This window comes from Triticum aestivum, chromosome 1D (assembly GCF_018294505.1).
Source record: "Triticum aestivum cultivar Chinese Spring chromosome 1D, IWGSC CS RefSeq v2.1, whole genome shotgun sequence".
NCBI classification, from domain to species: Eukaryota; Viridiplantae; Streptophyta; class Magnoliopsida; order Poales; family Poaceae; genus Triticum; species Triticum aestivum.
This window is the reverse complement of record NC_057796.1, coordinates 440,429,805-440,501,893: the sequence shown is the minus strand read 5'-3', so window position 1 is coordinate 440,501,893 and position 72,089 is coordinate 440,429,805. Positions and strand designations below refer to the sequence as shown.

Genomic DNA, 72,089 nt, shown 5'->3' with positions numbered 1-72,089 from the left:
CCCACCCACCAGCTGGTGACCCAGAGTTGGACAGGTTACTGGTTTGTCGCAAACGCCTCTCCGGACTCGTGATTTAAGAAAGACAGGCCTGCAGATTTGTTATTCCCCTCGGATTAACACACCGGCATAAAGAAGGAAATTGGATATCCGAGAGCATGTTCTTTGGATGGACCCTGTTCGATCTCGCACGCGGAGACTCGTCCATGCTCTTCGGTTCGGTCGCTGCAGCTTTGCTCCAACGTTCAGATGTGGTTGCACGATAGGTTAGTGATAGTATACTGCTAACTATACTCCATAGACTTCATCGAAGTTTAACTTTTAGATTGGACTTTACTCTGTAATAATGCAATATGTAATCCAGATTTGGAACAAAGTAAACAGGATCTAGCAGCAGACTGATTCTTGAGCCACGATTGCTGCTTTCTGGGGTTGATTCTGTAGATTTATTCCTCCCGACTGAGACCATTGGAATAAATAGGCAGAATATAGCACGACCAAGAAAGGCGGGTGATAGGTAGGATATCCAAGAGCATGTCCCCCCGTGGTTCTTGGTTCCTCAGTTTCGCAGAGACTCATCTGCGGTCTCTGTGATCTGACGGTCGTGATTTGCCCCCCGAGCACGGACCAGAGGAGATCCGCCTAATAATGCATGGCCCCATACGTCCGTCGTTGGGCCCTTCGACGCGGCTTGCGTATGTTAGGCTCATGCTACCTACTCTCCAAGATCAAGGTTTATCCTCCTCAGCTTGCGAATATATAGGCGCATGGCAGTATGGCATGCGGGGCCGTGTTCGCCGGACCGGGAGATCGAACCAGCATTATGCTCGACACAAGCTGGATAGTTGTATCTAAAGATATGTTGGTGTTTCCGGTACGTGGAAGAAAAAGAAGATCTTACCATGAAGTTTGTGCATGCTAGCTAACATCTCTCTCTTCTGTTTGAGGATTCCGCATTGCACAGCCAATTGTAGTACTCCCTATGTTCACTTTTATAAGACGCTGTAGCCATTTCAGACAACAGTCAAAACAGTTCAATGTCTGCTGCCTGAAACGTCTTATAAAAATGAACGGAGGGAGTACTATTTTGTTTTGATTCGGTGACCAGTCAACCTGGCTCGCTAGATGTTGATCCTGGGAAAAATCAATCTGCATGCATACGTGTAGGTGAACTTGTGATCGATCACTGATCTTGGATATGCTCGACGTCCACTTGCATATGCTGAAGAAAGCAGCTTAATGCTGCATGTGACCAAGACAGTGGGAATTGCTGCTGGGTGTGTTTTACTCTTGCATGATGAGAGCTTGGTACACCGTACCAACCACTGTACTTGTACTTGAAACGTAAAATCAATGTCATTTTACCCTGGAAGAATTTTGGTACAATGAGTGTAAAACCGTCATATATATCTCTATCCTCTCTTTACATATGCTAGAGATGTGAGTGCTGCCGTGATCCATGCATGTAGCTAAGCAAACAAACACGCAGACTATCTCTCTATATATTGTTATTTTTTCTCCAAGCTTCATATCTTCAGTTGAGAAAGAAAAACCTGCTCATACCACTATTTTTGCATTCCCATGACTTTGGGACGAGAGGCATTGGGAAAAGGATTTATCGCGAATACGCAGAGTGCGTATCATTTCATTAATAGATAGAAAGAAGAAGTTGAGTTATAAGGGCAACAACTACCAATGTACACTGACATGCAAAGCCAGTGTTGCATGAGTAGAAGAACTAAATGGTTGCTCAGCCCCAACTAAACACAGGTCAACAGGGTAGAAGAACAATTGAACACTTGGCTCCGGCATAGCCTCCTCCAACAGCTAGTCTCCCTCTCAATTGGCACCAATTCTCGGCTCCGGGTACCTGATCGTGGATAAGGGCTCCTAGGACTCCAAGCGGTGCATGCTCTAATCTTTATTTTGTTGTTTGCTTGTTGTTTTGGGGCTTTCTTGCCATCCTCGTCACAGTCAAATCTTGCAGTTTCCTTTGTTGTTTGTGTGGTGCACTGTCATGTGGTAAGGTTGTAATGCTTGGTTGTTGCTTTATATATAAAGTGAAGCGAAAGCCACTATCTGTCAAACTTTTTTGTAACACTTGTTATGTATGTCTTAAGACTCACAAATTTAGAGGTCTACATTTTCGTTGTATGTGTCAATCATACAACTTAGCATGGTTTGTCTCACAAAAAATCTGGGAAACATTTGCAGCTTCCACTAGCATAGAATACTGACTACATGCACACTGAGATGTTAGCTCAACAATGTGTCACTTGTCGAAGTTGCTGATATCAACCGCGACCGCACCTGCCTACAGCCGGCCTACGTACGTGTAGAGCATAGCAATTCTACAGACAAGAAGCAACACTTGAAATTGCAACTACACATATCACAACGTACTGAAAGCAAGCAACTAATAAGTGGCTATGCAAACCATACACAGTGCATGACCTTTCCATGGGGCGCAAAAGCTGCATCGCTGGGCAAGTCTCCTTTGGCAGTGGTTGGTTGTTTGACGAGGCCACTTCCAATGGGCCCATACGTTTGGCAGACTCTTCGCGCGGCTCACGGCTGCTACAAGCTCACCATTGTATGTTTGTTCGAGGTTTCTCCCCATTGATCAAGGAATTTATAAGTGTAGGGGGTGCACGGCTGTGTTTTCCGGACCAGGAGACGGAACCAGCATTATGCGGAGCACAAGGTAGCTAGATATATCCGAAAATATGCTAGCTAGTTTTTTTGGTACGTAAAAGAAAGGGAAGATCTCCTACAAAGTATATGTGCTGACCGGCTTGAACAAAACGTCTATCTCCACTGTTCGACGGCCCTGTGTGCACAGCTAATCATTAGTACACCACATGTGAATTGGGTAACCGGCTGAACGACCAGGCTCGCTAGCTGTCAATCCCGGGCTGGATGATCTGCATGCATGAGTTGTGAACTTGTGATCGATCATTGATCTTGGATATGCTATAAGCCCACTAGCATATGCTGAAGAAAGCAGATCAAAGTGATGTTGATGCATGTGACGGGCAGTCTGAATCGCCGATGGGTGTTGTGTTTTACCCTTGCGGGTATTAGCAGTATGCCAACCACTTTACTTGTGAAAGTAAAAATCAATTAATGGCTATTGTACCCCTGATAATGCAGTGAGTAAAGCCACACCTACTACTTTCCATCACATATACACGCGTGCGTGCGTGCGTGCGTGTGTGTGTGTGTGTGTGTCTTTATATATGGCTATTCTTTCCCTCTTGAGCATTCCCTCTTTACATGCTAGAGATGTGAAGGGTGACCTGATCCATCTAAACAAAAAAGCAGACTATAATTTTATCTGCAAGTCAACCTTTCATATCTTTATATGAGAAAAATCTCTGCTCCAAACACTATTTTGGCCTGACCGTGACTTAGGGATGAGCAGCATTGGGAAAAATGATTCAACTTAGTGAGATTCTTCGGCTGTAGAATTCAGTTATGTCACCTTATGTGCTTCAGTGCATGGTGCTCTCTTGTAGGAAATCACTTGCACATAGTGGAAAAGGAAGCGAAATAGTGTCGAAGTTGAAGAACGTTTCATGTTAGCTACAAATTTGAAAATCCAAAATTAAATGTGTGTCAAAGCTGTAGTTCAAGATCAGATGCGTTAGATGGCTCAGTCAAAAAAGGTGTAATTATGACTGTCTACTCCAAAATACGTAATACAAATATTGGAGAATTTCTATGGAACTATTTATTTCAACAGCAACAGATTTTATTCCATTTTCAACATTTTACAGAGAGTAGTGTGAGAGGGCTCATACTTGACACGGCCAGAACATCTGTCGCAGTACAAGGACCTCTCCCTCTCTTTATGAAAAACGAAGTAAACAACAACACTAATGAGAGGTCTGTGAAACCCACCCACCAGTTGGTGACCCAGAGCTGGACATGTTACTGGTTTGTCGCAAACGCCTCTCCGGACTCGTGATTTAAGAAAGACAGGTCCTGCAGATTTGTTAATCCCCTCGGATCAACACACCGGCATAAAGATGGAACGGAATCATGGAAAGGCGAAAGGCGATGCGATCTGCGAGCGAGAAAGGAAATCACGATTAGTTATCCAAGAGCATGTTCCAGGATCTATCTCGCGCGCGGAGGATCGTCCCTGCTCTTCGGTTCGGTCGCTGCAACTTTTGCTCCGATGTTCAGACGTGTTGCACACCAGTGTACACGCATGACACATCGGCGTGCACATTCTCAGACATGTTAGTGATACTACGAAGTTCTAACTAAAAAGAGATCATGTTACCGAATTATCTCATCTGTATGACTCACTAAGGCCGTATTGGCCTTTACTCTGTAATAATGCAAGATGTAGTCTAGATTTGGGCCAAAGTAAACGGAATCTAGCAGCAAACCGATACCTGTGAGCCACAGTAGTTACTTTCTGGGATAGAGATTCTTCAGATTTATTCCTCCTGAGTGGGACCACTGGAACAAATAAAGTCAGAATATAGAACGAGCAAGAAAGGCGGGTGATACGTAGGATATCCAAGAGCATGTTCCCGGGTGCTTGTTGGTTCCTAAGTTTTGCGGAGACCCGTCTGCGGTCTTTTCGATCTAGAATTCGTGATATGCTCCCCCGCGTCGATGGGTGGCGCGAACTCTCGTCAGCTGTCACCGAAGTTGACTAACTTTCCGAGTGTGCAGATTTTAGAACTTGTATACACCCGATATCAGTGGAGGCACTTCAAAGTTTTAAATACAAAATCATGATTTATTTCTATGATTTTGCTTCGTGATGTACACGCGAGTTTTTAAACTTTAAACCAAATTTAAACCATAGGAAATGAAAACCATTAGAACACTCTAAGTTGTGGTATTTATTCAGCTAAAGCTTGTTTTTTCGTGTAGACCACAACAAGTAATGTTTTTCAAAAAAAATATAGGCGCAAATGTTTTGAAGCCCTAGCTCTAGCAAGCCATTTTTTATAAAAAAATTGACATTCATATTCAAAAGTGCACAAACAGGAAAAACTCCTTCCACAAGTGTATACATATGTGTTCTACATATATATGTGTAAATTTTTATTACACTAATTTTTGGGGGGTTCTGTACTATCATTGTATTTGTTTTGCTTTTTGCAAGAAACACTCGGATCTATTGTAAAGGTTGGTACAAAGCACCCAAACATAATAATAATTACATTATGGTCCTGAGACAACTACCGCCATCAGGACAAGCCGTCAAGGTGCCGCCGTCGGCGCTCCCTTACCAGAGCCAGCCTGACATTGTCGATGTTAGTCATGAAGTCTTTGTCCACGTGCTCCCAAGGACCAACACATCAGAGCTGCAGTCGTCGCCATCAAACCATTGAAATGGTCTGAACTCTGAAGCATATGACACCAAATCTTGCCATCTTGTACCACAACGACGGACTCTAATTTCACCGCCCCCAAGGAGACGTCAGGATCTATGTCAAACCTACGTCAACCTTGTCCTGCCATTGTATTTGTTAATCATACTCTTAGCGTGGTTAATTCTGCGGCATAAGAAAAAACAAGTTAAAACATTTAGAATTTCCACTAGTGCAGAATACTGAAAGCATGCACATTGGGACATGAATGCAATGTTGGGAAACGTAGTAATTTTAAAAAAAATTCTACGCACACGAAAGATCATGGTGATGCACAGCAACGAGAGGGGAGAGTGTTGTCCACATACCCTCGTAGACCGAAAGCGGAAGCGTTAGCAGAACGCGGTTGATGTAGTCGTACGTCTTCACGATCCGACCGATCAAGTACCGAACACACGGCACCTCCGAGTTCAGCACGCGTTCAGCCCAATGACGTCCCTCGAACTCCGATCTAGCCGAGTGTTGAGGGAGAGTTTCGTCAGCACGACGGCGTGGTGACGATGATGATGTTCTACCGACGCAGGGCTTCGCCTAAGCACTGCTACAGTATTATCGAGGTGGACTATGCTGGAGGGGGCACCGCACACGGCTAAAAGATCAAACGATCAATTGTTGTGTCTAGGGTGCCCCCTGCCCCCGTATATAAAGGAGCAAGGGGGGAGGTGCGGCCGGCCAGGAGGAGGCGCGCCAGGAGGAGTCCTACTCCCACCGGGAGTAGGACTCCCTCCCTTCCTTGTTGGACTAGGAGAGGAGAGGGAAGGAGAGAGGGGGAAAGGAAAGGGGGGCGCCGCCCCCCCTCCTTGTCCAATTCGGACTTGGGAGGGTGGAGGGGCGCGCGGCTGCCCCTTGGCCGCCTCTCCTCTTCCACCAATTGGGCCCATGAGGCCCAATAGCCTCCGGGGGGGTTCCGGTAACCCCCCGATACTCCGGTATATATCCGATAACCCTCGGAACCATTCTGGTGTCCGAATATAGTCATCCAATATATCAATCTTCATGTCTCGACCATTTCGAGACTCCTCGTCATGTCCGTGATCACATCCGGGACTCCGAAGAACCTTCGGTACATCAAAACATATAAACTCATAATATAACTGTCATCGAAACGTTAAGCGTGCGGACCCTACAGGTTCGAGAACTATGTAGACATGACCGAGACACGTCTCCGGTCAATAACCAATAGCGGAACCTGGATGCTCATATTGGCTCCCACATATTCTACGAAGATCTTTATCGGTCAGACCGCATAACAACATACGTTGTTCCCTTTGTCATCGGTATAGTTACTTGCCCGAGATTCGATCGTCGGTATCTCAATACCTAGTTCAATCTCGTTGCCGGCAAGTCTCCTTTCTCATTCCGTAATACATCATCCCACAACTAACTCATTAGTTGCAATGCTTGCAAGGCTTAAGTGATGTGCATTACCGAGAGGGCCCAGAGATACCTCTCCAACAATCGGAGTGACAAATCCTAATCTCGAAATACGCCAACCCAACAAGTACCTTTGGAGACACATGTAGAGCACCTTTATAATCAACCAGTTACGTTGTGACGTTTGGTAGCACACAAAGTGTTCCTCCGGTAAACGGGAGTTGCATAATCTCATAGTCATAGGAACATGTATAAGTCATGAAGAAAACAATAGCAACACACTAAACGATCGAGTGCTAAGCTAACGGAATGGGTCAAGTCAATCACATCATTCTCCTAATGATGTGATCCCGTTAATCAAATGACAACTCATGTCTATGGCTAGGAAACATAACCATCTTTGATCAACGAGCTAGTCAAGTAGAGGCATACTAGTGACACTCTGTTTGTCTTATGTATTCACACAAGTATTATGTTTGCGGTTAATACAATTCTAGCATGAATAATAAACATTTATCATGATATAAGGAAATAAATAATAAATTTATTATTGCCTCTAGGGCATATTTCCTTCAGTCTCCCACTTGCACTAGAGTCAATAATCTAGATTACACAGTAATGATTCTAACACCCATGGAGCCTTGGTGCTGATCATGTTTTGCTCGTGGAAGAGGCTTAGTCAACGGGTCTGCAACATTCAGATTCGTATGTATCTCGCAAATTTCTATGTCTCCCACCTGGACTAAATCCCGGATGGAATTGAAGCGTCTCTTGATGTGCTTGGTTCTCTTGTGAAATCTGGATTCCTTCGCCAAGGCAATTGCACCAGTATTGTCATAAAAGATTTTCATTGGACCCGATGCACTAGGTATGACACCTAGATCGGATATGAACTCCTTCATCCAGACTCCTTCAATTGCTGCTTCCGGAGCAGCTATGTACTCCGCTTCACATGTAGATCCTGCCACGACGCTTTGTTTAGAACTGCCCCAACTGACAGCTCCACCGTTCAATGTAAACACGTATCCGGTTTGCGATTTAGAATCGTCCGGATCAGTGTCAAAGCTTGCATCAACGTAACCATTTACGATGAGCTCTTTGTCACCTCCATAAACGAGAAACATATCCTTAGTCCTTTTCAGGTATTTCAGGATGTTCTTGACCGCTGTCCAGTGATCCACTCCTGGATTACTTTGGTACCTCCCTGCTAAACTTATAGCAAGGCACACATCAGGTGTGGTACACAGCATTGCATACATGATAGAGCCTATGGCTGAAGCATAGGGAAATCTTTCATCTTCTCTCTATCTTCTGCAGTGATCGGGCATTGAGTCTTACTCAACTTCACACCTTGTAACACAGGCAAGAACCCTTTCTTTGCTTGATCCATTTTGAACTTCTTCAAAACTTTGTCAAGGTATGTGCTTTGTGAAAGTCCAATTAAACGTCTTCATCTATCTCTATAGATCTTGATGCCCAATATATACGCAGCTTCACCGAGGTCTTTCATTGAAAAATTCAAGTATCCCTTTATGCTATTCAGAAATTCTATATCATTTCCAATCAGCAATATGTCATCCACATATAATATTAGAAATGCTACAGAGCTCCCACTCACTTTCTTGTAAATACAGGCTTCTCCAAAAGTCTGTACAAAACCAAATGCTTTGATCACACTATCAAAGCGTTTATTCCAACTCCGAGAGGCTTGCACCAGTCCATAAATGGATCACTGGAGCTTGCACACTTTGTTAGCTCCCTTTGGATCGACAAAACCTTCCGGTTGCATCATATACAACTCTTCTTCCAGAAATCCATTCAGGAATGCAGTTTTGACATCCATTTGCCAAATTTCATAATCATAAAATGCGGCAATTGCTAACATGATTCGGACATACTTAAGCATCGCTACGGGTGAGAAGGCCTCATCGTAGTCAATCCCTTGAACTTGTCGAAAACCTTTTGCAACAAGTCGAGCTTTATAGACAGTAACATTACCGTCAGTGTCAGTCTTCTTCTTGAAGATCCATTTATTCTCAATGGCTTGCCGATCATCGGGCAAGTCAACCAAAGTCCACACTTTGTTCTTATACATGGATCCCATCTCAGATTTCATGGCCTCAAGCCATTTTGCGGAATTCGGCCTCACCATCGCTTCTTCATAGTTCGTAGGTTCGTCATGGTCTAGTAACATAACCTCCAGAACAGGATTACCGTACCACTCTGGTGCGGATCTTACTTTGGTTGACCTACGAGGTTCAGTAACAACTTGATCTGAAGTTCCATGATCATCGTCATTAACTTCCTCACTAATTGGTGTAGGCATCACAGAAACCGGTTTCTGCGATGAACTACTTTCAAATAAGGGAGCAGGTACAATTACCTCATCAAGTTCTACTTTCCTCCCACTCACTTCTTTCGAGAGAAACTCCTTCTCCAGAAAGATTCTGAATTTAGCAACAAAAGTCTTGCCTTCGGATCTGTGATAGAAGGTGTACCCAACAGTCTCCTTTGGGTATCCTATGAAGACACATTTCTCCGATTTGGGTTCGAGCTTATCAGGTTGAAATTTTTTCACATAAGCATCGCAGCCCCAAACTTTAAGAAACGACAACTTTGGTTTCTTGCCAAACCACAGTTCATAAGGTGTCGTCTCAACGGATTTTGATGGTGCCGTATTTAACATGAATGCGGCCGTCTCTAAAGAATAACCCTAAAACGATAGCGGTAAATCAGTAAGAGACATCATAGATCGCACCATATCTAGTAGAGTACGATTACGACGTTCGGACACACCATTACGCTATGGTGTTCCGGGTGGCGTGAGTTGCGAAACTATTCCGCATTGTTTCAAATGAAGACCAAACTCATAACTCAAATATTCTCCTCCACGATCAGATCGTAGAAACTTTATTTTCTTGTTACGATGATTTTCAACTTCGCTCTGAAATTCTTTCAACTTTTCAAATGTTTCAGACTTATGTTTCATTAAGTAGATATACCCATATCTGCTTAAATCATCTGTGAAGGTGAGAAAATAACGATATGCGCCACGAGCCTCAACATTCATCGGACCACACACATCTGTATGTATGATTTTCAACAAATCTGTTGCTCTCTCCATAGTTCCGGAGAACGGCGTTTTAGTCATCTTGCCCATGAGGCACGGTTCGCAAGTACCAAGTGATTCATAATCAAGTGGTTCCAAAAGTCCATCAGTATGGAGTTTCTTCATGCGCTTTACACCGATATGACCTAAATGGCAGTGCCACAAATAAGTTGCACTATCATTATCAACTCTGCATCTTTTGGCTTCAATACTATGAATATGTGTATCACTACTATCGAGATTCAACAAAAATAGACCACTCTTCAAGGGTGCATGAGCATAAAAGATATTATTCATATAAATAGAACAACCATTATTCTCTGATTTAAATGAATAACCGTCTCGCATAAAACAAGATCCAGATATAATGTTCATGCTTAACGCTGGCACCAAATAACAATTATTTAGGTCTAAAACTAATCCCGAAGGTAGATATAGAGGTAGCGTGCCGACCGCGATTACATCGACTTTGGAACCATTTCCCACGCGCATCGTCACCTCGTCCTCAGCCAATCTTCGCTTAATCCGTAGCCCCTGTTTCAAGTTGCAAATATTAGCAACAGAACCAGTATCAAATACCCAGGTGCTACTGCGAGCATTAGTAAGGTACACATCAATAACATGTATATCACATATACCTTTGTTCACCTTGCCATCCTTCTTATCCGCCAAATACTTGGGGCAGTTCCGCTTCCAGTGACCAGTCTGCTTGCAGTAGAAGCACTCAGTCTCAGGCTTAGGTCCAGACTTGGGTTTCTTCTCCTGAACAACAACTTGCTTGATGTTTCTTCTTGAAGTTCCCCTTCTTCTTCCCTTTGCCCTTTTTCTTGAAACTGGTGGTCTTATTGACCATCAATACTTGATGCTCCTTTTTGATTTCTACCTCCGCAACCTTTAGCATTGCGAAGAGCTCAGCAATCGTCTTATCCATCCCTTGCATGTTATAGTTCATCACGAAGCTCTTGTAGCTTGGTGGCAGTGATTGGAGAATTCTGTCAATGACGCTATCATCCAGAAGATTGACTCCCAGTTGAATCAAGTGATTATTATACCCAGACATTTTGAGTATATGCTCACTGACAGAACTATTCTCCTCCATGTTGCAGCTGTAGAACTTATTGGAGACTTCATATCTCTCAATTCGGGAATGTGCTTGAAATATTAACTTCAACTCCTGGAACATCTCATATGCTCCATGACGTTCAAAACGTTGTTGAAGTCCCGGTTCTAAGACGTAAAGCATGACACATTGAACTATCGAGTAGTCATCATCTTTGCTCTGCCAGACGTTCTTAACGTCGTCAGTTGCATCGGCAGCAGGCCTGGCACCCAGCGGTGCTTCCAGGACGTAATTCTTCTATGCAGCAATGAGGATAATCCTCAAGTTACGGACCCAGTCCGTGTAATTGCTACCATCATCTTTCAACTTTGCTTTCTCAAGGAATGCATTAAAATTCAACGGAACAACAGCACGGGCCATCTATCTACAATCAACATAGACAAGCAAGATACTATCAGGTACTAAGTTCATGATAAATTTAAGTTCAATTAATCATATTACTTAAGAACTCCCACTTAGATAGACATCCCTCTAATCCTCTAAGTGATCACGTGATCCATATCAACTAAACCATGTCCGATCATCACGTGAGATGGAGTAGTTTCAACGGTGAACATCACTATGTTGATCATATCTACTATATGATTCACGCTCGACCTTTCGGTCTCCGTGTTCCGAGGCCATATCTGTTATATGCTAGGCTCGTCAAGCTTAACCTGAGTATTCCGCGTGTGCAACTGTTTTGCATCCGTTGTATTTGAACGTAGAGCCTATCACACCCGATCATCACGTGGTGTCTCAGTACGAAGAACTTTCGCAACGGTGCATACTCAGGGAGAACACTTATACTTTGATAATTTAGTGAGGGATCATATTATAATGCTACCGTCAATCAAAGCAAGATAAGATGCATAAAAGATAAACATCACATGAAATCAATATAAGTGATATGATATGGCCATCATCATCTTGTGCTTGTGATCTCCATCTCCCAAGCACCGTCATGATCACCATCGTCACTGGCGCGACACCTTGATCTTCTTCGTAGCATCGTTGTCGTCTCGCCAATCTTATACTTCTACGACTATCGCTACCGCTTAGTGATAAAGTAAAGCATTACAGGGCGATTGCATTGCATACAATAAAGCGACAACCATATGGCTCCTGCCAGTTGCCGATAACTCGGTTACAAAACATGATCATCTCATACAATAAAATTTAGCATCATGTCTTGACCATATCACATCACAACATGCCCTGCAAAAACAAGTTAGACGTCCTCTACTTTGTTGTTGCAAATTCTACGTGGCTGCTACGGGCTTAGCAAAAACCGTTCTTACCTACGCATCAAAACCACAACGATAGTTTTTCAAGTTGATGCTTTTTTAACCTTCGCAAGGACCGGGCGTAGCCACACGCGGTTCAACTAAAGTTGGAGAAACTGACACCCGCTAGCCACCTGTGTGCAAAGCACGTCGGTAGAACCAGTCTCGCGTAAGCGTACGCGTAATGTCGGTCTGGGCCGCTTCATCCAACAATACCGCCGAACCAAAGTATGACATGCTGGTAAGCAGTATGGCTTATATCGCCCACAACTCACTTGTGTTCTACTCGTGCATATAACATCAATACATAAAACCTGGCTCGGATGCCACTGTTGGGGAACGTAGTAATTTCAAAAAATTTCCTACGCACACGCAAGATCATGGTGATGCATAGCAACGAGAGGGGAGAGTGTTGTCCACATACCCTCGTAGACCGAAAGCGGAAGCGTTAGCACAACGCGGTTGATGTAGTCGTACGTCTTCACGATCCGACCGATCAAGTACCAAACGCACGGCACCTCCGAGTTCAGCACATGTTCAGCCCGATGACGTCCCTCGAACTCCGATCTAGCCGAGTGTTGAGGGAGAGTTTTGTCAGCACTGAATACTTATCAGCAAGTTTTTGATATTCTTTAAATAAACTTTCAAATTTTTGTTCTAAATTATCTTTTCTTTTTCCCGAAGATTTGTAAAAGTTATATATCAAATCGACGACTATATTTAACTGGCTATGAGATGAACGCCAGATATGCTCTTCAAAAGGATTTACTGTACACCTTATATTTAAATTTTCCTTAGTATTTATTACTTTACCTGCGCTAACTTCTAAGTTTAAATATTTTAACCTTTCAATGATTAAATGCTGGACCTCATACCAACAATATAGGGAATAAAATTTTCTTAATAAATATTAGATCAGATTTTGATTAGGTTAATATGGGATTAGGTGAAAGTGGTAGACAGGTATTCTTTTTATCTTCAATAGTATTTACTATTCACTAGGTAGGGCACTATTCACAATAATGTTTACTATTCAGTACACTATTTGGAATAGTACTTCACTATTCACAGTAATATTTAATTCAATATGATTATCTTCACGTTCTAACTTGAGTATTTATTTGATACAGGATCTATTCTGAGCTGGCGAGGCCAACAATTCGACCGACGGTGTGCGCAGTGGTGTAAAATCCTACTCAGTACTCACCATATTTTTCATTATGTTGTTTCATATGTAGCTAGTTACGTTCACTTAGCAGTTTTAATTGCAAATTAACGGGGAAATTCTTATCGTCTTCCCAGGCAGTCCCACCTGACGGGAACACTTCTCTACGGCCACAACGTTCTCATTCAAATGTCACTGTAGGCTACACAGAGAACTACACACGCAGAGGTTTCTTGTAACGCCCCAAGACCGACGCTCCAGAAGACTTCCATATATTTCGTGATCGCCGTGTGTTTCTTTTTGCTTGCTCTATTTATTTTGCATTGCATCATGTCATCATGCCATCATGTCATTTAATTTTTAAAACTCAACTAAATAAATTGCATAGATTTTTGATCTATTTAAATCGAGGGAATTCATATGGTGACTTCTCTTTATAACATATCCTCCCAATATTAGGGAGCTATAATAAATATTCCATTCTTTTGGAATTAACCATAACACACTTGCATAATAAACGCCATGCCTTTTCCATTTCAAGTTTGTTCCTCAAACTTTGCCAATAATTCTCATCTCTGTTATCGAGGCTCCTCTAAGATTCTCAACATTTTTGGACACTCCTAGAACCTCGTCCTAGTTCAAACCATTTGAATTAAAATCAAATGAGTTTGAATTCAACTTCACACGTGTGCCCACTTCTATTTTTTTCGGGATCAAGCACATTTCTATGAGGCCGGGAAAATAGCCCCTTGCACAAATCCTTTCCCTAACCCTTCGTTTCTTTTCTTCTCTCTAATTTCTTTTCTATTAAAAGAAATATGAGGGAGAGAGAGAGAGCGCAGCCTTGCAGCCCAGCCGGCCTCTTGGGCCTAACCAACCAGCGCCGGCCGCACCCCCTGTCCTTAACCCTAGCCCCCTCAATCGATCCCCATCTCTCGATCCCTTCCTCCCTCCCGTGCGCCGCCAGAGAGAAAGAGAGAGAACAGCAGCGCCGCGCCCGATTCCCTCGACCCGGCTCGCCCTCGACGTCCCCTTCGCCGGAGCCCTTCCTCCGCGCCTGCTCTGGCGACTCCTCCGACCGCCTTGCCGCCCTGTCGCCGCTCCATTCTCCGCCATCCCCCTCTTCGTCAACTGCCAGGAGCGCCGCCGCCTCTCTTCGTCGCCACCAACAGGAGCTCCAAGCGCCATGGTCTCCCCGAGCTCCGCCGCGCCGTTCATCTCTTCCACTGGCAGATCCAAGTCCCGTGCTGGCCTCGCCGTTCGGATCCGCGCCAAGCTCCGACGACCTCACGACCTCTGCACCTGGGCGCTCATCCCCGTCTTCCCGGCGTCCTCTGCGTCCCCTGGCTGCCTCTATCTCCATCGAGCAGCTGCAGCTCTTCGCACAACACCATGCCACCCGCGCCCTCAAGCTCCTGCGCCAGCCTCGCCTTCCTGCGCCACCTTGCCTCGGTCGTTCGACCCCAAGCCACCACCTTGCATGGCGGTCTTCATCTGCCAAGGACGCCAAGACCCTTCCGTGGATGCGTCAAGTACCCTCGCCGCGCCTATGAAATCGCCAAGAACACATACAGCGACTACCGGTGTTTTCGAAGACCGCCAAGTACCGCTTTTCAGACGCTCGAACGACTGCCACACCAGAACGCCAAGTACATGGATATGCCAAGTTCCACTCCGAATGTGTACGAATACGCCGGGCGATGCGACAAGTACCTCTACTGACGATCCTGACATCTACAAAAACGTGACCACTATCGTCGCCATGTACCACTACTTCCACTACCGTCGTCGTGTACCACTACTTCCCTCGACGACCCGTGAACGACTACTTCCACTACCGCGGAACTTGGTCCGTTCTGAAAATACACGCTTCAAAGTAATGTTTTCATGGCGTAACGCATTTTATGGCGACTGACCCCCTTCATAACATTATAACGCTTATGGCGTATGGCGTGGCGACATCATGGACACAACCTTATGGCGAATGATAGCAAATTAAATCACAACTTCATAATCTTGCTGTAATATGTTGTACCAAATGAGTTGCCCAAGTGAGTTGTACATGACTAAACACTACATATAGCAGCAGCACAACATGCAGTACATGTACATATATTCAGAAATTAGCACAGAGAGGACAAATACAAAAGAAACAGAGCACTAGCATGGGGAGGAAGAGCAAGGAGAAGGAGAGGGCGAGGGGGGAGCCGGGGAAATACCATGATGGTCACCTGATGAACATAGGAGATGAGCAGCTGTGCTCGATTGGAGCAAAGGCGCTTCCCTGCAGCTGGATCTGGAGGGGAAAGGGGCTGGTGGAAGGAGAGCGACAGGGGGTGGTGGGAGGAGGGAAGAGGGGGCTGGCGGTAGGTAGGGAAAGGGGCCGCAGGGGTGGAGGGGAGGTGGTGCGGAGGCTGGAGGCAGAGCTGGAGCTGGCTGCCGTTGGCCGTTCGCCGGAGAGGACGAGGTCGAGGACTCCAGGTACGATCTCAATCTGCCATGGCCTCCCTCTCTCTATCTCCCTCTCCCTCTCTCTACCTCTGGAGAGCTCTTTCCTTCCCGCCGCTGCCTGATGCTTCCCGCGCGCGCGCCAATTTCTCCTGCCGGTGGCTGCTATTCCCGCGCGCACGAGCTCACCGAGTTGAAGGCGTTCGATTTCTGGTATGGCGATGAAAACGCGTCATGTGGACGACCTACGGACGCCACAGGCCAAACCTATCGCGGGCCTGGACGGCCCAGGCTACGACCGCGCCATACCGCTATATCGTTGATATAGCAACGATATATGGACGCCATGAAAACATTGCTTCAAAGGTATAACCCCGAGACGACGCCCGTGAACAAATGCATGAGGATCTCATGTTTGCACCGTGTCCGATTTGTCACTCGTTTCCTTGCCACTAACCTGTGGGAACCCGGTAGTCGGGAGCACCCCACCATCTCTAGCATGTTCCGCACATCCGCACACTTCCTTTTGAACCGGTATCTCCATGAGCTACCGGAACCGATATGTTGTCGTGGCATCATTTTCGGATTTGTCGCCGTGACACCCTTTTCTTTCCGCCACGGTGACAAATGATTCATAACATGCTCATGTCAACATTTTCATAAAAAGGCATAAAACTTGCATTGTCATCCGCATCATGATAACAACATTTAAAAATGTTTATAATTGTTGTTTCCTTTAAATTGCTATTTATGCATATGGGGATTTTCTGGAATTGTCGTTTGTTATTTCCGGCCACATTTAAGCTTGCCTAGATAGGTTGTTTAATGCTTCACCTCTTGCCATGTTAACCAACATTTAATCTTGTCTTGTTCCTAAACGAGAGCAAACTAAATAACTTGAATGTGGTGTTTCATCAATATGCAAGTCGTTGCATATTGAGCTCCACTTAATTTGTAGTGTTGTTTGTTGCACTTTGCCATGCCATGCTCATTAAATCGGACATGCATCATACTTGATTGTGCATCATGCCATGTTTATGTGATGGTTGTTTATCATGTTGTTTGTTTCTTTCCGGTTTGCTTCTCTCGTTAGCTTCGGTTTCGTTCCGGAGTTGTGAGGATTCGTTCAACTACGTCCGTTTGTCTTCTTCATGGACTCGTTCTTCTTCCTTGCGGGATCTCAGGAAAGATGACCATACCCTCGAAATCACTTCTATCTTTGCTTGCTAGTTGTTCTCTCTATTGCTATGCCGCGCTACCTACCACTTGCTATATCATGCCTCCCATATTGCCATGTCAAGCCTCTAACCATCCTTTCCTAGCAAACCGTTGTTTGGCTATGTTTCCGCTTTTGCTCAGCCCCTCTTATAGCGTTGTTAGTTGCAGGTGAAGATGAAGTTGGTTCCATGTTGGAACATGAATATTTTGGGATATCACAATATATCTTATTTAATTAATGCATCTATATACTTGGTAAAGGGTGGAAGGCTCGGCCTTACGCCTGGTGTTTTGTTCCACTCTCGCCGCCCTAGTTTCCGTCATACCGGTGTTATATTCCTTGATTTTGCGTTCCTTACGCGGTTGGGTGTTATGGGAACCCCTTGACAGTTCGCCTTGAATAAAACTCCTCCAGCAAGGCCCAACCTTGGTTTTACCATTTGCCTACCTAAGCCTTTTTCCCTTGGGTTCCGCGGACTCAAGGGTCATCTTTATTTTAAACCCCCGGGCCAGTGCTCCTCCGAGTGTTGGTCCAAACTAGAGCCTTGCAGCGCTGCCTCGGGGAAACTTGAGGGTTGGTTTTAGTTGTACGGACAGCTCATCTGGTGTGCCCTGAGAACGAGATATGTGCAGCTCCTATCGGGATTTGTCGGCACATTCGGGCGGCTTTGCTGGTCTTGTTTTACCATTGTCGAAATGTCTTATAACCGGGATTCCGAGTCTGATCGGGTCTTCCTGGGAGAAGGAATATCCTTCATTGACCGTGAGAGCTTGTGATGGGCTAAGTTGGGACACCCCTGCAGGGTATAAACTTTCGAGAGCCGTGCCCACGGTTATGTGGCAGATGGGAACTTGTTAATGTCCGGTTGTAGAGAACTTGACACTTGAGTTAATTAAAATACATCTACCGCGTGTGTAGCCGTGATGGTCTCTTTTCGGCGGAGTCCGGGAAGTGAACACGGTTTGGGTTATGTATGAACGTAAGTAGTTTCAGGATCACTTCTTGATCACTTCGAGCTTCTCGACCGTCGCATTGCTCCTCTTCTCGCTCTTATTTGTGTATGTTAGCCACCATATATGCTTAGTGCTTGCTGCAGCTCCACCTCACTACCTTCTCCTACCCATAAGCTTAAATAGTCTTGATCTCGCGGGTGTGAGATTGCTGAGTCCTCGTGACTCACAGATACTTCCAAAACAGTTGCAGGTGCCGACGATACCAGTGCAGATGATGCAATCGAGCTCAAGTGGGAGTTCGACGAGGACCTTGGTCGTTACTATGTTTCGTTTCCTGATGATCAGTAGTGGAGCCCAGTTGGGACGATCGGGGATCTAGCAATTGGGGTTACCTTCTTTTCATTTGGATTTGACCGTAGTCGGTCTATGTGTGTATTTTGAATGATGTATGAATTTATTTATGTATTGTGTGAAGTGGCGATTGTAAGCCAACTCTCTTTATCCCATTCTTCTTCATTACATGGGATTGTGTGAAGATGACCCTTCTTGCGACAAAACCTACAATGCGGTTATGCCTCTAAGACGTGCCTCGACACGTGAGAGATATAGCCGCATCGTGGGCGTTACATTTCTCCTATAGGATCCCTAGCATAAGAACTCGTCTCATAAATTCATAAATAAAAATACCAACTGAAACCAAGAAACTACATCATTTCCACAACATAATTTACATATGGCTTTCCATTTCGGGAGGCCCCGAAGGGATTACACAAGCTAAAGCAAATTACCTTCTAACTACCTTCTTGAGCCTGTCAATGCTCTGGATATCACTACAGGAATCAGCTACTTTGCCGTCTGCCGTGGACGGCAAAAGGCTCCGGCAAAGTAGGCATCGGTAAAGAGCTTCTTTGTCGTCTGCTTTTTGAAGCGGACGGCAAAGGGGCCTTTGCCATCAGCGGTGGACGGCAAAGAAAGCCGACGGCAATAAATTCGCTGTTAGTCCGTTAGGTGGCTAACGGCAGTCTTTGCCGTCCGTGGCTGACGGCAAAGAGCATCAAGCCTTTGCCGTCTGCCACTGTAGGCAAACTGACCAAATGGGTCAGCTGCCAGGAAGCACAGGTGGTTGCCACGTGGCTTCTCTGCCGTCCGCCGCGGACGGCAAAGAGCCCGTTGCTGTCGGTGGCAGACGGCAAAGAGCCTGCATTGCCTCTTTTTTCTGTTTTTTCTTATATCCAGCCATTTTCACAGCAAATAGATGATACATATATATTTTTCACATGGCAAGTTCACAGCAAACATATGAGATATCCAACACATATAATTTCATCATACATGCATAGTTCCATCAACCATACATAGCAAGTTCCACATACATGCATCCAACCATACATATTACAATAGTGTCATCCTACCATACATGCATAGTTCATCGATACAAAAGAAACATAGTTCATCCAAACAAGCACTCCATCTATGCTAGCTTCCGTGAAGCGAATGAATTCTGCAAAATGGGAAATAAGAAAGTTAGAAGAAGAAGATTAGAAGAAGAAGAAGAAAATGAAGAAGAAGAAGAATATATGACATTTATGAGCTAATTTAGGTGAAATTGATCGTTTGTGAGCTAACTTAGGTGAAATGGGTCGTTTATGAGCTAACCTAGGTGAAACGGATCGCTTATGAGCTAACTTAGGTAAAATGCATCATTTTAGAGCTAACCTAGGTAAGATGGATCATTTATGAGCTAAGTAAGGTAAAATGGGTCATTTTAGAGCTAACTTGGGTAAAATGGATCATTTATGAGCTAAGTAAGGTAAAATGGGTTATTTTAGAGCTAACTTGGGTAAAATGGATCGTTTATGAGCTAACTAAGGTAAAATGGATCATTTTAGAACCAACTTAGGTAAAATGGATCGTTTATGAGCAAACTAAGCTAATTATGCCATTTTTGACATAAGTAAGCTAAGTACACGTCATTATTGAGCAAACCTAGTTAACTAAGCATATTATAGCTAACTTTGGTCATTTTGGAGGAAACAAAGCTAAGTATAGATCGTTTTAGAGCTAACTTAGGTAAAATGGATGGTTTTGGAGGAAAGTAAGCTTATTAAGTCTTTTGGAGGAAATAAAGCTAAGTCTAGGTAATTGTGGTAAGCATTTTGGAGGAAATAAGGCTAAGTCTAGGCCTTTATGCATTTGTTAAGCAAAACACTAGAGAAACTTACCATGATCATGGAGGTGTAGGAGCGGGCAGGCTCGTGCCGGTAGCTGGAGAAGGATCGTGCGATGCTTGTCTGGAGTTACGCTGCACCAAAGATCATTTCCAATGTCTCGATAGCATGATGACACTCAAATGTTAAGACTAGCAAGTAATGTCCATTCAAATTAAACTCACTGTGGTCCCAGGATCAATCACTGGCATCGGCGGAGCGGTCTGACCGGTCTTCTCGCACACAGACTGCACATTTGGTTTTGACGACTCAGTCATACTAGTTAGTAATGAGACAAACACTACATGAATGTTTTTGCTAATCTGCAGAAGAAACTTACCACAAGGAGCTCGTACATGGCCCTTGCCTGCATGTCATTCTGTGCCCTCTCCTCCGCCAACATCGTTGTCGTCCACTCCTCCAACTCCCGCTGCCTCTCCGCCGCCTCCGCCAGAAGTTTCTCCGTTCTATCTCTCTCACTCTGTATAGCAGCCTGCAACACCACTCCTCGTTACCATTTGTAATCATTGATGGAAGCACAGACAATGTAATGGAGAAAGATAACTGAGTACGTATAACTAACCTTGATGGCGAGTTGGACTGGCCGTTCACGAGGCCTTATCTCAGGAGCGGAGCTCGACTGGCGCGCCTTGATCTCCGGGAGAGTGCTAGGACAACGGATAAGTCCATCTCCAATGGCTATGGAGCCATGGGACCTCCCGCCACCAGATATCATCACCAGCTCTGGATCAATGGGACCCTGGCTCGGGTTAAAGTCCTCCCCTTTCCTCGCCTTCCCCTCATCTCTATATTTGACGAGCTTGTCGTGGGAGGAGATGTTGGTGAAGTTGTTTGCATCATCGAGGTCAGACGGAGAGAATGCCTTGACTTTCTTCAAAGAGGCAGTGTGGGCCATGGCATACAGGTCGTACACCTCTGGCACCTTATCCGCCTTATTGTAGCATGCCTGAAAGAGAGAAACAAAGTAAATTAGTAATTAAAGGGCTCAAGCTAGCATGATGAATGAATTGCATGAATCATGAAGCAAACCACATACCCAGTTCCGCCTGAACTGATATAAGTTGGAGTTGCCTTGATGGTGTGGCACACCTTCCATTTGGGCACGTTTGTCCTTGGCCGCGTTGTGGACGGCTAGCCATTCTTTTGAGCACCACTCATTGACCAACACCTCCCAACAATCCATCCGATCGGTCAACGCATTAGATATTTGAAGAAACGTGAATGCAGAAGGTACAAAAGGATTAAATGCACTTACCTCTTCCCATCACGGAAAATCAACCACCACTGCTCGCGGGTCGCCGGCACGGACGGGAGCCGTGTACAACCACGCTGGTAGACGGTGCCCCCCTCCTCCTCAATATCAGTCGGCTCCCCGCCATCATCAGCATGGCCACTCGGACCCTCAGGCTCATCCGGCCAGGTACCCCATCTAGACGTGTGCTCCTCCGGGGTCTCGTGAGCCAAAGGCGCGTCGACCCAAGGCTCGTGGACAGAAGGCCCGCCGACCCGAGGCTCGTGGGCCGAAGGCTCATGGACCGGAGTCCGTGTAGCCTCCTCTCGGACGTGTCCACCCTAGCAGTCATGTGCTCGGGTGAAACAGCTGGGGGTGGCGGCGAGGAAGGCGCCCTAGCAGTCACCCTACCTCCTCTCCCGCGACCACGTGCTCCAACTCCTCTCTTCTTCCCTCCCTTACCTCGTCCCCTGCTAGGCACCGCAGTCGCCGAAGAAGGGCCCGGCGGTGTCGCCGTACTGTCCAGCAATGCTCGGCGGAGAGGTGCGTGTGGAATGGAAGACCTCCCAGCACGCGCCGACGAAGAAGGGGCCTCGGAGCGCTCCCGACCAGCGCCCACCATCTTTCAACACCTGCCATGACAAAGAGTAAACGAAATTAGTACAACATAAAAAAATACCGACATGAATAATAATATGTATATCACTTATGTATCATCATCAAGTACAACATAAAAAAATTGAATACCTGACACTACTAATAATCTCGATCACTATCATCAATAAATGCATAATCATCATCATCACTATAATCAATGACGGGCTCATAGGGTTCAGTGGCATCAAATATATGACCTAACTCATAATTCACAAATATATGACCTCGTCGGCCTCTGGTGCCGTGGGTGTCGTGTCGGGGTCGGGGTGCCGTGTCGGGGTCGGGGTGCTGTTTCGGGGTCGGGGTGTCGGGGTGGTCGGGGTCGGGGTCGGGGTCGGGGTGTGGTGTCAGGGTGTCGGGGGTCGGGGTGTCGTGCCGGGGTGTCGGGGTGGCGTGTCGGGGTCGGGGTGTTAGGGTGTCGGGGTCGGGGTGTGGTGTCAGGTTGTTGGGGTGTCGGGGTCGGGGTGTCGGGGTGTCAGGGTCGGGGTGTCAGGGTATCTTTTTCTTCTTCTTCTTCTTCTTCTTCTTCTTCTTCTTCTTCTTCTTCTTCCTTTTTCCTGTTTTTTTCCTTTTTCTTCTTCTTCTCTTCTTCTTCTTTTCTTCTTCTTCTTCTTCTTCTTCTTCTTCTTCCTCTTCTTCTTCTTCTTCTTCTTCTTCTTCTTCTTCTTCTTCTTCTTCTTCTTCTTCTTCCTCTTCTCCTTTTTCCTCCTCTTCTTCTTCTTCTTCTTCTTTTCTTCTTCTTCTTCTTCTTCTTCTTCTTCTTCTTCTTCTTCTTCTTTTCTTCTTCTTCTTCTTCTTCTCCTCCTCTTCCTCCCTCCTCCTCTTCCTCTTCCTCTTCTTTCTTCCTCTTCTTCTTCTTCTTCTTCTTCTTCTTCTTCTTCTTCTTCTTCTTCTTTCTTCTTCTTCTTCTTCTTTTCTTTCTTCTTCTCCCTCCACCTCTTCCTCCCTCCTCCTCCTTCTACTCTTCTTATTCTTCTAAACGAAAACTAAAACTAATCTAAAATAAGCTAAACTAAAAATAAAACTAAAACTAAACTGAAACTAAAACTAAAGTAAAACTATAACTAAAACAGAAACTAAACTAAACAAACTAAACTAAACTAAAAAAAGGGGGGAGATCACTCACCGGCGCAGGGGATCGCCGGTGGAGGGGGAGGCGGTGGCCCGGTGGAGGGGGAGGCCGCGGCGGGTGGGGGCGGCGACGGCCCGGTGGAGAGGAGTCCGCGGCAGGTGGGGGCAGTGGCGGCCTGGTGGAGGGGAGGCCGCGGCGGGTGGGGGGCGGCGGCGGCCTAGTAGAGGGGGAGGCTGCGGCGGGATGGGGCGGGGACGGCCACGCAGGGGAGGGGAGGGGGCGGCTGGCCGGCGTGGAAGGGGTGCCGCAGGGGAGGGGTGCGGGGCGAGGGGGCGGCGGCGGGCGGTGGGGCGACGGGGCAAGGGGGGCGGCGGGTGGTCGGGGCGACGGGGCGAGAGGCGGTGGGTGGGCGGGTGGTGGCGGCGGGTGGTGGGGGTGGCGGCGGGTAGCTGGTGGCGGGGGCGGCGGTGGGTGGCGGTGGTCGTCGGGGTGGGGAGGACAGAAAGAGAGAGAGAGAGAGGGAGGGAGCAGGGTGGGGGGACGGCCGTTAGTTAGGTTGTCTCTTTGCCCTCCACCCCCCTTTGCCGTCTGCTAGCGGCAAAGAGGGGGGCCGTTAGGTTTTTTCTAAGCAGCTCGTTAGTGGGGCCCACCTCTCTCTTTGCCGTCCACCAGCTGACGGCAAAGATTCTTTGCCATCCGCCAGCAGACGGCAAATAATTGGCTGATGGCAAAGACATTCTTTGCCATCTGCCAGTTCTTTGCCGTCCTTTTTTTCAAGCTGACGACAAAGACCTTCTTTGCCGTCCGCCAGCAGACGGCAAAGAATAAGCAGATGGAAAATAAACAAATTCCAGTAGTGTATTGTGGTTCTTATTGCATGATGAGAAACTACTACTACTATTACTACTAGTAGTACTGAGCAACGAGCTTGCTAGCTGGGTTGCAGCTCTTCGCTCTATTAGTGGCTGGTGGTTCTTCTTCGTCTGGTGTTGTGTCTCTCTTCACAGCAAATGTCTCCTTTTATAGGTGAGAGAGCAGCTCTCTGGATGGCTTCCGGGAGAATGCACCTCTTTCTTTTATATGTAGTAAGGATACATGTGTGTCCGTCTAGGCGATGGATAAGAACGAGAGATAGTGACCCGACAAACATCAATCTTCAGGAATCTATCAAATCTTTGCTTTGTTCACGTCGGCATTGTCTCTCCGTGAATAATTAGCTAGCCTCAGTGTATCAGTCTTTGCTCTTCGGCAATACAGATCTTCATGCGATTAGCCTTCGGAGCTTCTTCTGCCTTCAAAAATCCTTGTGGCAATGTATGCGTACATACATGCCAAGGATGCTTAAATATTCACCATTGCTTCATTTATTTTTAATTTAACTTGCTTACATATTCAACATTGCTTATTCAATTTTTTTACTTTTTTAATATTTTTTACAAGGGGTCTTCCGTGCCCATATGATTGATAAGACCTTATCAATATTTAGAATAGCTATTTTTGGGATTTCTGTCAATATTCGGGTCGGTTATAAAATTTTCTTAATAAATATTAAATTAGATTTTGATTAGGTTAATATGGGATTAGGTGAAAGTGGTAGACAGGTATGCTTTTTATCTTAAATAATATTTACTATTCAGTAGGTAGGACACTATTCACAATAGTGTTTACTATTCAGTACACTATTTGGAATAGTACTTCACAATTCACAGTAATATTTAATTCAATATGATTACCTTCACGTTCTAACTTGATTATTTATTTGATACAGGATCTATTCTGGGCTGGCGAGGCCAACAATTTGACCGACGGTGTGCGCAGTGGTATAAAATCCTACTCAGTACTTACCGTATTTTTCATTATGTTGTATCAGATGTAGCAAGTTATGTTCACTTAGCAGTTTTAATTGCAAATTTACGGGGTAAATTCATATCGTTTTCTCAGGCAGTTCCACCCGGAGGGAACACTTCTCTATGGCCACAAGGTTCTCATTCAAATGCCACTCTGGGCTACACAGAGAACTACACACGTAGAGGTTTCTCCTATAGGATCCCTAGCATAAGAACTCGTCTCATAAATTCATAAATAAATATACCAAGTGAAACCAAGAAACTACATCATTTCCACAACATAATTTACATATGGCTTTCCCTTTCGGGAGGCCCCGAAGGGATTACACAAGCTAAAGAAAATTACCTTCTAACTACATTGTTGAGCCTTACAATGCTCTGGATATTGTGGCTCTTATTGCACGATGAGAAACTACTACTACTACTATTGAGCAATGAGCTTGCTAGCTGGATTGCAGCTCTTTGCTCTATCAGTGGCTGGTGGTTCTTCTCCGTCTGGTGTTGTGTCTCTTTTCGCAGCAAATGTCTCCTTTTATAGGCGAGAGAGCAGCTCTCTGGATGGCTTCCGGGAGAATGCACCTCTTTATCTTATATATAGTAGGGATGCATGTGTGTCCCTCTAGGCGATGGATAAGAGCGAGAGATAGTGCCCCGACAAACTTCAATCTTCTGCAATCTATCAAATCTTTGCTTTGTTCACGTGGGCATTGTCTCTCCGTGAATAATTGGCTGACCTTTGTGTACCAGTCTTTGCTCTTCGGCCATACAGATCTTCATGCGATTAGCCTCCAGAGCTTCTCCTGCCTTCAAGAAACCTTGTGCCAGTGTATGCGTACATACATGCCAAGGCTTCTTAAATATTCAACATTGCTTCATTTATTTTAAATTTAACTTGCTTAAATATTAAACATTGCTTATTCATTTTTTAATTTTTTAATATTTTTTACAGGGTGTCCACATTAGGAGTTGTGCGAATCATGCCTTAGAATAGTCAATTACGGTGAGCCAGAATTTTAATATGGTGCAATGGATTAATTTTAGGTTTGTTTTTCTTAAAGAAAAATATAGAAGATAAAACAAAAAAATTGAAAATAAGATTTGTCGGTGATTTGATGTTTGTCTTTATATAGGTATGTTGCAAAGCACAGAGCGGCATCCTTATCATGTCGTACCATCTACAAAGCCGTGCATAGCGGTCTTTAGAATATTGAATTTGATGGTGCCAATGTTTTAATACGATTCTCATGATATTAAGCAAGTGTTTTTCTTTTAAGCTGCTTAAATATAAATAAAGGAGATTCTTTTTTGAAAATGTGATATGTTTGTGGTTTGAGGTTTGTTCTTTTTATTGTTGCATCCATTGAGTGCTGGAGTGGATGCCGGTGGGAGAGTGGTGGTTAGGAGAGAGGTTTGTAGGTGTTTTGCGGGACATTTTCGGATAAGCGGATTGTGTGTCGAATTCAGAACAGTGCTTATATCGTCCACATAAAATTTTGGTAGTCTGGCGCACATTTGATCCATGTCATTTTCCAAACGATTTTTACATGATCGTTATGCAGGAAAAACATCGGCATGGGGGTCTTATCCATTAAGTAAAATGGGAAAAGCCACCAAGGGTAAACGGTGGAGAGAAACTCCAGTTTGCACAGATAAAATTGAACTCGAAAAATGATGGATGTGTAATTAATCATTATATGTGTTTGCAAAGGTTGCGTCGAGCTGTTATGAGTGGGGTGGCAGTTGTCTTTGCTGGATTGATCTCCTAATTAAATTACTTACCTGCCCGTGGACTTTAATTGGGTATGTGCTCAGTGGAAGAGGGGACAGCCTTAACCACAGGTCGTAGGACGTCTAACATGGGATAGCACTTTTGTGGAAGGGAGAATACGGTGGCTTGTAAATAGCTGGAGGATGAAATACACGACAGTACTACAGGGCTGCGTCTGATCACCAGAAAGATTGACGTGGAGAATAAAGAGCGCCATGGTGCTCGGCTTCCAAAGAGCATTTTTGAGAAAATTTTCTTAATAAATATTATATCAGATTTTGATTAGGTTAATATGGGATTAGGTGAAAGTGGTAGACAGGTATGCTTTTTATCATGAATAGTATTTACTATTCATTAGGTAGGGCACTATTCACAATAGTGTTTACTATTCGGTACACTATTTGGAATAGTAGTTCACTATTCATAGTAATATTTAATTCAATATGATTACCTTCACGTTCTAACTTGATTATGTATTGGAAACATGATCTATTCTGGGCTGGCGAGGCCAACAATTCGACCGACGGTGTGCGCAGTGGTGTAAAATCCTACTCAGTACTCACCATATTTTTCATTATGTTGTATCAGATGTAGCTAGTTATGTTCACTTAGCAGTTTTAATTGCAAATTTACGGGGTAAATTCCTATCGTCTTCCCAGGCAGTTCCACCCGAAGGGAACACTTCTCTACGGCCACAAGGTTCTCATTCAAATGCCACTCTGGGCTACACAGAGAACTACACACGCAGAGGTTTCTCCTATAGGCTCCCTAGCATAAGAACTCGTCCCATAAATTCATAAATAAAAATACCAAGTGAATCCAAGAAACTACATCATTTCCACAACATGATTTACATATGGCTTTCCCTTTCGGGAGGCCCCGAAGAGATTACACAAGCTAAAGAAAATTACCTTCTAAGTACCTTCTTGAGCCTTACAATGCTCTGGATATTGTGGCTCTTATTGCACGACGAGAAACTACTACTAGTACTGAGCACCGAGCTTGCTAGCTGGGTTGCAGCTCTTTGCTCTATCAGTGGCTGGTGGTTCTTCTCTGTCTGGTGTTGTGTCTCTCTTTGCAGCAAATGTCTTCTTTTATAGGCGAGAGAGGAGCTCTCTGGATGGCTTCCGGGAGAATGCACGTCTTAATTTTATATGTAGTAGGGATGCATGCGTGTCCCTCTAGGCGATGGATAAGAGCGAGAGATAGTGCTCCGACAAACTTCAATCTTCAGGAATCTATCAAATCTTTGCTTTGTTCACGTGGGCATTGTCTCTCCGTGAATAACTGGCTGACCCCTGTGTACCAGCCTTTGCTCTTCGGCCATACAGATCTTCATGCGATTAGCCTTCAGAGCTTCTTCTGCCTTTAAGAATCCTTGTGCCATTGTATGCGTACATACATGCCAAGGCTGTTTAAATATTCAACATTGCTTCATTTATTTTTAATTTAACTTGCTTCAATATTCAACATTGCTTATTCATTTCTTTTAATTTTTTAATATTTTTTTACAGGGGTCTTCCCTGCCCATATGATTGATAATACCTTATTAATATTTAGAATAGCTATTTTTGGGATTTCTATCAATATTCGGGTTGAGTATAGGTCCTCCGCGCCCGAATAATTGATAGCAATATTAATATATGCAATTTGGGCTTTATTCAGGCTGCTGTCCATGCCCTGCTATGTCCATATTATCATCATTTAACAGATTTAAATCATATTTTTGATCGCATTCATTCTTTATTTCTTCAAATTTTTCATCCATTTCATGCCTTAATTCTTTTAATATTTCTTATTTTAATTCTTTCGTTACTATTTTTGAAAATTCTTCATCCATTTCTTGATCTATGTATTCACTGTCTAAAGGGTCAAGCCCCTTTAGAAGGCATTCTTGATATGTTTGATATTTTGGAGACTCTTCCTTCTTTATATTTTTTAGCTTGATGCCTCCCCCTTTGTAGGAGTTGGTGAAGTAGGTATGCTTCTTCACATTTGGATATAGTCTTTAGCCTTTGGGTCAATCTAATAATCTGGTCCTAATACCTTTCTTGCCCAAAATAAGGCATCATTTATACTATAATATCTTTTGAATGTTCAATCTTCTCTCTTTATTATTGCATCTAATTTTTCAATCATAATGTTTTCCCATTCCGAATATATGCCAGGTTTATTTCCATCAAATATAAGATATAGTGTTTCTCCTTTTGGTATTTCAATCTTTTCTGGCTTTGGCAAATTTTTGTTTAATTCATTACAATATTCTGCCAAACTATTGAGAATTGATAAAAAATATCCTTTTTCCTCTCTCTTGAGAGTATATTGGAACCAAAATTATCCAATAATCATCTTTGAACTTCATCAAGCTTGATATGGGTTTTTGGCTTGAAATTGAATGTATTTGGCTGAAATACTTTCAGCCTATTTTCTTCTCCAAAGAAGAGGTATTCATCCTTGGTGGTGAATAATCCTTTCTTCATTTCTGCAAATTCGATGCACGAGAAAATATGTCAAGTAAGGTATTATCCTTCCCCTTAATATGCTCAAAAATAAATATATAACCATTCCGAGCTATGGTGTCTTCAAATAAGACCCATCTTCTGGTTAAGATTTTCTTACTATTAATTTTATTGTAATAACGACATATAGCTTCACAGTCTATTCGCACTGTAAATTCTTTAAATCCTCGATATAGCCTAAATGCATTTATTGCATTTACAACTGCAAGGATTTCCCTATCAATATTATTTACCGTTTTAATTTGTAACTTCCTGAAGCATATCTGCATATTTTTTCATCTGCTTTTGGAGAGTATTTATTGGGCTTTTGTTTTAGTATCGCACCCCATCCTACCTTAGATGCATGTGTCTCAATTATAAAATAATTGTCTTCTAACGGCAATTCTAGGGGTTTTAAATTCTTGACTTTTTCTTTCATGGCCTTTAATAATTTTATATCTTCAGAATTGAAGTATCTTTGACCATTTTTCCTTAATTTAGCATATAAATTTCCTGCTAGCTTTGCTAAGTTATCTATATAGTTTCCTGCATAGTTTACAATTCCTAAGAACTGCTATAAAACCTTTTTATCACTCATATTATCAGGAAACCCTGATATTTTCTTTGCAATATGTTCTTGTAGATATATCTTTCCTTCTCCTATTTCATGACCAAGAAAATTTATTTTTTCTTTGCAAATATCCATCTTCTTTTTGGATAGTACAAGCCCATTTTGATCTACCTTTCGAAAGAACACTTCAAGGTGGGCTATGTGCTCTTTGTATGATTTTGAGAATACTAACAAATCATCTACGTATACCAATATAAATGCTTGATTCTCATTAAATATATTTTTCATAGTCTTTGAAATAGTGCAGGTGCATTCTTTAGACCTAATGGCATTACTAGCCATTCATAATGGCCTTGTGGACAAGTAAATGCTATCCAAAGAATAGATTCTTCAGCCATTTTTACTTGCCAAAATCCTGCCTTTAAGTCGAATTTAGAGAAATATTTACTTCCCTGTATTCTGTTAATCCATTCCTGCTTATTAGGTATATTGTATGCATCGTCAGCTATATTATCATTAAGCCTTTTGAAATTAATTACCATTCTAGATTTACCTCTAACTTCTTCAGCATGATTTCTAACTATAAAAGCAGCAGACCAATGAGGACTTCTCCTTTCTTTTATAGCTTTTACCTTTAATAACTCTTCAATATGCATTTTGAACTCTTCAATATGTTTTGGAGTAGCTTCTATTGGTCCTGACTTAATTATATAATCTGGATTTATGATATTTATTTTGCAAACTATAGAGTTCTTATCCCAGTGTTTCATTGGTATTTCTCCAATAATTTGTATGCTTTCTAGTCTTTGCACAATCTTATCTATAAATTTTTTAGATTTTATATCTCTATACCAATTTGGCGAAAATGATTGTAACCCAATGCATTCTGTACATGTGTTTTCTATATGATATTCTTCTATGGTCTCACTAAGTTCTTCGTCTTTACAGAATTCAAGGAGACCTGGACTTGTGCTATATTCATCATCTAAATTAGATATTTCTACATTTTGTAAGGACTTTCATTTTTTTGCACTTCAGATATGTATGGAACATTCTCTTGATAAGGGATAAATGTTACCCCTTCTTCATGTATGATTGTGGTTTGTAAAGATTGTTGTAAAAATCTTAACCCTATTATCATGTCATCATTTATTACCGGCAAATCTCTTATTGTAATTTCATCTATTATATATTTTGTGCCATTTATGTAAGCTTCAATATTATACGCTAGCTGATTATGGATCTTCTTTATTCCTGACATATCAGTAGATACTTCAGCTTTATTATCATCTATAGTGTCAACTATTTCGGGACATCTCATAAAATATTGATCATGGATGATGTTCTTAGTGCAACCAGTATCTAATAGTGCCAGTATTTTATATGAAATATTTGGCTTCAGAACAATCCTAACTGTGATCCTTATCCCTAACACTTCTTTGAATGTTAATCAAACAATATATTTATTCCCAAAACTAGTAATTGCATCTTTTAATTGTATTAGCTTGTCTCCTTTTTTATCTGTTACCGTTACCATTTGCTCTTTCATTTCCGTGTTTTTTGCAACATTATTATTTTGCTCTTTACTATTTTTTAACTCATCTTTAAGTTTTTCTAGCTCTGCTTCTAGCTTATTTATTCTATTTTCTAAATTTCTAACCCTACTCAATAATATTCGCTCTTCCGGTTCCAATTCTATCTCCTGTCTCCACTTTTTATTATTGGCTCTTAGACCTGAGGTACAGGCTTGTTTTAAGCACAAGCTACATGTGAACCTATTATCTTGGCTTGGATAGTATATACAAAAGGCACATTTTGTGTTATAATCACCTTTTCCTCTAATCCAATCATGTTCACATTCTACTTGGTTCATCATTTCAATTTTCTAACCGGCTAATTCATCTATTAAGTCTATTTCATCTTCACTTGATTCATATTCTGGAGCCTCATTTTCTACTTCATTTGTTTCTATAATTGAATATATTATCTCGTCGTCTTTTATTTCATCATCACATACTAATATATTCTCATTAACACTCTCTCTTGTTCTTCATATTTACTAGAGTACCTTTTCTGATCTTTATTAGGGCAAGTTCTACTTCACTACAAGAAATCAGTTAATCCATGACAGATTCAAGCCGTCATAGCTGGGTGCAAAATCATCATGGATGGGCGTCCATGACGGATTTGAAATCTGTCATGTATATCGCGTCATAATTTAACCACAGTGCACTCCATGACGGATTGCCAAAACCCTCATGGATGTTGTTCCCAGCCATGACGGTTCTTCACCGTCACCGATGACATGCTATTAAAGACGTTAACGTGCATGCCACGTCATCATCTGACTTAGCAGCCGACATGGATCTGATGTGGCCGTCCACAATGTTATCGGCCCAATTAGGATTTTAGCCCACTATTTTTAGTGTCGGCCCATGTGAAGATTGACCCAACTAGGGTTATGGACAATTAATTTCAGTTGTGGCCCTTGTTGTAATCGGCCCAATAATCTCAGCTAGGACTTGATATGTCTTCAGCCCACTAATTCTAGTCCAAACCAATATCCATAATTATGATCCATTAATGTTTTGATCACATCAGTTTTTATTAAGATTTCTTGTTATATCAATCAACACTACTAAAAAATACAAATGACACAAAGACAAATGGCATCAAAAGTAAATGCACCCCACAAAAGGTAAAATTACAAATTACTGCCTAAGCACTATGCCAACATTGCCACCAACTCGACGTCGCCCGAGCGCTCGACGGAGATCCTACACGGGCCATCCCTGCACTATGGACGGCGCAACTCCAGTAACCACGTTGTTCACTTTTCTTGCCATCATAGCACTCATCCGCGCCATCCTTGTATGCTAGGTACGCAGCGGTGGATGGGGATGACGAGCATGTCGCCGCTCCTGGCAGCTATTGGCACTCGATGGCAGGGGCCACCACCACATAGATCTCAGCGATTAGTCGGCGAAGTTCCCCGGCGAAGGGTCGACCCTTCTCTTCGGCGTAGCCCACGCCCCCCCCGATGGCCCAGCGCACGCAGCTCCACTTCTGGCGGCGGTCCTTGCCTCGCTGCAGCCTCATAGCGCCTAGACCTACAAGGCAAAGGAACTAATTGGAGAATAGCGGCAGAGATCTAGGGGAGCAGGGGCGGGATAGGAATGAATCGATCTTGAGGCAGAAGAGGATGAAGGCGACCTCAGCGCAGATGACCTCGGGTTCGCCGGGAAAGTCTTCCTCCTGGAGGCCTGTGTAGTGGACGGAGATGTAGCAGCGCCCGGCGGGTCGACGAGCCCGAAGGATGCCTTGATGGCTCTGCCCCTCGTCCGTGTGGCACACGGTGGTGGTCGCGTTCCTGGACGTCGAGATGCAGGCCGTCTGGTGGAGTAAGACCAAATCGGGATAGGTGGAGCAGCGTGGGGAGGTGGCGGCACCGCCGGCGATGCAAGGCCTGGTTAAGGGAATATGGGTTGAAGGAAGCACTGGGAAATTATTTGTGGTAGGTAGCCAGGCCATGGATCTCCCCATAATAAAGACCGGCGGCTAGTGGGGCCACGGTTGGAAGAGAAAAGAGAGAGGGAGAGCAGATGTTTGAGCCGTAGGATCTTGGACGATCAGATGGTGCATATGAACGATCCATGGGAGGGCTCGATCAACCAATCAGAATGCAAGATTTCCCTAAGGCCGGATACAGGCTCATCGTTCTGAACCCTAGTGGACTTTTGTTGACCTTAGCCTAACCGAGTGTGGCCAGCCCAAACTCGATTTTTTTTTCTATTTTTCAAATAAGCAATTAAGGCCCCGATGAAGTACTACCTTGCAAAACTATTTTGTCTTATATACCATAATAAACAATTACATGTAATTACTATATAGTATATGCTATTTTATAGGAGCTTCAATAATTTCTTAACTGATTTGATATTTTGTATAATTTCTGAACGTGACCCGTTCTCTCTCGAAACCTTGATTCTTCCTCGCAGATGCTCTGGTTTCGTAGTAGTCTACATGAAAAGTTTTGTGAAATGCTCTCAAATTTTTACCACATCCACTGGGAGTCATATGATATCATGCAAAGTTTCTTATTTTTCTTAATTTGTTTGAATTTCTTAGAATTAAAAACCAACAAGCTCCATGTTGGCGGTCGAACCTTGGCACCCTGGTGTTTGGCACTGCTTTTATTTTGTTGGATAAGGCCTAAACATAGACTAAATATCATCAATAGGATTTTTAACCCATTTCTAGCAGTTATTTCACATACTTGCAGTTCAAATCTGAGTTATATTCATTAAATGCCTAAAAATGCACTTAACGGGTTAAATGTAGCAAACAGACTCGAAAAAATACCCAATTTTGACATGTGACATTTAATGGTATATGTTGAGTGTAGAATGTTTTTTAAGGCCAACAGATAATGCAACCATCGCTTTTGTCTTCAAACTTAACCCGTACTCTCTCGAAACCTTGATTCTTCCTCGCAGATACTCTGGTTTTCTTAGCAATCTACAAGACACCTTTTGTGAAATATTCTCAAATTTTTACCACAACCACTAGGAGTCATATCATGACATCATGCAACGTTTCATATTTTTTTGACTTTCATATTTCTTACCATTATTTCACACACTTGTCGTTCGAATATGAGTTTTGTTCAGATTTTTTAACCCATTTCTGGCTGGCCCAGATTGAGGGTTTCACACGAGCCCTTGTGTGTTTAGTTCGCCCTTTTTTCCTTTCTTTTTTTTTTGTTTTGTGGTTTTGGTTTTCGGTTTGGGTTTTTGGGTTTTCTGTTTTGGATTTTCTTTTTTCCTGGTTTTTATTTATTTCTTTTCTCTTGTTTGGTTTTTCTACTCTCTTTTTTCTTTTTATACAATTAACATTTTTTAATACAAACTGAGCTTCTTTTTAATGTATGATGAGCTATTCCTTAATATAGGTTGAACATTTTTTTCTATATATAGTGAACTATTTTCCATTGTACAATGAACTTTTTTTAACATATGGTGAACATTTGTTTATACTTACTCAACTTTTTTTAATGTATGACGAACATTCTTTAATATATGGTGGACATTTTTTAATATGCACAAAACTTTTTAAAGACATACACCGTACTTTTTTGAAATAACCATAAAACAAAGAAAAACATGATGAACACTTTTCCACACACAATAAATATCTTTAACACGTGATGAACATTTTTTAATATATGGTGAACATTTTCAAAAATATAAAAACATACATTTTTTGTGAACGATGAGCATTTTTTAAAACATGATCAACATTTTTTATTAATATGCCTCTAAATACTGGATGAATTTTTTTTAAAACATCTAAGAACATTTTTATTAATATGCCTCATATTTGGAATTCTTTTCCTTTTCTTGTATAAGGCCTAAACAGAGACTCAAGAACACAAGTATGATCTTGAAACCAATTTTGCTAACTTTTTTATGCACTGGTGGGTCAAAATTGAATTATATTCATTAAATGCCTAAAAATATAATAAATGACTTAAATATAGAAAATAGATCCAAAAAACGCCAAATTTTGATATGGATCATGTAATGGTGTATGTTGACTGTAGAAAAAAATTTCAAGGCCAATGGATGAAGCAGCAGTCACTTCGCCTTCAAAACGGTCATTTTAGTGTTAGAACTTGCGGCATACATTAAAATGGTGCAAAAACTTGGTTTGAACATGCAAATATGATGCAAATCTCCTTTGTATACGCTGGCGAAGCTAATGAGGCTTGACAGCGTGGCGTAGGGCCTGCTGTCAGTGACCATATTGTTTGGACTAGGCGTGTGGTGTTCTCTTTTTGCAAAAAAACCTAAATTTTTATTTTTTGTTTTTTCTCATGTAAAGGACCCTGTCAAGTGTACACGGTAACTGCATGTGTGGTATTGGGTGGTCCCACCTGTCAGCCAAACATCACAAAAATTATTATAGTATTAGAAAAAAAATAGGAGTCAGGCAAGGATTTGATCCGTTGACCAGCCGAGAGCTCAGTCCAACACACCAGATAAACAGTTTTTTTGACAAATCACCATATAACAGTTAATGTCATATAAGGATACTCAGCCTTTATATCTTTGTTAAATAACATAAAATAAGAATTCTAATTGAAAAAAAAAGATACAGCCGTGTGATTTCGAACCAGCGACCTTACCACGAGGCGTACCTACCAAATACTCCCTTCGTCCCAAAATAAGTGTCTCAACCTTAGTATAACTATATACTAAAGTTAGTACAAAATCGAGACACTTATTTTGGGGCAGAGGGAGTACGATACAACAAACGGCATTTCGTGCATTAATAGGATTTTGTCAACCTTTATACAACAGTACGCCCGCTGGGCTAAACAGACTGCAGTTATTGGGGCCCATTTTAAATATGTTAGTTTTTTTCTTTACTTCTTTTAGCCCCAAAAATGTAAACTATAAGTGTACATATAATTGTAAATACATTTTCATTTGAGATTCTGCAGTCCGAGGTACACTAGGCTAATTTTTTACACATATATTTATATTAATTAAAAATACATTTCTAATTTTTAGAAACACAGAAATATTATTAAAACAACATAAAAACATTAAAGCTTGCATAGTTTTATATAAAACATGAATATTTATAAAGAAACTTGTAAAGAATTTGAAATACACATATTTTCTAAAATTACTTTTATATTTTATTTAATATGAAATAAATTTTTAATTATACAATTAATTCATAATTTAATTTGATGGATTTTTTAAATTAATAGATGAGCATTGTTTTAGTTGAATATATTTAATTTATATGTATATTATTTATAATTAAAATTTACATTTCTTTACAACTTTCAAAAAGTGAAAAAAAACATAAATTGTAGCCCAGGAGCATGTTTTGTTATAGACATAAACTGTAACAATTATATTTACACATGAGAGTACATAGTTGGAGTGGCACGCCCTCCTAATTGTTTTACTTGTTACTAAAAAAATTGTTTTACTTGGGTAGCTGGCTTGAAACCCCATGGGCGTGACCTTTTTATGATTAAAACTCTTTAGTCACGTTACTTAATTCAAAGATATAAAACATGTGTATGCTTCTACATGGTGACGTGAGCTCTTGGCTGATGGCTAGCTGCGCACGCTGTTTAGACCGAGGTCACTGTTATGAATCCCTCAGTGGCATATTTTTTTTCATTCTAATAAAATTTGTGATGTTTCACTGACAAGTGGAACCACCGGATGCCACACCTGAGAGGGGGCCTTTTCGTGAGAAAATAATAATAAAAAACCGAGGTTTTTTTGCAGTCACTCACAGCGAGCCCTATGCCACGCTGTCATGCCTTGTCACCGTCGCAGTCGTATACAAACGAGATTTGCATGTCCAAACCAAGTTTTTGTATCACTTTAATGTATGCTGCAAGTTCTAGCACTAAAGTGACAGTTTGCTTCAAGTTTTAGCACCACCGGTGTAATTGACTCTTTTTTAAATGTCACAAACCTTTTTTTTGGCTTTTCCATGTTCAATTTTTTCCAAAAGACATTCTTCATTTTCAGTTTGTTTCTTTTCAAATGCATGTCAACTATGTCCAGTAGATGTTCTAAATTTTCATAGACACGTAACATTTTTTGATATGCATTGAACATTATTATTTTTTGATATTTTAATAATATAAGAGTATGGAAAGATTCTTATAATTGGGCGTGGAACAATATTATTGATTCATAAGATTGGCCAAAATCTTTTAGGAGATTTCACAAATGTTTGATATACATTGACGTTAAGTAGTATACTTAACTATTGTTTTCCTAAGCTAAAAAACTATTGTTGTCCTTTCGCAAAAAAAAAGAATATAGTTGTCTACGTGTGCAAATTACTAAAACAACTACCCCGCAATTTTTACTAAAACAGTTACACTCACGCATGATCTGTGTGCGATTCTTCTTTGGATATTTTTTTCGCTAAAATCTGCAATGCATGTATCTAAGAAAACGAAGCGATGGCCAGGTGACACAAAGATATGGGAATGGCGCAGTGGCAGCCTCCTAGGCATATGAGCGACATGTCCATGGTTTGATCCCTCTCTCCCACTAAGATTTTTTATTAAAAAAACATACAGTTTCTGTAAAAAAAACTTGTGCTGGTTCAACGTCCAACAACACAGCAGCAACACATTTCCCTAGAAAATATATGAAAAACTAAGCAGCAGAAGGTCATGGTGGTTCAAACAACATTTAAAAAACTAAGCCTAATATGTGTGGGTGGGTCAGGCATGGCATGTCAGCGCGATCCATCCGTGACGGTCTTCATGGCGTACAGCTGGTCGAATCATGACGGTATCTGTGACGGTCTATCATATGGGCGCCATTATTGTTGGGCTTGTTCCGATCTCATTGAATCGTGACGGCTTCCATGATGAAGCGGAGAAATCCGTCATCGATCATGACGGTTTCTTGGAACATCATCAAAAATCTGTCATGAATTAACAGTTGTCTTGTAGTGCTTAGATGATCAGGAGAGTTACATATGAAACACGTGCATGTTTTATCATAGGTTTTCTTAGGATTATATCTTCTTACATTTCTTTTATGCAACAATGGCGCTCTATTATCTGACCTTCTTAAGATATATCTTTTCTTTGTTCTAAATTTTCTACTATCTCTCCTTTGTGGTTTATAATATTTGTTTTTCCTATGCCTTTCTTCTCCATATGTTAGTGGTATTTGGACAATGTTATTGCAAAAATGTAATCTGATTTCTACATAGATCTTTGGGCTTGAATGCTAGTACACACCTTTCTTAATTGTTTGAAAACAAATGTTATGGCTTGGGATATATTTACCACATTTCCTCCTGTTTCTTTTTTATACAACTCAAATATTATGGAACCTAGAGGATCAGGTAACTTATTAAAATATCTTTCTACTACACCTACATTAAAACCTTGTTTAGCAGTGGTAGCATTATACAAATAATACTAGAAAATTCTTTAATACCTTTCCAGCTAGTTAATGTTAATTTTTCTATTTCTCTTAACCTTTCATTTTGCAATGAGGTATGTCCTAATTCTGGATCTTCTGCTATGATCATATTTGAGATAACATTCGCAAAGTTATTAGGGTTACTTCCTGCCCTTTTTAATTCTTCATATTGACTAGGGTATGACTCTACCCATTGTTCCCATAGAACTTTTACAGATTCTCCTAAAAATGTTTCAAGATATGTTAACATATCTTCTACCTTAGTGCCTATATTATACTGATTTTGTATATATTTTGTACTATTAAACCTTTCCATATGCTGATTATATTCGGCCAATCTATTGGATCATGAGCTGATAGGTTTAATATAGCGCCATCATTCTTATAATTTTGAAATTGCACTGTTTTTCAAAATCTCTTCTTTTAGTACCCATATATCTATACTGTCCTGGGATATACGTAGGTTGGTAGTCATCTTTTTAGGGAGGCCATTGTCCAGCTGACCTAGTAGGTCTCTCTCTCTCTCCTTCTCTTTTTACAGATGATTCTCCATATCCCCTTCTTCTTTTACCACTATTTTCTACTTCTATGGCTTCCATTCCATTCTCTAAATTATGTAGTCCCACATCATCTAGTGAGTTATATAAATCACTATTTTGTTCTGAATCATCATATCTTTCATCTTCTAACCACATTTCTTTTATTAATTTTTCTTCCTCCTCATAACTTTCTAATAATAACTTATTATTGATATCCCATTGCTCTTCTTCACTAACAACTTCTTTGTTTTGAACAATATTCTTATCTTTAATATTATTATTATTAATGATAGCATTTTTTATTAATAATAGCATTTGCTTTTCTTTCTGCGGATGCTATAATTTTATCTTCCATGGTCGAACTACTAGTGGCAAACTTTTTATCATTTTTTAGTTTCTTTAACCTTGCAATTTCTCTAATAATAAATAGTTCTGTTTCCCTTATGTTAGGCCAATCATTTGTCATAGAATGACTATATTCCCATTCAATATGTTTTAGCTTCTTTTCCCAATGATTTATTTCATCATCTAAATTAGCCTTTTCAATGCATTCAGATACACCTTTATTCTTATCATCATTAATTTCTGATTCTGACATAAAAGATTCAGAGCCTTCTATTGATGCAGATTTATAGTTCATAAATCGAATATTACTACTTCCTTCACAATTTTGATAGCTTATGTAGTTTTCAGGTTGCCTTAATTATTTTTCTCTATTAATTCTCCTATCTTCCATTCTTCTCCCGCTCTTTCTTCAGAGCCAATTTTGAGAGGATTCATAAATTTAATACCTTTTGATTGCATACTATCAATTACGTCATTCACATTCACTCTATATCTGGAGCTACTTCTATTAGTGAGCCTTCCTATAAATTCTATGCTTACTAACAAATTTGTTCCTTTAAAATCTTCGTACCCTTTAGTTTGGAAACCAAAACTCATTTTTTCAATAAATTCTTTTACAGGCATCATTAGGTCTGGAGCTATATAGGTTATTAATTTATTTTCATTCATGTCTTCTTCAAAAATCCTAATGCTGCTTTGTCTACTGATTCCCATCTTCTGTCTAATAGCGTTATTAGAACCTTTGCACCTAATTTCTTCCTTGTCATACCTTTGACTCCTATGATATACATACCTTGATGTATATATTTATAACCATAATATTTTAGCTCATTTTCAATATTTTTGCTTACAATTCTTAAATCTACTGGGTGTGTTAACACACTTAATTCTACTTCTCTGGATATTATGTATAGACCACTTTTAATCTCAAACATACCCATATGATATACTTGTTGCGGCTTTATTTTTCTTAGTGTATCTTTCTGATATCTTTCTAGATCTCTTTGTATATCTATAACTTCTTCAATGATGTCAATATCATCAGCTTTGCATGATAATCTATGTTTCATGGCTAGAGGTCTTGAATCTTGCCTTACTAATTGGAGGGTTTTGTCTCTTCTAAGGACGCCTTTAGATACGTCCATTTTTTTGAAATAATATTTCTAGCAGATGCAACTATTTCAAATGATGAAATCACAATTTCTTTATTGCTTTGAACACTATTTAGTTTATCTAAAATCTGGATTAATAGATGGAGGATGGTGTTATTTTGTTTTATTATTACTTTGGAATCTTCTTTTGGGAGTCATGATCGGCGAATCCGACAGGAGGTGACAGGTATTTAGCTACTTTGTTTAATGCTTGAGTATATTCAGTCATATAATTATGAGATAATCAAAGTTTTAACCTCTTGCACCAATTTATTTATTTCAAGTATATCTTGTCTTGGTTCAGTACGTGGGAGTGACTCTTTGCCTTTACTTAGGTAACGACCTATTGATAACACTTCCTCTTTAATATAATCGTTATTCTTGCAAACTATATTCTGTCTAGATTTTGCTTCCTCTAGCTTATGTAAAGCTAGATCAATTTTATTATTCAACCCTGAATACTTATCAGCAAGTTTTTGGTATTCTTTAAATAAACTTTCAAATTTGTGGTCTAAATTATCTTGTCTTTTTCCCAAAGATATGTAAAAGTTATATATCAAATCGACAACTGTATTTAACTGGCTATGAGATGAATGCCAGATATGCTCTTCAGAAGGATTTACGCTACACCTTATATTTAAATTTTCCTTATTATTTATTACTTTACCTGCGCTAACTTCCAAGTTTAAATATTTTAACCTTTCAATGAATAAACGCTGGACCTGATACCAACAATATAGGGAATGAAATTTTCTTAATAAATGTTCGATCAGATTTTGATTAGGTTAATATTGGATTAGGTGAAAGTGGTAGACATGTATGCTTTTTTATCTTGAATAGTATTTACTATTCACTAGGTAGGGCACTATTCACAATAGTGTTACTATTCAGTACACTATTTGGAATAGCACTTCACTATTCACAATAATATTTAATTCAATATGATTACCTTCACGTTCTAACTTTATTATTTATTTGATACATGATCTATTCTGAGCTGGCGAGACCAACAATTCGACCGACGGTGTGCGCAGTGGTGTAAAATTCTACTCGGTACTCACCATATTTTTCATTATGTTGTATCAAATGTAGCTAGTTACGTTCACTTAGCAGTTTTAATTGCAAATTTACAGTGTAAATTACTATCGTCTTCCCAGACAGTTCCACCCGAAGGGAACACTTCTCTACGGCCACAAGATTCTCATTCAAATGCCACTCTGGGCTACACAGAGAACTACACATGCAGATGTTTCTCCTATATGATCCCTAGTATAAGAACTCGTCCCATAAATTCATAAATAAAAATACAAAGTGAAACCAAGAAACTACATCATTTCCACAACATAATTTGCATATGGCTTTCCCTTTCGGGAGGCCCCGAAGGGATTACACAAGCTAAAGAAAATAACCTTCTGACTACCTTTTTGAGCCTTACAATGCTCTGGATATCGTGGCTCTTATTGCACGATGAGAAACTACTACTACTAGTAGTAGTACTACTGAGCAACGAGCTTGCTAGCTGGGTTGCAGCTCTTTGCTCTATCAGTGGCTGGTGGTTCTTCTCCGTCTGGTGTTGTGTCTCTCTTCGCAGCAAATGTCTCCTTTTATAGGTGAGAGAGCAGCTCTCTGGATGGCTTCCGGGAGAATGCACCTCTTTATTTTATATGTAGTAGGGAAGAATGTGTGTCCCTCTAGGCGATGGATAAGAACGAGAGATAGTGCCCCGACAAACTTCAATCTTCAGGAATCTATAAAATCTTTGCTTTGTTCACGTGGGCATTGTCTCTCCGTGAATAATTGGCTGACCTTTGTGTAACAGTCTTTGCTCTTCGGCCATACAGATCTTCATGCGATTAGCCTTCAAAGCTTCTTCTGCCTTCAAAAATCCTTGTGCCAATGTATGCGTACATATATGGCAAGGCTGCTTAAATATTCAACATTGTTTCATTTATTTTTAATTTAACTTGCTTAAATATTCAACATTGCTTATTCATTTTTTTTATTTTTTACAGGGGGTCTTCCCTGCCCATATGATTGACCTCCGCGCCTGAATAATTGATAGCAATATATATATATATATGTGTGTGTGTGTGTGTGTGTGTGTGTGCGCGCGTTCTCTCCTTACATATGCTAGGAGGTGTCGAAATCCCACAAACCGAACGCAAAATAAAGGAAGCTTTGCAACCGCCCGAACTGTCGTCATGTATGTGTCCGACCACCACGTCCCACCCGTCCAAATTCGATGCCGGTAAAAAAATCTCTCTATGTGAAGCAGCCGTCGCGGATTCATGTCGGCTAGGCTGCTCCAGAGTGGACGCGACTACACACGAATTGATGCCGGTCATAGCGACGCGACCGGACGAGCGGGTGACACAGCTTCAATGCCGATGTGGTCGCCCAGAAGCCTACCCCGGCTCCGCAATGAAGCCAGCTTCCTGTTCGTTTGCATGGCCGCCCTATTTAAGCACAGCTCTGACGCTGTCCGCACCACACCACACAACTCATCTCCACTCACAGCCCCCACTCCGGCGTCGCCCACATCACCCTTGCTCCGATTAGGCTCCGCTCTCCATGCCACATGCATGCCGGTAAGAGTGGGTGTGACTAGACGAGATAAATTCTTACACACATTCATACTGACCGCCCAGCCACCTGCCCGTCATTCACACCGTCAGGTCGATCGGGAAGGCTACTCCGGCCCATAACCGCATTGAAGTAGTGCCGATCCGCCAGACGAAGGCGGCCGAGCATCTGCACCAATTATGTTATTTTTTATGATTTTTAGTTGTTACATGCATCATCTAGTTATCGAGAATCTTGAACTATTTACCGTTAGTTATGTTAATTTTTGAGTGCACCCAGCTTCATATTTGAATTTTAAGATTTTTTTATTGAACGGACTTGCATTTGCACGTTAATTTTTTTAGTACTGATGTTTTGCCTCGGGTAAGTTCAGTTCCTAGATCCGCCAATGGATAGGTAGAAGGAAGAAGTTGGGTTACAGTTGCAACTAGCAACGTACACTGACATGCAAAACTAGTGTTGCGTGAGCAGAAGAACTAAATAGGTTGCTCAGCCCCGACTAAACATAGGTCAACCGGGGGAAAGAACAGCTATATACCCTTGGCTCCGGCATAGCCTCCTCCATCGGTTAGTCTCCCTCTCAAAGTCACTCTGTTCTCGGCTTCGGTTGCCTGATCGTGGAAGCTTTTTGGGCTCCAGGCGATGCTCTAATCTTTATTTTGCTGTTTGCTTGTTGTTTTGGAGCTTTATTGCCATCCTCGGCACCGTTGTATCTTGTCGTTCATGTGGTACAGTGTCGTGTTGTAATGCTCGATTGTTGCTTGGTATATAAAGCAGGGAAAGTCTTTTTGGTCAAACTTTTTTTAACACTTGTTACCTATGTCTTACACTCACAAATTTAGAGGTCTCAAGTATCGTTGTATCATTGTATGTGTTAATCATACAACTTAGCTTGGTTTTGTGTCATAAGAAATGTGTGCCAAAAAATATGTGAACCATACACCGTGCATGAATACTGATTACATGCACTGAGACGTGAGTTCAACATTGTGTCTGTTGTCCAAGTTGCTGATATCAACTCCCACCGCGCCCGCCTACAGCCGGCTTACGCACGTGCAGAGCATAGCAATTCTTCTCACACCTTGATCAGGTCCTAGACTGTTCAGGCCTGCAGACAGGAAGCAACACTTGAAATTGAAACTGCACATACCACAACGTACTGAACGGAAGCAACTACGTAGCTATGCAAACCATACACCGTGCATGACCTTTCCATGGGAGCGCAAAAGCTGCATCACTGAACAAAACGTCTGTCTCCTAGATCTGTTCGACAGCTCTGTGTGCACAACCAATCGTTAGTACATTGCACTAGGACTCGACTCGGTGAACTATGCAATCCCGGGCTCAGTAGGGCTTGATCGATCTGCAAGTACGTGCTAGTGAACTTGTAATTGATCACAGATCTTGGATATACTCTACACAGCCACTAGCATATGCTGAAGTCGTTTTCAAATTAAGGCTGATGGATGTGACGGGTTGTCTGAATTGCCGGTGGGTGTTGTGTTTTACCCTCGCGGGCATGAGCGGTATACCAACCACATCAATGGCAATTGTACCCCTGACAATTCGTAAAGCCGCGCCTCTACTAGCCTACCCTCATATATATCATTGCCCTCTTTACATGCTAGAGTTGTGATTGTGAAGGGTGACGTGACCAATATAGCCAAGCAAACAAATACGCACACTACCTCTTTGTCTGTTCGATCTTCCAAACTTGAAATCTTCAACTGAGAAAAACAATCATGGTCGTCATTTTTGCATGACCTTGACATAGGGATGCGGCACTGGGAAATAAATTTTTTTTTGAAGTGGTCAGCATAGCTGGTTTTCATTTCATTTAGCAGGGAGAGAAGTTACAAAAAGTTGATCAAGCGATCATGGAATGAAGAGACAATACATCTTTCTTCAGGCCCTAAAGATCCGGCCATCTGGAAAGCTAAGATAAAAACGCACAGGGAGATATCTCACGTCACGTCTCCGAAGAGCTGCTGGAAGCATCTTGCACCGGTGAGTCGCCATTGCTCCATGTCACTCTGCCATGCTTTGATGATGTGCCTAGCATCTGCCTGTTTCTCCTTGAAAACGCAAGCATTTTTTTCCAGCCAGATGTGCCAGGAGATGAGAGCGATCATAGTCTTCGTGCCCTTCCTGTGTCTAGGGCTGCGACCGACACTATCTTCTAAACTTTGTCCGTCGTCGTTGTAGCCCTGCTCCACACCTGCTGGTTCAATGAGTTGCACCCCGTCCAGGAGGCCGCGGTGTTGCAGGCCTGCATCGCCACTGGGCATTCCCAGATCAAATGGAGCAAGGTCTCTTGGTTGCGCATGCACATGGGGCAAAAATAACCGTTTTGCCATCCTCTCCTCTAAAGACGGTCGTTGCACCACAGCCTGTCTAGGTGCAATAACAAAAGGAACATTTTCACTTTCCCCGGAGCCCAAATCTTCCAGATGATAGCTTTGAAATTGCATGGCTGGTTGCCATCGAACTGTGCATTGTACGCCGAACTTGCCGAGTAATTGCCTGAGCTGCAAAGCTTCCATTTGATCGTGTCCGGGGCCTCAGGCTCCAGATTGATTTGAGCTTGCCTGATCTCTCTTGCCAGCTGCACCACTTGATGTACAATGTTGTTGTAGTCGCAGTTGCGGAGGTCGAGGATCCACCGATCAGTAGTCAAGGCTTCCTTTACGCTTCTGTTCTTGTGGATGGATCGGGCGAACAAGGCGGGGTATGCCAAGCAGAGTTGCCGCCCTCCAAGCCAAGAGCACGACCAGAAAGATGCAGTAGTCCCGTTCCCAATGGTCACCGTCGTGGAGGCCGTGAACAGAGCCCGATCAGCGGCGTCGCACGGCGTCCCAGTACCAACCCAGGGTCTGGTTGGCTGCCTCCAGGAGAGCCGGAGCCAGCGCAGCCGTAGAGCCCGGGCAAAGTGACTGAGGTCAGGAATGCCCAGCCCGCCCAGGTGCTCTGGCTTGGTCACCGATGCCCAGCGAACCTTGCATTTGCCGCCCGTGATTTCTTCGTCTCCCGCCCAGAGGAAGCGCCGTCTCGACTTGTCGATCTCCTTAATGAATTTCTTTGGTATTCGCAGCGCAGTGAGCGCGAAGGTCGGCATGGCTGAGAGCACGCAGCGTACAAGTAGGCGGCGGCCTACCAGCGGCAAGAGCTTGCCTTTCCAGCCCGCGAGTCTCGCTCTAATTCTATCCAGGATGGCCTGAAGGTGAACTAACTTGATGCGCCCTATCGTTACTGGAAGTGAAAGAACATGCGGTGCCCCCATGTTTGGTTTTGGTAATTGATGACAATCTCTATGGACTAATGGTTGCCTTGAGTTATATTTGAAGGGTTTGTCCATAGGCTTTTCTTGGAGTCCATTTGTTGGTTTCAAGGAGAGTTTGTGATTTCAAAGGTACTATTAAGGAATTATCCAAAGTTTGGTCTTACATCATCCAAATGAATAGAGTTGGAAAGATTCAAGGTTGATCAAGACTAAGTACAGAGAGTGTTTCAAGTTGATCAACACACAAAGCGTAGAAGATGTACCGAGAGGGATCAAGCGATCCCATGGGATGGTAAGCATTGTCAATTATGCTTTGTGTACACTAGTAGAAAAAGGGTCAAATGTGAAGCACATTAGTGCCGGTTTGATTTTGAGCCGGCACTAATGTGTCCATTAGTGCCGGTTCCAACGGCTAGGCGCGCGGAGATCATTAGTACCGGTTCGTGAGCAACCTTTTGTACCGGCTCGTGTCACGAACCGGTACTAATGATGCTGCGTCAGGCTGTGGTCAGGCTGTGGCCCCACGGGCAGCTTTAGTATCGGTTCGTGCCATGAACCGGTACTATAGTTTCTTAGTAAGCTGTTTTTTAGTCCCACCTCGCGAAGAGAGAGGCACTAGGAGCGGTTTATAAGCCCTGAGCGCAGAGACGATGAAGGAGAGGCGCAATGCTCATCTGCACGTTGCTTAGCTTTAAGCCTTGAGGAATAGTGTAGACTGCACGGAGCTATGTGCAGTACAGTTTGCACTATTCTGAAAGGCTTGAAGCTAATTAACGAGCATTGTGCCTCTTTTTTATCTTTAATAACTTATTACAACTCCAGACTTCTTGTGTTACGACAAAAACTGGACGCACTTCGTGTACAAACTGGACAATCTCTTTCGAAGTATCAAGGTTTCTGACGAGAACTCATCTGTTACATGGGCCCTTCATTTTTTAAACTTATTACAACTCCAGACTTTTTTGCGTTCCGTACACACCATTCAAAGCGACGCCATCAATTTCCAACACGTTCTGACATCATTTGCTGTTTTTCAGTCATTTGAACTCCAGCCTATTTTTGCATTCAGTATGCATCATTCAAAACGACGTCATAAAATTTCCAACACGTTCTCACATTATTTGCTGTTTTTCAGTCATTTACCGATTTGTTTAGAGAGCTAAATGACGGTGAAATTGAAAATCACTACAAAATGAACTCTGAAAATGTTGGAACTTTGCATGGTATCATCATTTCGCCCGCATAGCATGTGCAAAAGAGTAGAGAGGGTCACGGCGAAAACTGGACGCACCTCGTGTACAAACTGGACAATCTCTTTCGGAGTATCAGGGTTTCGGACGAGAACTCATCTGTTACACGGGCAATTCAATGTTTTTTAAACTTATTTGAACTCCAGCCTATTTTTGCGTTCAGTATGCATCATTCAAAGCGACGTCATCAATTTCCAACACGTTCTGACATCATTTGCTGTTTTTCAGTCATTTACCAATTTGTTTAGGGAGCTAAATGACGGTGAAATTGAAAATCACTACAAAATGAACTCTGAAAATGTTGGAACTTGGCATGGTATCATCATTTCGCCCGCATAGCATGTGCAAAAGAGTAGAGAGGGTCACGGCGAAAACTGGACGCACCTTGTGTACAAACTGGACAATCTCTTTCGGAGTATCAGGGTTTCGGACGAGAACTCATCTGTTACACAGGCACTTCAATGTTTTTTAAACTTATTTGAACTCCAGCCTATTTTTGCGTTCAGTATGCATCATTCAAAGCGACGTCATCAATTTCCAACACGTTCTGACATCATTTGCTGTTTTTCAGTCATTTACCGATTTGTTTAGGGAGCTAAATGACGGTGAAATTGAAAATCACTACAAAATGAACTCTGAAAATGTTGGAACTTGGCATGGTATCATCATTTCGCCCGCATAGCATGTGCAAAAGAGTAGAGAGGGTCACGGCGAAAACTGGACGCACCTCGTGTACAAACTGGACAATCTCTTTCGGAGTATCAGGGTTTCGGACGAGAACTCATTTGTTACACGGGCACTTCAATGTTTTTTAAACTTATTTGAACTCCAGCCTATTTTTGCGTTCAGTATGCATCATTCAAAGTGACGTCATCAATTTCCAACATGTTCTGACATCATTTGCTGTTTCTCAGTCATTTACCGATTTGTTTAGGGAGCTAAATGACGGTGAAATTGAAAATCACTAGAAAATGAACTCTGAAAATGTTGGAACTCGGCATGGTATCATCATTTCGCCCGCATAGCATGTGCAAAAGAGTAGACAGGGTCACGGCGAAAATTGTACCCACCTCGTGTACAAACTGGACAATCTCTTTCGGAGTATCAAGGTTTCGGACGAGAACTCATCTGTTACACGGGCACTTCAATGTTTTTTAAACTTATTTGAACTCCAGCCTATTTTTGCGTTCAGTATGCATCATTCAAAGCAGCGTCATCAATTTCCAACACGTTCTGACATCCTTTGCTGTTTTTCAGTCATTTACCGATTTGTTTAGGGAGCTAAATGACGGTGAAATTGAAAATCACTACAAAATGAACTCTGAAAATGTTGGAACTTGGCATGGTATCATCATTTCGCCGGCATAGCATGTGCAAAAGAGTAGAGAGGGTCACGGCAAAAACTGGACGCACCTCGTGTACAAACTGGACAATCTCTTTCGGAGTATCAGGGTTTTGGACGAGAACTCATCTGTTACACGGGCACTTCAATATTTTTTAAACTTATTTGAACTCCAGCCTATTTTTGCGTTCAGTATGCATCATTCAAAGCGACGTCATCAATTTCCAACACGTTCTGACATCATTTGCTATTTTTCAGTCATTTACCGATTTGTTTAGGGAGCTAAATGACGGTGAAATTGAAAATCACTACAAAATGAACTCTGAAAATGTTGGAACTTGGCATGGTATCATTATTTCGCCCGCATAGCATGTGCAAAAGAGTAGAGAGGGTCACGGGGAAAACTAGACGCACCTCGTGTACAAACTGGACAATCTCTTTCGGAGTATCAGGGTTTCGGACGAGAACTCATTTGTTACATGGGCACTTCAATGTTTTTTAAACTTATTTGAACTCCAGCCTATTTTTGCGTTCAGTATGCATCATTCAAAGCGACGTCATCAATTTCCAACACGTTCTGACATCATTTGCTGTTTTTCAGTCATTTACCGATTTGTTTAGGGAGCTAAATGACAGTGAAATTGGAACTCATTATAATGTAAAACAATCACTAAATTAAATTGAAAACACAAAACTAAAGGAAAAATAAAAATTAAAACCAAAACACACCCAAACATTTAGTACCGGTTGGTGTTACCAACCGGTACTAATGTCCTACACGCACCCGGGCCTGGCTCGTGCCACGTGGTGGCACGTTAGCGCCGGTTCATGCCAAACCGGTACTAAAGGGGGGGGGCTTTAGTCTCCACTCCATAGTGCCGGTTGCAGAACCGGCACTAAAGGCCCTTACAAACCGGTGATAAAGGCCTGTTCTGCACTAGTGGTACTAACCCATAGTCTTTGTGAGAGTTCTATGTGGGGTTAGGTTATCTTCCATGGGCTTGCGTCAAGAGGAAGATCACATACAAGCCATGGAAGATGACATCAAATCTAGGTTGTGGTGTGCAAGTTCAAGTGATGCATCATCAAGAGATCAAGTGCTTGAAGCTTGTCGTCCATTGTGGTGACAATGGACTTGTGAAGATGTGCCGAAGAGTGGCTCATCCATAGTGGAGTATGCATGGGGGAGCAATCTACTAGTCTTCACCGAGCCAACGAAATCAAGAAAGGTGGTCCAACTTCAGTAAGTCAAGATCGTCTACATCTAGCTCAAGTGGACTTTGTGAAAGGCAAAGGTTTGCCCTTGATAGGTTCTCTATTTTACCGGTCTCATGGTGGTAGTTTGGACACCGGGTTATAGGATCGATTGCCGTACTATCAAGGGGGGCTCTTGATGAGTAGCTTGATCGTATCATTCGCAGAGAGCTCAAACAATTGCATCCTTGCATCATCTTTCTTGGTTCTTGTTTGGTTCTCTTTGTGCGTCTTAGAGCTTATGGTCATCTTGATGACAAGCTTGAGTCCATCGAAAACGGAGTTCAGATGCTTCTTCTATTGTGTTTTCGGTGTTCGAGGTTTTACCGGTCTCTTTCGAGGAAGGGTTCTCACCATTTTCTTATGGGCCTTTTCTCATTCACTTCTTATTGTTATTTCTTTAAATATTGTGTTAGCCCTTGTCGCTAGCTTTCCAACAAACTTGGTTTCGTCGAATTCAAAGTCCGTTTGCAGAAGTTGTGTCAGTTTTGGTGTCCTTAAAAGGGGTTGCTGCGGATGTAATTTTTTAGTACCGCTCTCCTTAAAAGGGGTTGCTGCGGATGTAATTTTTTAGTACCGCTCTTGGGAGCGGTACTAACGCGACTACTTCCGTGGCTACTTCTGGTCCGGACCAAAAACTCGTCACAAGTCCAGTGGTGGTGGGCACGGATGTAATTTTTTAGTACCGCTCGCAAGCAGTAGTACCGCTACCCTTAGCAGTAGTACCGCTACCCCTAGGGGTAGTACCATGAGGTCAAGCGGTACTACCGCTCCGACGGTTCTTCTGGCCTTTTTGCCTCGTCGCTATTGTGTTTCAAAGGGCTACTACCGCCCTAGCGGTAGTACCGCTCCTTGTCTTCTTCCCCAATGAACCTTATCTCTTGAGCTCGTGTTTTTCCCCCATTGTTGACCTTCTTCGATCTTGCTAACTCTCAATCCTTCCATGGATTCTTGCTAGTTTTTAGGGAAAAGAGAGAGGAGATCTAGATCCACACTTCCACCAATCACTTTCTCCTCTATGTGAGGGGAACCCCTTGGATCTAGATCTTGGAGTTCTTGGTGTTCTCCTTCTTGTTCTTCCTCTCATTTTCTCCCTAGCATTAGTTGCTTCAGTGGGATTTGAGAGAGAAGGACTTGGGCACTCCGTGTGCCCTTGCCATTGCATTTGGTGCATCGGTTTGAGTTCTCCACGGTGATACGTGGAAGTTACAAGTTGAGAAGCTTATTATTCTTGGGTGCTTGGTGCCCTTGAGCTTGTTCCTCTTGGGTGCTTGGGCGCCCTAGACGGTTGGTAGTGTTTGGAGCTCAATCATTGTGGTGTAAAGCTCCAGACAAGCGTCGGGGTCTCCAATTAGGTTGTGGAGATCGCCCCGAGCAATTTGACGGGTACCGGTGACCGCCCCCAAGGGTTGCCAAAGTGTACGGGTTCGGTGACCGCCCCCAAGGGTTGCCATTTGTACGGGTTCGGTGACCGCCCTCAAGGGTCCCTTAGTGGAATCACGGCATCTTGCATTGTGCGAGGGCGTGAGGAGATTACGGTGGCCCTAGTGGCTTCTTGGGGAGCATTGTGCCTCCACACCACTCCAAACGGAAATTAGCATCCGCAAGGGTGTGAACTTCGGGATACATCGTCGTCTCCGCGTGCCTCGGTTATCTCTTACCCGAGCCCTTTACTTATGCACTTTACTTTGTGATAGCCATATTGTTTCTTGTCATATATCTTGCTATCACCTAGTAGTTTTCTTGCTTAGCATAAGTTGTTGGTGCACATAGGTGAAGCCTAGTTGTTGTAGGTTTTGTGCTTGACAAATTAACCGCTAGGTTTATTCCGCATTTGTTCAAGCTTCAACCATAATTATTTTAAAGCGCCTATTCACCCCCCCTCTAGGAGACATCCACGATCTTTCAATTGGTATCAGAGCCTCGTCTCTCTTTGTTAGGCTTAACCGCCTAGAGAGTAAATATGTCGACTAGGGGATTAGGATTCTCTGACACTCTTAGTTTCGATGGCACAAATTTTGATGTTTGGGTAATTCGCATGCTTAATCTCTTTAGGGTCATGGACCCAAATTTAGAGCGAATTGTAGATATGGGTTTTTCTCCTCCAAAGGATCCCCAAAGATTATCTTTAGAGGATGAGAAAAACTCTTATCTCAATGCTCAATCTTCTAATATGCTTTTCGATGCTTTGAGCAATGTAGTTATATTTCAACTCATGCCGTTCCGGGATGCTCATGAGCTGTGGACAAAGCTTGAAGATAAATATAGTGTGTCCAAGATTTGTGGGGATGATTGTTCTCCCTCCACCTCCGGCCGTGTTGCCTTCTCAACTTCTTCTACTTCACCTACATGTGGATTGCCACAAGGTAATGCTAGTGTGAGTAGTGGTGGTCATTGCAATGATGATAGTGTGCTTGTTCTTGGTGATTCTTCATCACTATCTTATTGCAATGGTCCTTCTTTGGACTTTAACACTTCGAGCACCTTACATGTTTCACATGCTTGTGTTGGTAGTCCTTGCATATCATGTAGAAATTGCTTGCTCAAATCTCATGATGATATGCTTGCTATGTCCTGTTGCCATGATAAAAATGTATCTATTTCCTCGAGTTGTTGTGCTAACAATGTAGAGGAAACCCAACACTCCATGGAACAAGATGTGGTCTTGAACGGTGCTTCAAGGGATCCTACATCATCATCGATTGCTTTTTGCCTTATGGCTAAGGCTTCAAAGGTATCTCCCACTTTGAATCCCAATATATCATGTGATGATATTGATGATGGCAAGAATGATGATGATGTTGATTATGATGAAGAGAATGATAATGTTGCCTCCTTAAAAATGAAGGGGGAAATGGTTTTTAAAGCTCTTCATAAAAATAAAATTGCTCGTTCCAACTTCATGGAAATTATGTCCATTGCCATTGAGGGCAAGAAATATGTTGAGGAGTTGGAATCTCATCTCGAGGAGCATGAGGTCACCATTGAGAAAATGGAAGGTCATGAGCGTGATTACGCTAATGAGATTGCGGACCTATCTCAAGCTCTCGAACTTGAACAAACCACCAAGGAATCTCTTGAGGAGACTTTTGCTCTAGAATTATCTACAGTGAGGGAATCTCGTGACAGAGATCTTGAGGTGGCCAATGATTTTGAAACTAAAAATGAGGAACTTGAACTTGCGCATGCTAAACTCCTTGAGGACTTTGAGCACCTCGAAAATGGCTCAAGGGTCATTAAGAGTGAGCTCATCAAACTCACCGAGTCTCATGCTCAACTTAAAGCTTCATATTCAAAAGAGCTTGCCAAGTTGTCTTCTCCTCTTGTTGCTAATGATGATGCTTGTTCTACTAACTCTATCTCTTGTGGAGCATCCATATTGAAGGAGAATGTTGAGCTAAGGGCTCAACTTGAGTTGCTATCTAGCAATTATGGGATGTTGGAAGAAAATCATGTAAAGCTCACAAGCTCTCATGATGATCTTCTAGTATCCCATAATGTGCAAAAGATAGATCATGAGGCCATGATTGCTAAGGTAACATCTAGTGAGCCTCATGTGGATACTAGCACTACTTCTAGTCAAAATGCTATATTGCCATGTGCTAGTCCTTGTAATTCATCTACTCACAATGTTGGTACATCTTGTGATGAATTGCTTTCCTTGCCTTGTTGCTCTAATGATGAAGCTTATACTTCCTCTAGTACTTGTGTTGAGACTAACCATGTAGAGGAAATCAAAGAGCTCAAGGCCCAAGTCACTTCTTTGAAGAAAGACTTGGAAAAGTGTCATGAAGGGAAGTTCACACTCAACAATATCTTGAGTGTGCAAAAATCCCCCAATGACAAAGGTGGACTTGGATTCAACTCCAATAAGAAGAAGAAGTCCAAGAGCAACAAGAATAAGGGCCAAAAACAAGTCAAGAATTCGGCCAAGATCATTTGCTTCAAGTGCAAAATTGAAGGGCATCATGTTAGATCTTGCCCTTTGAAGAAGAAGGCCATTAGTGACAAGCAACAAGGGAAGCGGCCACAAGTTCACTCTCATTCTCAACCTCAAGTTGAAGAAAGGCCTCTTCCCAAGAAACTCAAGCTAATGCTTCTCAAGTTTAGAAATCAAGTGAGAAGAAAGTGAAGAGTAGACGTTGCTATCTATGTCGTGAAAAAGGTCATGTTGCTTCTTCATGCACGAATGGTACCTTATCCAACCCTATTCTAATTGATGATATCTATTCTCTTGGGAAGGATAAGGTTGGCAATGTGTTTGCCAAATTTGTTGGTACTCAAAGTGGTGTCAAGAAAAGAACCATTTGGGTAGCCAAGCCTATTGTGACTAACCTCTTAGGACCCAACTTGGTTGGGGACCAACTAGCTCATACTTGATCAATAGGTGTTGTTGGAGGTCATTGGAGACTTGGCTACATTATGAAGAATTAAGGGGACTTCATCATTCTTATTGTCTCAAGCCAAGTCAATTGGATTATCAAGTTTCTATCTTATATCCAATGTGCCTCCTTGCGGTAACTTGTACTTAAATTGTTTACATTGAAAGTTACTTGCCCCTTTGCATGTTTTGGTTTTGTTCCTTGCATGTGTTTGTATATGTTGTGTCTCCAAATTGCTTATCTTGAGTAATCAAGTTATGTATGTTGGTTTGCACTTCATGTACATGTGTGTCGTACGTTGAGCCTTTGTGCATCTTGTTTGTATCTTAGTTGGCTCTTGTGAGAGATTAATGGAATATCCCATTATGGGGGAGTGATGTGCTTTGTGCACCTCACAATCCCTATAAATGTGTGTACATGAGTAATACCATCTAGTATTGATATTTCAAGATTATCTAGTCGCTATGTGGTATGTCTTCTCATGAGAAATTCAAATTCTAAATAGTCCATTAATTATCTCTTGTTGGATTGTCTTATTGCCTCTTGTTAAGTTTTTATTGGTATCACATTATGGGGGAGTAATATGCTATGTGCATATTACAAGCCTAGAAAATGTGTACATTTGAGATATTGTCACCTAGAATTGATATTGTAAATTATCTTGTTCTTAGGTGGCATGTTAGCTCTACAAGTTGCACTTTTCTTGTGTTCGGTGTGAAGATGATGTTGGATATCCTTGCTATCTACCAACGGGAATCATTTCCGAATACTTCTTGTCTTTTGACAATTGGTACTCACTTATGTGTGGTAGAAATTATTGATCATCTCTACATTGGCCTTTGCTTTTATTTGCCTTATCTCTTGCCTAGGATTGTATCAACTCCCTTTGTCTTCCATACCACTTGTGGATCTTGTTAATTTCTTGATCTTGTCTAGTGTTTTCTAGATATAGTGAAAGTGGTGATCCCACCTTGTGCATTTTGTATTCAAATGCAAATTCTCTATAATGCACTAGTCTTGGGGGAGCTATCCTATTTTCTATAAGACACTCATCTTGCGATCCTTATCAAGTGTGTGTTGGTGGAAGGCAAGCCGTTTTCTTTTTGGTACCTTGTGCCATCATGAAACTTTGTAGAGATATTGGTTTGTTTTGAACCATCCTCTCTTTTGGGAGTTTGATATCTTTTTTTAGTGTGTATCAACCGATATCTCATTCCTCGATGTATCTTTTATGGATATACTCCCAGTGATTATTTATTCATTTGGTATCTTTTATTCACTTGGTTTTTCTTTGTCATTTGGTATCGGTTCTTGAAAGTCTTGAGCATGCATATTAATTTGATGTAGTATTTTTAGCATGCTTTCTTTCTTGGACCCAATATATAGGGGAAACTCCACCAAGTTTCAAATTGGATGAGATGTGCATGAAATTCATTTTCATATCTATATGCACATATTTATGTGGAGGTTGTCCTATGTATTGTTGGTTCTCTAACTCTTTGGTCCCAATGAGTTTGGGTACCATTTTGTTTGTGTTGTTGTTCTAGGAACAATTGGAGATCCATTGGATGCTCGGCTCACTCACAAGGAAGGTGGTGTCATCATGTGCTAATTGGAGTCAAGATAGGATGATCAATGAACTACTACCTACCTTTAATTGGTATCTACTACATCCTTCCAATGATATCTCGGTAACAAGTATCTCTTCATGCATTCTTTTCTAGCATTCAGCCTTGTGTAGGTTGCATCTTAGCATGATTTTCATTCCATCTTGTGATACTTGTTTCCTTTCTCAAAGCATCTCAACGATGATCTCATGTTGCTAGTTGTGATGTCTTTGATGGGTGTGTGGTAGGAATTCATTTATATACTATAAGACCATATCTAGCCATGTGCTATGCTTCCAAGCAAATATCTTATTGGTATATGTATGACTTCCTTTTGGATATCTTGTTCCTTCGTGTTGTAACTATTTCGGGTGTACATCCTTCTTTGTAGATATATATATCATCATGATTTCGTCTACCTAGAACCTTATACACTTGAGAGAAGTTGCATATCTAGATGATATCCTTTCTTTCATGTCCACCTTGTCTTTCTTATGTTATTTCTTTGGTGGCTCCGTGAAAGCTTTTTCCTTGAGTGTGTATCGTATCTCGTTGCATCTTGATGCACTCTTGTGTGGTGAAGATTATTTTCCTCATGCTTATCTCTACGAGGCTTTTGCCATCTTAATTGGCATCCCTCGTCTTGATGAGGCTTTCATCTTCCATGTTCACCATGGGTTGTAACTAGTGTTGGTTATTTATTTTGCTTTTTTAGTGTGCTTGTGAACCCTTTTGCTTGGTGTGTGTGGGGAGGACATGTCATGCACCTTGTATCTCCACTATCCAAGACTATGTTGATGCTTAATGATCATCCGTACATTAGTCTTCTCAAGTGCTTTGCCATGACTCACACACATCATTTTTGTTGAGCCTACTCTTAAGTTGCCTCTTTTATATGTTGCTCAACCATTTGTTTGTTGCAAGTGCTAGGCTTTGTTTCCTACATGCTCACTTGCACTTGTTGTGAGTTTCTATTGATTTTCGAGGAGTGATGATCCTTTTTTTGTGCACTTGGTATCCTAATGCAAATATTGTAAGGAGTGCACAAATCATGGAGAGCTTCACTAGTGTCTTTAGAACACTCTGTTGCTCTCTTGCACTTGTCGTGAGGTTCTATTGATCTTGGGGGAGTGACGATCCTATTTTGTGCTCATTGTATCCAATTACAAAACTAAATTGTGCACAAATCATGGGGATCTTCTCTAGTTTCTCTAGAACACTCCTTTGCTCATATCATAATTTATTTCATTTATTTAGCACGTAGGATCATTGGTCTAGTTGGCTCAATTGATATCTGTTGGTTGCCTGCTTCAATTGGTATCTTTTGATTGCTTGATTGCTTGTTTCTCTCTTTGTTATGCCTTTGTGGCACATCATTCTTTTGGCAATCTTTGGGCCTCAAAATAGTTTGTCTTCCTCCAAGTATTTACCGTTGGATATGTGTATTGCATTCCACTCTCAAGTTGAGAAATACACAATTTATGGAGTAACACAAGTTATATTTGCCTTCTAAGCCTTTCGCCCATTTTGGCAATCGATGCCACTGGGGGAGAAGTTTCAGAGAGTATTGTGGAGAAGTTTAGAGAGTCATCTCTTCTTGCTTTGGTTTTGTTCCTAAGCTTTTGCATCTCATGCGCATACATTATTGTTGCATGGTACGGTGATGCATAATTCCTTATATAAACTCTCTTGAAAGTGATTGTCATCAATTACCAAAATGGGGGAGATTGAAAGAACATGCGGTGCCCCCATGTTTGGTTTTGGTAATTGATGACAATCTCTATGGACTAATGGTTGCCTTGAGTTATATTTGAAAGGTTTGTCCATAGGCTTTTCTTGGAGTCCATTTGTTGGTTTCAAGGAGAGTTTGTGATGACAAAGGTGCTATTAAGGATTTATCCAAAGATTGGTCTTACATCATCCAAATGAATAGAGTTGGAAAGATTCAAGGTTGATCAAGACTAAGTACAGAGAGTGTTTCAAGTTGATCAACACACAAAGCATAGAATATGTACCGAGAGGGATCAAGCGATCCCATGGTATGGCAAGCATTGTCAATTACGCTCTGTGTACTAACCCATGGTCTTTGTGAGAGTTCTATGTGGGGTTAGGTTATCTTCCATGGGCTTGCGTCAAGAGGAAGATCACATACAACCCATGGAGGATGACATCAAATCTAGGTTGTGGTGTGCAAGTTCAAGTGATGCATCACGAAGAGATCAAGTGCTTGAAACTTGCCGTCCATTGTGGTGACAATGGACTTGTGAAGATGTGCCGAAGAGTGGCTCACCCATAGTGGAGTATGGGGGAGCAATCTACTAGTCTTCACCGAGCCAACGAAATCAAGAAAGGTGGTCCAACTTCAGGAAGTCAAGATCGTCTACATCTAGCTCAAGTGGACTTTGTGCAAGGCAAAGGTTTGCCCTTGATAGGTTCTCTATTTTACCGGTCTCATGGTGGTAGTTTGGAGACCGGGTTATAGGATCGATTGCCGTACTATCAAGGGGGGCTCTTGATGAGTAGCGTGATCGTATCGTTCGTAGAGAGCTCAAACAATTGCATCCTTGCATCATGTTTCTTGGTTCTTGTTTGGTTCTCTTTGTGCGTCTTAGAGATTATGGTCATCTTGATGACAAGCTTGAGTTCATCGAAAACGAAGTTCACATGCTTCTTCTATTGCGTTTTCGGTGTTGGAGGTTTTACCGGTCTCTTTTGAGGAAGGGTTCTCACCATTTTCTTATGGGCCTTTTCTCATTTGCTTCTTATTGTTATTTCTTTAAAGATTGTGTTAGCCCTTGTCGCTAGCTTTCCAACAAACTTGGTTTCGTCGAATTCGGAGTTCGTTTGCAGAAGTTGTGTCAGTTTTGGTGTCCTTAAAAGGGGTTGCTGCGGATGTAATTTTTTAGTACCGCTCTTGGGACCGGTACTACCGCTTGGAGCGGTACTACTGCTACTACTTCCGTGGCTACTTCCACTCCGGACCAAAAACTCGTCACAAGTCTAGCGGTGGTGGGAATGGATGTAATTTTTTAGTACCGCTCGCAAGCAGTAGTACCGCTACCCTTAGCAGTAGTACCGCTACCCCTAGCGGTAGTACCATGAGGTCAAGCGGTACTACCGCTCCGACGGTTCTTCTGGCCTTTTTGCCTCCTCGTTGTTGTGTTTCAAAGGGCTACTACCGCCCTAGCGGTAGTACCGCTCCTTGGAGCGGTAGTACCGCTCGGTGCGGGCTGTGAGCATAACGGTTGGATTTATCCCCACCTATAAACGGGGGTCTTCATCCCCAATGAACCTTATCTCTTGAGCTCGTGTTCTTCCCCCATTGTTGACCTTCTTCGAGCTTGCTAACTCTCAATCTCTCCATGGATTCTTGCTAGTTTTTAGGGAAAAGAGAGAGGAGATCTAAATCTACACTTCCACCAATCACTTTCTCCTCTATGTGAGGGGAACCCCTTGGATCTAGATCTTGGAGTTCTTGGTGTTCTCCTTCTTGTTCTTCCTCTCATTTTCTCCCTAGCATTAGTTGCTTCGGTGGGATTTGAGAGAGAAGGACTTGGGCACTCCGTGTGCCCTTGCCATTGCATTTGGTGCATCGGTTTGAGTTCTCCACTGTGATACGTGGAAGTTATTACTCTTGGGTGCTTGGTGCCCTTGAGCTTGTTCCTCTTGGGTGCTTGGGCGCCCTAGACGGTTGGTAGTGTTTGGAGCTCAATCATTGTGGGGTAAAGCTCCGGGCAAGCATCGGGGTCTCCAATTAGGTTGTGGAGATCGCTCCGAGCAATTTTATGGGTACCGGTGACCGCCCCAAGTGGAATCACGGCATCTTGCATTGTGCGAGGGCGTGAGGAGATTACGGTGGCCCTAGTGGCTTCGTGGGGAGCATTGTGCCGCCACACCGCTCCAAACGGAGATTAGCATCCGCAAGGGTGTGAACTTCGGGATACATCGTCGTCTCCGCGTGCCTCGGTTATCTCGTACCCGAGCCCTTTACTTATGCACTTTACTTTGTGATAGCCATATTGTTTCTTGTCATATATATTGCTATCACCTAAATAGTTTTTCTTGCTTAGCATAAGTTGTTGGTGCACATAGTTGAGCCTAGTTGTTGTAGGTTTTGTGCTTGACAAATTAACCGCTAGGTTTATTCCGCATTTGTTCAAGCCTCAACCGTAATTATTTTAAAGCGCCTATTCACCCCCCCTCTAGGCGACATCCACGATCTTTCAGGAAGCCCTAGGTATCTAAACGGGAACGCCGCCGTAGCACGATCGAAGTTTTTCAGAACATCCTGAATGTCTATGTCGTTACATCTATGATCGTCGAAGATTTTGACAGATTGACACGTAGCCCTGACGCGTCGCCGAACAGTTGCAGGAGTTCTAGGAGGTTATCTATTTCTTCCCGTGCGGGGTTTATGAAAATGATGGCATCGTTGGCGTACAAACTTGTGCGCATCCGCATCGCCGTGCTTGGGATGATGCTCAGCGCGCCTGACCTGGTAGCGGCCTCTAGCAGCCAGTGGAGGGAGTCGATGCAGAGGATGAAGAGCAGCGGCGAGAGTGGATCTCCCTGGCGTAGGCCTCGCAGGTGCAAGAAGCAGTCACCCGGGACGCCATTTAACAGGCAGGCCAAGGAGGAGGTTGACAATAGGAGCGCTACCCAGTCTATCCATCGATGTGAGAAACCTAGCTTTTGTAGAAGTTCTATAATGTAATCCCAAGATACACTATCGAAAGCCTTGGCAATGTCAAGCTTGAGGAGGAGAGCCGGTGTTCTAGTTCTATGCAGCGCCCGGATCGTGTTCTGAACATACAAGTAGCTATCATGTATACATTTCTTCCTCTGAAAAGCAGTTTGCGCGGGGGAGATGATCCGGCCGATGGCAGCAGCCAGCCTCATGGATAGAACCTTGGTGATCAGTTTTGCTACAGAGTGGATGAGGCTGATGGGCCTAAAATCAGTAATTCTAGTTGCCCCATCTTTTTTCGGGAGAAGAGCGATCATGGCCGTGTTGAGCTCAGCAAAGTTTCGACCAGCCAGCCTATAGAAACTGTCAAAGATTGCCATGATATCATCTTTGATCGTGGCCCAGCAGGCCTGGCGCTTTTTCTGCCGGGGAGGCCTGAATTTCAGCCCAAACCTCCTGTGCAGAGAACGGGTTGTCCAGTCCTTCATTTTGCAGCGTTGGCATGTCGAGCTCTTCCCAATTGATGGTTCTTCCTATGTTCTCCTTCTTGCCCAGCAGGTTTATGAAATGGTTGTGGATGACCGAGGCTTTATCTTCATGAGCAGTGGCAGTGATTGTGTCCGTATGCAATGAGTGAATGAAATTCTTCCTTCTCCTTGAATTGATCTTTGCTTGGAAAAATGCCGTGCGTGCATCTCTGGCTTTGAGCCAAGTAATCCTAGAGGCCTACCTTTTTCTTGCTCTTTCCACGGCAGCCAGACCGAGGTCCTCATTTTGAGTTGCTTTCTCGGGAGGAATTCGCTCTGCGACAAAGTTCTGCTCTCTTGTGCAATATCAAGCCAAAGAATAACTTGGCAGGCTAGGTGGAACTACAGTTTTGCATCACTGAAGTGTGCCTTTACCCATATTTTCAGATCAGTTGCCGTCCTCTTCATCTTCTCCTCCAACCGGACGAACGGGTAGCTGTGGTTCACCGGCCGTTGCCAAGCCCTAGCAACAGTCTCCTGGAAGTGTGGGAAATTTGGCCAGAAATTTTCAAAACGGAAAGCCGGCTTTCTACGCGGAGCAGCAGTGTTTGCCAGGAGGAGAGGACAGTGATCCGAGCAGGCTGTTGATTCTGCCATCAGTATGTATGAGGGGAAGAGGGCCTCCCATTCCAGATTGCAAAACACTTTGTCAATACTGACCATAGTTGGGTTTTCCCTCTCATTTGTCGAGGTAAATCTTCTATTTTTGCACTTAATTTCTCTGAGGCCTGCTCTGTCAATGGCTGTTCTGAACATACCTATAATCCTCCGGTTCAAATTGAGGTTGTTTTTATCTCGTGCTTCATAAATGATGTTGAAATCCCCATTGATCAACCACGGCTCGCCGGGGGGTGCTGCTGCATGGGCAAGCTCAGCCAGGAAGGCGTCTTTGCGCGTGTCATCCACGGGGCCATATACTGTTGTCAACCAGAACCATGAGCCATCGTGCAGCACCGAGACTCTGCCTGTGATCGAGAAGCATCCGACTGCTTGAGAGGCAAAAATGACACTCCTCTTGTTCCATAGAATTGCAGCCCCTCCTCTAGTGCCCATAGCTGGGAGGACAGCGCAACCTTCTAAGGTGTTTCCTCCTATCTCTCTGATGGTGGATTGTTGCCAGCCTTCCATCTTAGTTTCCTGAAGACAGAGGATGGATACATGCTGCGCTTTAGCAACCTGGTGCACATCGGTTCTCTTTGCCGGCGAGTTCAGCCCTCGCACATTCCAGCTCAAAATTGCAGGGGTTGTTGAAAGGATCAAGAAGAGGTGTCTAGAGGGGGGGTGAATAGACTCTAAGAAGAAAAGTTGCAGTTTTTAATTCCCTTAAGTTGATGTGGAGATTTGGCACAAGTTTAAACATTCACAATACATATCAAGTAAGCATGGCAAGAGTATATGAGTAGCGGAAAGTAAAGCATGCAAGTTGCAAGAATGTAAAGGGATGGGATTGGATTGTGCAAACGCAATTTGGAGACACGGAGATTTTTTATCCGTGGTTCCGATAGGTGATGCTATCATACATCCACGTTGATGGAGACTTCAACCCAAGAAGGGTAACGGTTGCGCGAGTCCACGGAGGGCTCCACCCACGAAGGGTCCACGAAGAAGCAACCTTGTCTATCCCACCATGGCCGTCGCCCACGAAGGACTTGCCTCACTCGGGTAGATCTTCACGAAGTGGGCGATCTCCTTGCCCTTACAAACTCCTTGGTTCAACTCCACAATCTTGACGGAGGCTCCCAAGTGACACCTAGCCAATCTAGGAGACATCTGATACGTCTCCAATGTATCTATAATTTTTTATTGTTCCATGCTATTATATTATCTGTTTTGGATGTTTATGGGCTTTATTAAACACTTTTATATTATTTTTGGGACTAACCTATTAACCCAGAGCCCAGTGCCAGTTTCTGTTTTTCCCCTTGTTTCAGTGTTTCGCAGAAAAGGAATATCAAACAGAGTCCAAGCGGAATGAAACCTTCGGGAGAGTTATTTTTGGAACGGAAGCAATCCAGGAGACTTGGAGTTGAAGTCAAGGAAGCTTCGAGGTAGCCACGAGGCAGGGAGGCGCGCCTGCCCCCTTGGGCGCGGCCCCCCACCCTCGTGCGCCCCTCGTGGCTCCCCTGACCGACTTATTTCGCCTATATATATCCATATACCCTAAAAACATCGGGGAACAGAATAGATCGGGAGTTCCGCTGCCGCAAGCCTCTGTAGCCACCAAAAACCAACCGGGACCCTGTTCCGGCACCCTGCCGGAGGGGGGAACCCTCACCGGTGGCCATCTTCATCATCCCGGCGCTCTCCATGACGAGGAGGGAGTAGTTCACCCTCGGGGCTGAGGGTATGTACCAGTAGCTACGTGTTTGATCTCTCTCTCTCTCTCGTGTTCTTGAAGTGATACGATCTTGATTTATTGCGAGCTTTGCTATTATAGTTGGATCTTATGATGTTTCTCCCCCTCTACTCTCTTGTAATGGATTGAGTTTTCCCTTTGAAGTTATCTTATCGTACTAAGTCTTTAAGGATTTGAGAACACATGATGTATGTCTTGCATGTGCTTATCTGTGGTGACAATGGGATATCACGTGATTCACTTGATGTATGTTTTGGTGATCAACTTGCGGGTTCCGTGACCTTGGGAATCTATGCATAGGGGTTGGCACACGTTTTCGTCTTGACTCTCCGGTAGAAACTTTGGGGCACTCTTTGAAGTACTTTTGTGTTGGTTGAATAGATGAATCTGAGATTGTGTGACGCATATCGTATAATCATACCCACGGATACTTGAGGTGACATTAGAGTATCTAGGTGACATTAGAGTTTTGGTTGATTTGTGTCTTAAGGTGTTATTCTAGTACGAACTCTATGATAGATCGAACGGAAAGAATAGCTTCATGTTATTTTACTACGGACTCTTGAATTGATCGATCAGAAAGGAGAACTTTGAGGTGGTTTCGTACCCTACCATAATCTCTTCGTTTGTTCTCCGCTATTAGTGACTTTGGAGTGACTCTTTGTTGCATGTTGAGGGATAGTTATATGATCCAATTATATTATTATTGATGAGAGAACTTGCACTAGTGAAAGTATGAACCCTAGGCCTTGTTTCAACGCATTGCAATACCGTTTGTGCTCACTTTTACCATTAGTTACCTTGCTGTTTTTATATTTTCAGATTACAAAAACCTATATCTACCATACATATTGCACTTGTATCACCATCTCTTCGCCGAACTAGTGCACCTATACAATTTACCATTGTATTGGGTGTGTTGGGGACACAAGAGACTCTTTGTTATTTGGTTGCAGGGTTGTTTGAGAGATACCATATTCATCCTACGCCTCCCACGGATTGATAAACCTTAGGTCATCCACTTGAGGGAAATTTGTTACTGTCCTACAAACCTCTGCACTTGGAGGCCCAACAACGCCTATAAGAAGAAGGTTGTGTAGTAGACATCAAGCTCTTTCTGGCGCCGTTGCCGGGGAGGTGAGTGCTTGAAGGTATATCTTTAGATCTTGCAATCGAATATTTTAGTTTCTTGTTTTAGCACTAGTTTAGTTTATAAAAGAAAACTACAAAAAAAGGAATTGAGTTTGTCTCATACGCTTCATCGTTTTAATATCTTTCGTGAGAATGATGGAAAGGAAAATTGTGCCAAAGTGTTAGAAGAAGAATGCATTAAAATGTTTGGCACTAAATCTTTGAATGATGAGCATGATTGCAATGTTGTTAGTATGAACTCCTTGAATATCGATGGTACTAATGATGATTGCACTATTCATGATGAAAATGTTTCCTATAAGCATGTCGATTTCTGTGGAGTGCATACAGTTTGCAAATACATACCAAAAAGGGAAGATAGATTTTTTAAGAGGCACAAGCACTTAGAAACTAAATGGTTGCAAGAAAGGCTAGATGATTGTGCTGAAAGATTCAATATTTTTCTCCATCCTTGTGAACTTTGCAATGAACATGGTCATTTAAAGCTCCAATGCTATTTGTTTCATGATCAAATCATGTCCAAAAACTGTGATAACTTGATTACCCTTGAGCATCATAAAGAGCTCAGTCTTCTTTTGGGGTATGAAGAAATGAAACGTATAACTGAGGGTATTCCAAAATTTAATCTTGATAAATTTCTTGATTTTGATCAGAGGAAATTTATATGTATTGTGTGGTGAATTGCATTGCAAATCCTTATATTGCCAAGTATATAAAGAAAACAAAACAAATAGAAGATGGAGAGAATACTAACGAAAGGGAAGAGACTTCCCAATATTCTCCTATTATTTCTTATGATGAATCAGGTAACGAGGAGGAGCCTTCTATTCAACCAATCTCATTAATAAGGAGCTCCGAAAAGAGGATTGAACCCACACATGATGTGAAGAAGAAAAAGAAAAGACGGAGAAGCAAAGGTAGAAATGTATCTCTCCCAAATGATGTTGCTACTATTACCCATTGTGATGATGATAATTACTATACTATTGGTGCTATCCATACTATTAATGATGAGAGTGATTATGCTTATGATATGGAAAGGCCCAAGCTTGGGCATGATATGTTTGATGAAGATGATGTTTTTGAGAATATATTTGCTGCAATTAATGTTTGTCCCAAGCTTGGGGATGCTATGTTTAATGAAGATGATATTTTTAGTCTCCCAAGTTTTGATATGCAAATTTATAATAATGATAGCATGCCTCCTACTTATGATGATTATATTAATGAAAGTGGGTTTGGAAGAGTGTCAACTTTAGAAAGTAATGATCCCACTATTTTGGAGGATGTTGAATCTTATTATGATAATTATGAAAGTGGATTTGGAGAGGTCATGACTTTATTCAGTAATGATTCCACTACCTTGGAAGAGGTTTCAATTGATTATGATGAGAACAAAGTTGCTACTTATGATGATTATTGTGATGAACCTTATGCTATAAAAAGTAGTGATGATTATATTTATAAAACTTGTCATGATTATGATTACCCTTTTTCTGAATATTATCCTTTTAATGTGGAAACAATTTATAGTATTCGAGTTTCTTATGATACTCCCACTATTCCGAATGAGAAGAATTTTGCTTATGTGGAGAGTAGTAAAAATCCTATACTTGTAGATCATGAAAAGAATGCTCTAGGTGCTGGTTATATTGTTGAATTCATTCATGATGCTACTGAAAATTATTATGAGGGAGGAATATATGCTTGTAGGAATTGCAATAATATCAAGTTTCCTCTCTATGTGCTTAAAGTTTTGAAGTTATGCTTGTTTTGCCTTTCTATGCTAGTTGATTATTGTTCCCATAAGTTGTTTGCTCACAAAATCCCTATGCATAGAAAGTGGGTTAGACTTAAATGTGCTATCCATATTCTTCATGATGCTCTCTTTATGTTTCAATTCTTATCTTTTATGTGAGCATCATTGAAATCATCATGCCTAGCTAGGGGCGTTAAACGATAGCGCTTGTTGGGAGGCAACCCAATTTTATTTTAGTTTCTTGATCTTTGGTTCTTTTTAGGAATAAATAATCTATCTAGCCTCTGGTTAGATTTAGTTTCATGTTTTAATTAGTGTTGGTGCCAAGTTAAACCAATAGGATCTTCTTGGATAATAGTTATTTGATCTTGCTGAAAATTCCAGAAACTCTCTGTTCACGAAAACAATTGTTAAAAATTACCAGAACGTGATATAATATTGATTCAAATTGCAGAAGATCAATAAACAAATTATTTAGGTCTTACTATTTTGGCAGAATTATTAGAGTTCCAGAAGTTTGCGTTAGTTACAGATTACTACAGACTGTTCTGTTTTTGACAGATTCTGTTTTTTGTGTGTTGTTTGCTTATTTTGATGAATCTATGGCTAGTAAAAGAGTTTATAAACCCTAGAGAAGTTGGAATACAGTAAGTCTAACACCAATATAAATAAAGAATGAGTTCATTACAGTACCATGAAGTGGTGTTTTGTTTTCTTTCGCTAACGGAGCTCATGAGATTTTCTGTTAAGTTTTGTGTTGTGAAGTTTTCAAGTTTTGGGTAAAGATTCGATGGACTATGGAATAAGGAGTGGCAAGAGCCTAGGCTTGGGGATTCCCAAGGCACCCCAAGGTAATATTCAAGGATATCCAAGAGCCTAAGCTTGGGGATGCCCCGGATGGCATCCCCTCTTTCGTCCTCATCCATCGGTAAATTTACTTGGAGCTATATTTTTATTCACCACATGATATGTGTTTTGCTTGGAGCGTCATTTTATTTTCTTTTCTTTTGCTTGCTGTTTGAATAAAATACCAAGATCTGAAATTCTTGAGTGTTATATTTTTGCAACAAGTATATGAGTTCTTTATGACTAATGTTTATTCCATGGATTATACACACTCTCACCCTTCCACCATTGCTAGCCTCTCTAATACCGCGCAATTTTCGCCGGTATCATAAACTTCATGCCATTTCCATAGCCATTCCGAGATATATTTCCATGCAACTTTCCACCATACCATTTATTATGACACGCTCCATCATTGTCATATTGCTTTGCATGATCATGTAGTTGACATTGTATTTGTGGCAAAGCCACCGTTCATAATTCTTTCATACATGTCACTCATGAGTCATTGCACATCCCAGTACACCGCCGGAGGCATTCATATAGAGTCATATTTTTGTTCTAAGTATTGAGTTGTAATTCTTGAGTTGTAAGTAAATAAAAGTGTGATGATCATCATTATTAGAGCATTGTCCCAGTGAGGAAAGGATGATGGAGACTATGATTCCCCCACAAGTCGGGATGAGGCTCCGGACTAAAAAAGGGGGGGCATAAAAAAGAAGAGAAAAGGCCAAATAAAAAAATGAGAGAAAAAGAGAGAAGGGACAATGCTACTATCCTTTTACCACACTTGTGCTTCAAAGTAGCACCATAATCTTCATGATAGAGAGTCTCCTATGTTGTCACTTTCATATACTAGTGGGAATTTTCATTATAGAACTCGGCTTGTATATTCCAATGATGGGCTTCCTCAAAATGCCCTAGGTCTTCGTGAGCAAGCGAGTTGGATGAACACCCACTTAGTTTATTTTTGAGCTTTCATACACTTATAGCTCTAGTGCATCCGTTGCATGGCAATCCCTACTCACTCACATTGATATCTATTGATGGGCATCTCCATAGCCCATTGATACGCCTAGTTGATGTGAGACTATCTTCTCCTTTTTGTCTTCTCCACAACCACCATTCTATTCCACCTATAGTGCTATGTCCATGGCTCACGCTCATGTATTGAGTGAAGACTGAAAAAGTTTGAGAACATCAAAAGTATGAAACAATTGCTTGGCTTGTCATTGGGGTTGTGCATGATTCAAATATTTTGTGTGATGAAGATAGAGCATAGCCAGACTATATGATTTTGTAGTTATAGCTTGCTTTGGCCATGTTATTTTGAGAAGACATGATTGCTTTGTTAGTATGCTTGAAGTATTATTGTTTTCATGTCAATATTAAACTGGTCTTGAATCTTATGGATCTGAATATTCTTGCCACAATAAAGAAGATTACATTGATAAATATGTTAGGTAGCATTCCACATCAAAAATTCTGTTTTTATCATTTACCTACTCGAGGACGAGCAGGAATTAAGCTTGGGGATGCTTGATACGTCTCCAACGTATCTATAATTTTTGATTGTTCCATGCTATTATATTATCTATTTTGGATGTTTATGGGCTTTATTAAACACTTCTATGTTATTTTTGGGACTAACCTATTAACCCAGAGCCCAGTGCCAGTTTCTGTTTTTTCCCTTGTTTCAATGTTTCGCAGAAAAGGAATATCAAACAGAGTCCAAACGGAATGAAACCTTCGGGAGAGTTATTTTTGGAACGGAAGCAATCCAGGAGACTTGGAGTTGAAGTCAAGGAAGCATAGAGGTGGCCACGAGGCAGGGAGGCGCGCCTGCCCCCCTGGGCGCGCCCCCACCCTCGTGGGCCCCTCGTGGCTCCCCTGACCGACTTATTTCGCCTATATATATATCCATATACCCTAAAAACATCGGTGACCAGAATAGATCGGTAGTTCCGTCGCCGCAACCCTCTGTAGCCACCAAAAACCAATCGGGGCCCTGTTCCGGCACCCTGCCGGAGGGGGGAACCCTCACCGGTGGCCATCTTCATCATCCCGGCGCTCTCGGTGACGAGGAGGGAGTAGTTCACCCTCGGGGCTGAGGGTATGTACCAGTAGCTATGTGTTTGATCTCTCTCTCTCGTGTTCTTGAAGTGATAGCATCTTGATGTATCGCGAGCTTTGCTATTATAGTTGGATCTTATGATGTTTCTCCCCCTCTACTCTCTTGTAATGGATTGAGTTTTCCCTTTGAAGTTGTCTTATCGGATTGAGTCTTTAAGGATTTGAGAACACTTGATGTATGTCTTGCATGTGCTTATCTGTGGTGACAATGGGATATCACGTGATTCAGTTGATGTATGTTTTGGTGATCAACTTGCGGGATCCGTGACCTTGGGAATCTATGCATAGGGGTTGCACACGTTTTCGTCTTGATTCTCCGGTAGAAACTTTGGGGCACTCTTTGAAGTACTTTTGTGTTGGTTGAATAGATGAATCTGAGATTGTGTGACGCATATCGTATAATCATACCCACGGACACTTGAGGTGACATTGGAGTATCTAGGTGACATAAGGGTTTTGGTTGATTTGTGTCTTAAGGTGTTATTCTAGTACGAACTCTATGATAGATCGAACGGAAAGAATAGCTTCATGTTGTTTTACTACCGACTCTTGAATAGATCGATCAGAAAGGATAACTTTGAGGGGGTTTCGTACCCTACCATAATCTTTCGTTTGTTCTCCGCTATTAGTGACTTTGGAGTGACTCTTTGTTGCATGTTGAGGGATAGTTATATGATCCAATTATGTTATTATTGATGAGAGAACTTGCACTAGTGAAATTATTAACCCTAGGCCTTGTTTCAACGCATTGCAATACCGTTTGTGCTCAGTTTTACCATTAGTTACCTTGCTGTTTTTATATTTTCAGATTACAAAAATCTATATCTACCATCCATATTGCACTTGTATCACCATCTCTTCGCCGAACTAGTGCACCTATACAATTTACCATTGTATTGGGTGTGTTGGGGACACAAGAGACCCTTTGTTATTTGGTTGCAGGATTGATAAACGTTAGGTCATCCACTTGAGGGAAATTTGCTACTGTCCTACAAACCTCTGCACTTGGAGGCCCAACAACGTCTACAAGAAGAAGGTTGCGTAGTAGACATCAACACCATTCTCCAAGAAGTAACAAATGGTGTGTTGATGATGAACTCCTTGCTCTTGTGCTTCAAATGATAGTCTCCCCAACACTCAATTCTCGCTCATAGGATTGGATTTGGTGGAAAGATGATTTGAGTGGAAAGCAACTTGGGGAAGGCTAGAGATCAAGATTTATGTGGTTGGAATGGAATATCTTGACCTCAACATAAGTGTAGGTGGTTCTCTCTCAGAAAATGTATGTTGAAAGTGTAGGCATGTTCTTATGGCTCTCTCCATGAATGAAGAGTGGGTGGAGGGGTATATATAGCCTCCACACAAAATCTAACCGTTACACACAATTTACCAAACTCGGTGGGACCGAATAGTTAAACTCGGTCAGACCGATTTAGTTCATAATGTGACCGTTAGGATTTTCGGTGGGACCGATTTCATTAGGGTTAGGGCATAACGTAATCTCGGTGAGACCGATTACACAAACTCGGTGAGACCGATTTTGGTAATAGACAAACAGAGAGTTGGTCAGGCAAACTCGGTGGGACCGATTCACTCATCTCGGTTGGACCGAAACGTTACGAAGGGGTGACAGAGAGTTTGCATTGCAATCTCGATGGGACCGATTGCATATTTCGGTGAGACCGAAATTATTGCAATAGGCAACAGAGAGTTTGCAATCCCATCTCGGTGAGACCGAGATCCCTATCGGTGAGACCGAAAAGATTAGGGTTTCTGGCAGTGGCTATGTCAATTGAACTCGGTGGCGCCGGATAGACAGTTTCGGTGGGGCCAAGTTTGACTTTTGGTTCGGAACATATGTGGATGTGAGAAAGTGGTTGAGGTCTTTGGAGCATATCACTAAGCACTTTGAGCAAGCAAGCCATTAAGCAACACCCCATCCCCTCTTAATAGTATTGGCTTTCCTAAGGACTCAATGTGATCTT

The 72,089-nt window shown here is 42.1% G+C and overlaps 2 long non-coding RNA genes across 2 annotated transcripts; both read right to left on the bottom strand.

Annotated features, from left to right (window-relative positions):
• Positions 1 to 25,333: 25,333 nt before the first annotated feature.
• LOC123182731 (uncharacterized) lies at positions 25,334 to 27,901 on the bottom strand. Its single transcript, XR_006492293.1, has 2 exons — positions 27,764 to 27,901; positions 25,334 to 25,936 (listed from the first exon to the last, which is right to left on the bottom strand). It is a non-coding gene; the product is annotated as an uncharacterized lncRNA (long non-coding RNA).
• A 4,593-nt stretch (positions 27,902 to 32,494) lies between these two features.
• Positions 32,495 to 33,425, bottom strand: LOC123173732 (uncharacterized). Its single transcript, XR_006486477.1, has 2 exons — positions 33,135 to 33,425; positions 32,495 to 33,031 (listed from the first exon to the last, which is right to left on the bottom strand). It is a non-coding gene; the product is annotated as an uncharacterized lncRNA (long non-coding RNA).
• Between the last annotated feature and the right edge of the window lie 38,664 nt (positions 33,426 to 72,089).